Source organism: Tyto alba, unplaced genomic scaffold, assembly GCF_018691265.1.
Source record: "Tyto alba isolate M040663 unplaced genomic scaffold, T.alba_DEE_v4.0 Super-Scaffold_1, whole genome shotgun sequence".
Classification (NCBI taxonomy): Eukaryota; Metazoa; Chordata; class Aves; order Strigiformes; family Tytonidae; genus Tyto; species Tyto alba.
Genome location: NW_024881261.1, coordinates 15,911,959 through 15,980,226, shown reverse-complemented (window position 1 = coordinate 15,980,226; position 68,268 = coordinate 15,911,959). Strand labels below are relative to the sequence as shown.

The following is a 68,268-nucleotide window of genomic DNA, read 5'->3' as shown; positions in this document are numbered from 1 at the left end:
ATGATGCCAATGAGTCCAACGTGCCACCAAGCACAGAGAGCTTTTCTGTGTAAATCCCTGAAATATTTAGCAGAACTGACTCAAAAAATGCAGCTTGGGAGGAGTTAGGGCCTCAGCGTAGCCTGGAGGACTGGGGCCGTCATGGGGAGTGATGGGGATGATGGGCGCCGGTGTGGTCCCTGGGGAGACTCTGGCCTGGTCTTTGCCCCACACCCACCACCCAAGCTGCTGGTGAAGCTCGTGTCTGTCTGTCTGATCACCCATCTATGGGGTCTTTCTGCTCATCTCTGCTGTGAGACCGTGGGGGTGCTCCCATCCTTTCCTTTCATTGCAGGGGGGCTTTGGAGCTAAATGCTGGCCGGGGCATGTCCCAGTCCCCAGCCCGGTGCCCCCAGAGCCAGGCTGCTGCCCTGCCACCCTCTGCGTGCCGGCCGCTGGCAGGTCAGTGCTGTGGGACCAGTGCACAGCTCTGGGCTGGGTTCTTTCCCTGGTAGTGCCTTCCCGGGCAGGCAGATCACACCACATGCATTTTTTAACAAGACCCATCGGTTGGGAACGAGTCAAGCTGTCGCCGCAGGTTTGTGATCAAAGTCAGACATGCCCTGGCAGCCCAGGGGGAGGATGGCCCTGCATGCCACCCCTCTCCATCACACGGCTGATTTACAGGGTATTTTTATCCCAGCAGAGCTGGTTGGGGATCTGGCAGCATCACAGGCAGCAGGTGTGTCACCCCTGCATCCCTGGGGGTACCAGGATGGCCACTGCCCTCCTGCCTGGCATGGCACAGCCATTCCCGAACTGAGCATCTAAGGATGGGCGCAACCACAATTCAGAGCTGGTGCTGCCACTGGGCTTCATGCACAGCCCTACACCCCAAAATTGTACATTCTGCTGGGAGTCAGAGCGAGCTGGGTTTGCTGGCAGCCAGGGTGAGGTAGGAGAGGCTTTGGGCTTGTTCTGGGATGTGTTTTGGGCCAGGTTTGCAAAGGAGCAAGAGGAGATAAGGGATGCAGGGAGCTGTAGTAGATTCTGTCTGGGGAAGTACGTGGAACCAGCTGCCTGTGCCGCAGTGGGGTTGCCCCACAAGGCAATCTGGGCTACTGGCAGCTCTCCCTTGGCCTTCACAAGCTCGGCCTTTCATGGATACTCTCTGTGCATCTTGGCAAGGTATGAGCCCTGGGCTGTGCGGCCGAAGGCAGCGTGAGCTCATGGTTAGATCACACCACTCCAGGTGACCCGCCCCACTCTGAGCCTTTCTCCCACCTCCTTGCTCTGTTTGCCCCGTCCCCATTGCTTCCCTGGCCAGGGAGGCAGGCAGGGTGGGGTGGCAGGCCCCTGCAGCTTGGTTGTGGTGTGTTTCCCTCTGCAAGCAGAGCCCTCAGGCTGCACTTCTCAGTGACAGCACATCCCATGTCAGAGCTGCTGCAAATCCTGCCTGCTAATAGCTATGCAAATTACCTCATTAGCTGCCTTATTTATTTTCTCTGGCATCACGTTTTCAGCACCTCCCTGAGTCCTGGAGGCTGTGGGTCCCCAGGGCTGGGAGGAGGCAGGAGCAGCAGCCAGAGCCACACGCAGGGCTGTGTTGAGCCTTCCTCTGAGGATGGCAGCCCTGTTAGCTCCCGTGGATCCACTCGCCCCAACAGGATGTGTCTGGGACCAGGGACTCACATGGCTCCTGCAGTCCCTGCTGTTGGGATGTCCTCCTCCTCGTCCCTGGGTGTGCTCTGAGGTGAGTCTTGCTGATCCCTCCCTCCAGCTAGGAGCTGGCCCGTCCCCCGCAAGCAGCCGTGGGTCTGGCATTGCTGGGATGTGTGTGGCCTCCATCCCCCCAAAAAGGTGATTGCTGGATTTAGGTACAGAGAGAACAGAGTGTCTGCCCAGTCCCTGGGGACCTGAGTGGTGGCTGGAGGCTTGGCACAGGGCTGCAGGGTGCCCTGCATCCTTCCCACCCCGAGTTCCATTCCTCGTTAATGGAAATGTTCCTCCTTCCCACCCTGATCATTCTTCCTCCTTGAGGGAGAAGTTGGCAGATGCTGTCGAAGGGGTCTGCTCTCTGCCAACCCCAGGACGACTTTGGAGAGCCCCCACATGCCCTGGTCGGAGTGGTGCTGGGCAGGATCCCTGCTCTGGTCCTGTCCCTGGGGTGTGTGGCCTGACCTGAAGCACTCTGAAGCCTGAGCACCAGCCCAGCATGGTGCCCCTTGGGGATATCCGTGTCCCAGCGTGTCCCTGCCCGTGCTGGGCATGCATGCAAGCGTGTGTCTGTCTGCAAGGATGACTGTCTCCTGGTTGCATTTTCCAGGGGTGCTCACGTGCCCACAGCACCCGTGGCAGTGGTTCGGGCTTTGCACAGGCACCAGGGGACCCACATACAAGTGCCAGCCCTGAAGACCTTGATCCAGCCACCCCATGGGCTTGTCTGTGCCACGCTGAGCTGCCTGCAAGCATTGTGTCTGCTCCGCCCGTTCTGTTTATCTTTTATTTTTTCCCTTCTCTTTGTGGCTGTGCTAATGAATATGTAATGGCCAGGAACCAGCGTGAATTCCCCCAGCTGCTGCCTGTCCCCAGCGCTCCCAAGGCAGGTACCAGCCCAGATGTCGGTGGCTTAGGAAGGGTGTGTTTGCCAAGAAGCCACCTCAGAAGAGGACCTGGGCAGGGAAGGAAGCCATGGCTCTTGTGTGGGCAGCTGTGTCGTGTCCCCTTCCCTGGCAGTGCTGTCACTCTCCCTTCAGCTTGTAAGGGACTGCCAACGGATCGTGGTGGCTGCGTGTCCGTGCAGGGGTGGCCTTCACGGTTCCCGCGCATCCTTGCCCAGGTGTGCACGGCCTTGCCCAGGTGGGCACACTTGCCCGCGCACTCTGACATGACTGCACGTGTCCCCTCCTGTCCCTCGTGTGCCACCAGCCACCACAGCCGCCTGAATGAGCCATGTCCCCGGCTCACCTCCCCGTGGCCCTGCCGCCGCTGCTGTGCTGTACGGGGGCTCCGCTTAGCGTCAGGCAGCAGCAACGGCACCGTGGCACGGCGCAGGCTGTGGGGTCAGACTGTGGCACCACACAGGCCGTGACACCACAGAGGCATCACACGGGCTGTACTGGCTGTCCTGGACTCCCGTGCATCCAAACCGGAGGTGTCCCAACACAGCCCGCAGGCAGGCAGCGGGGACTGGGGGCAGGGAAATGCGGGACGATGCTGCTCTCCAATCTCCCTGAATTTCCCATTTATACCCTACAGCAGGGAGCTGGGCTGGTCCCCAGTGCAGGCTTGGCACTGGGAGGTGTGGGGCATCTGCTCCCCCTGCCAGATCCAGAGAATGTGGCGGGAGTAGAGCTGGAAACAGAGGCTGGAGCTGTGGTCTTCCTCATTCCCATTGCTGTGGCTCTAGCAATGCCATGTCCCCTTTTGGGGCCCAGCAGATGCTCTGGGGATGCAGGCTGGCTCAAAATATCCCTTTGGGAGATGACGCCCTTTGCCCTGAGAGTCACTGTGAGGACTGGGGTTCCCCTGGGGCTGGGGGACCACTGGCCTCCTTGGGGCGGGAGCAGGTTTGGGAGAACCACAGGCTGGATGGTGGGGTGGGAGGTTGGCAGGGTGCGCCTTGCAGTGGCACCCGCGGTGGCTGTGACCTAGGTGACATCTTCAGCAAGAAAGGCTGTGTAAGGGTGGGCTCAACAGCACTGCTTCGTGGCTTGCTTTTAATTTCTACTGGATCCCTGCTTGTTTTGCCAGGGAGGAGGTGGGTCGGTGACTGAGTGGCTTTGCTGCCCTTCTGCAAGGGCAAGACAGACGGTCCCTGGTGCCAGCCTGGGGACTGTGTGCTTGGAGGGAGCCCTGGGATGGCAGCAAGCCAGCTCACATCTCTGTGCGATGCACTGTCCTTGCAAAATACCCGCTGTGGGTTGCTGGGTGCAGGGTGCAGGGGGAGAGGACGGTCCCCTGGCTCAGCCCACGTGGTCCCCATGAGCTTCTGTCTTGGTGTCAGTGCACAAGGGCCTTTCTGGAGAGCCAAGGGCCAGCCCGGAGGGGTGATGCTCCTTTGGAAATCACTATCCGGTTCTGGACTGGTCGTAGCACCCAGGGGTGCTGGTGGGCAGCTAAGCCTGGAGGTGGAGTGGGTGACATTGGTGCTGGGCTTTTCTCTCCCGCCAGGTCCCTGCAGGCTGGTGTAGGGTCATCTACACATAAAAAAACCCATGAGCTCCCCTGTCCCACACGGCCATCACATCCAGGGTGCACAGGGTGTCACTTGCAGCTCCCACCTGCCCAGGATGTGCTGGGATGGAGCAGCTTTGCTGGCCAGGTGAGATCTGGCTCCCAAGGAACTGGATGGTGGTTTTGGGACCGATCTGCAAACTTTGTTTGCTGTCACGTCCTGTGGGCTCTGGCACCCTCCTGTGGCTGTTCTGCCACCTCTCCTGCATCCCACGGGCTTTTGGGCTGGGTTGTGCTGGCTGGTCCCCGTGGTGATGCTGTGGAGCTCTCTCTCTCGCCCAGCATGGGGGGAGCTCTGTATTTGGAATATTTGGCCTTGTATCACACAGCTCACTGAATCATTCCAAGAAACTGTCCCAGTGTGTTCGTGTTGTGGGTTTGAGCTGGGAGCAGGGCTCCTGGGTACTGTAGATAAGGACAAGGGTCCTAAACCCCTGACCTGTCCCCGGAAGGGAGGGCTTGGTTTGGAGGGGATGGCTCTTCTTTTGGGGAGAAGGGTGTGAGATTACCCCATACCAACCCCTGGGAGGGCTCCTGCCCCTTCTCTTGGGGCTGCTTGTTGAGGCATTGGTAGGGACTGGACAGTTTGACTGTTCTTGGCTGGATCGCACCTGCAGCCCCTTCCCCGTCCCTGAAGGAACAGAAACTATAATTTCCATCAGGTCCCTTTTTGTTTGCTTCCTCCCCCATTAATAAGAGATGAAGCTTATGAGATAATAGAGCCTGGATGGATGCAGAACTGAGAGATCCTGCTGGTGTGGGGTGTGGATGAGATGTGGAGAGGGAACCGCAGCTGGGAAAATAGGACCTGGGGAAGGATGTCATCTTGAATCTGCACAGAGCATCTCAGGCTGGCTTGGGGAGCAGGGAAATCCCACCACTGCCACGTGCCAGACTCTTCTGTCTCTGACATACTGTGCAAGCTAGCAACTTGCTGACAGGCTGAGCTTTGGAGCGAACAGCTCTCAGCTGGAGTGGTCTGAGAGTTTGACTCCTTTTCCTCCCATCTTGCACCGATCCTTGTCTCCTCCCCTGTGTGGAGCCAGTGGGAGCAGGACGCTCGCAGTGCCGGAGGGCTGATGCCCAGGGATGTAGGATGCTCGCTGTGCTGGAGGGATGACGATTGGGAATGCAGGATGCTGACAGTGCCTGAGGGCTTATGCCCAGGGATGCAGGATGTTTGTTGTGACGGAGAGCTGATGCTCAGGGATGACAGGATGCTCACAGTGCCTGAGGGTAGGATGCTTGGGGATGCAGGACGTTTGAAGTACTGGAGCGCTGTTGGCACAGGGATGCAGGACACTCGCAGCACTGGCTGGCCGGAGCAGATGATTGATGCTCAGGGATGCAGGATGCTCACAGCGCTTGAGAGTGGGAGTGGAGGGCTGATGCCCTAGGATGCAGGATGGTCTCAACGCTGGCTCCCATCCGGAAGGATCATCCTTCCTCTTGGAGAGAGGCGGCCCTGGGATACAGCAGTGCCTCATTGGTCAGCGGGACCTGTGGAGTCTGCGGGTTGCCATACCAACCCGCCTCTGGTTCCCGGCCAGCCAGGGCGTGAAGTGCCGGGTCGAGCTGGAGGCAAGGGGCGGACCAGGAGCCAGGGGCAACTCGGGACTCTGCCAGCCGGGGAGGCATCCATCTGCCTCTCTGGGAGAACTGGCTGGCACCGCTGGGCTCTCCGGCCCAGAGCATCCCCCTGCTGCTACTCCCCACCTCTCCCTGCAACTTCGCTGTACGGAGGGGACCAGCGGGCTGGCACAGCACAGGAGGGGCTCACCCAGGCACCCCGCTCCCTCTCCGAGCTTGTGGTCAGCTTTTGAAGCCCTGGGAGGGGCATTGCCGCTGACCCCCCCCCCGGGCCCCTCCGGATTGCAGCCAGCCTGCACAGGAGCATCCCAGCACAAAACTTCCCGGCTGGCTGCCTGCTGCCTGGGAGCGGGGCTTGGCGGCTGCCGTGCTGCCCCTGCCCTCCCCGCTGGGCTGGACCTGCTGCCGATGCCCACAGGCTCTCTCCAGGCAAGGAAGGCTCTGTCCTCCCCCGGGCATTGGCTGCTGCTCGGAGGAGCTGGGGGGCTGTTTGCTGGCTGGGAGGGGGTGCGACTGGGTCCCTCTCCAGCGCTGTGAGCTGGAGCCATGAGCCACTGCCAGCAGCGCTGCAAGAGGCAGCTGGGCCGGGTGATCCGCTTCTTCTACCAGTTTGTCACCGGGACCCTCTCCCAAGGTAGGTGCTGCTCTGCGTGGCGAGTAGGCTCTGTTCTGTGGCAGGGGGTCTCTGTCTGGTGGGCTCTGTGGGGTTATTTGGGGAGAGGGGGAATGCTGCTTAGGTGCTGAGTGGTGCTGAGTGATTCAGCCCCAGACAGAGGGGTTGTGCTGGGCTCCGTGTGGGACAAAGCTGAAGATGCTTATGGGAGGCAACGAGAGCCCCTGAAGGTCCCCTGTGGACTTGGGGTGATGGGGATGTTTTATTTGGGGAGGGGATTGGTGCAGAGCAGAGTGTGAAAAAACTGCTATGCAAATAAATCACAGCTGGTCCAACCCTTCCCTGCCGTATCAGGCATCCACCTTCTCCGGGGCCGGAGCTGCACCCTCCCTCCATCTGGCTGAAGAAGCCCTGGCTGTGCCCATGGGCTGGGGCAGGGACACACCCTGGTGCCTGCATCTACCCGTGCTTGTATCCTGGGATGCCGCCTGGTCCTGGGGACAGAGTTGTGTGTTGTGTGCTCCTGGTTCACTGTCACAGCTGTGGCGGGACCCGTGTCCCCCTGCCAGCCCTTGCACAGCCCAGCCAGCTGGCCAGGACCCCTTCTTCTGAGTGCAAGCCCATAGCTACCTCCTGACCCCCAATGGGCACATCTTGGGGAGGTCGTCATGTGCATGTGTGCACTGGGACCTTCGGTGTCCAGCTCCTACCCCCATCCCCTTGCCCCCATGCTGGGGCCAGGTTGTCCTCCCCATGGCCTGGCCCTGCTGGGGACCCCTGGGCTGCCCCACTGGGCCACAACATTGATGGGGAGGGACACGCTGTGCTGGGAGTGTTGGGAAGGCCTTGTTGGGCCAACGTGGCAGCGTCACGCCTTGGAGCGGGGCTGGGACTTGCACCGCCTTCGCCAGGACCCAGCCTGCCTGGAAAAACCCTCCCTCTTCAGCCAGGGGAGCCCCAGGGTCTCCCCAGCCTGTGCCCATCCCTGGGGCTAGGGGATGGTGGGGGCATCATGAGAATGCTCTTGGCTAAGCACTGGGGGCCGGGACATGGGAGCAGTATCCACCCTGTGAGCTGTGCCCAGCTGCTGTGCCACCTCCCTGCCCCAGGAAACCCTCCTCGCGGGCATTTCCCATCACTTCGCAGCCCCGTGGGCCCTTCAGGGCTCCAGGCCAACCTACAACGTGGCGATGGGGGAAGAGGTGCCAGGCTAAGCACGGGTCTGGCTGAGCAGCATGCCAGGCTCTGGAGGCTGGTGCCCGCAGGCAGCGCCGGGTCTGTCCCCGCTAGTTGGCTCCATCGGGCACCAGCCAACTAGCCCAGAGTGGCTAGGATGAGTCAGCTGAGTCCGTCCCCGGGTGCAAGGGGCAGAGCTGCATGTGACAGAGTGGAGCAGGAAGGGGACCTCGGGGCACTCCCATCCCCACCACTTGCAAGGATGTGCTGTAGCTCCTCATCCTGGTGTCCTGTGCTTTCCAGCTGGGGACTATGGGGCTGGCTCTGTAATGGGTGTCCCAGCGGGACTGGGTCTCTGGGCTGGCCATATGCAGTGCCGAGTGGCCCCACGGACTTGGCTCCATCCTGTCCCCACAGCCCTGCTGGGGTATGCAGGGTGGCCGTGCTGCATGGAGCTGGGATGGATGCGGAGAACAGGGCTGGCAGTGGGGCACTGGCTACCACCGCTCACTCTCTTTGTGTCCTTCCGAGCTGTGGGAGAAGCCATAGTGGGGTGAAACCCAGAGCCGGGCAGATCCGTGCCCCCTAAGGCTCAGAGCTTGGGGCTGGGAGTGGGATGCGGGGCTTGCAGAGCCTTCTCCCCTCTGCAGCACACCCTTCTCCCCAGTCGCTGCTCTGGTCCATGTGGCACATGGGTCACGCGGATGCTGTCCCCCCTCCAGCCTCTGTCCTCCCACAACAGCCCCTTTTGGCAGGCAACGAGTCCCTCTGCCCTCCCTGCCGAGGCAAAGGAGGTCCCACAGGGCTCACCACAGGGGTGCTTGGCCAGGTGGACCCCGGGGTGGGGTGCCCTCCTGGCTGGGTGCCCTGGGGAGCTAGCCAAGGACGGGTCGCCGAAGGGGGGAAAGAGAAATGACTCAATCAATTAACCAGATTAAAACTGTGACTTCACCTCCCCAAAATAGCATTTCGCCAATATTTTAATGTGCTTATTAATAATCTGCTCGCGCTCTGATTAGCAGCGAGGTAATAAGGGATCAGCTGTAACCTAAATTTAACTCTCCCTAATGGATGATGGCCCCGAGAACCAAAAAAAAAGAGAGGCTCCTATCCATCAGGCTGGCCCCCCCTGTGGGGTCAGCAGTGCCCAAGAGACCTGGGCAGCTGCTGCCCACCTGTGCCCAGGGACCATCACCTCTCCTGTGGTCCAGCTGGTCTCATGGTACATTTTGGGAGGGTAGAACCCTAGCACCCTGAAGCACCGGGCTAGGAGCACCCTAGGGACAGCCACAGCAGTGGCTCCCAAGCAGGGCAGAGCCTGGCCGTGGTCAAGGTGCGTGGTCCTCTCCCAAAGACACAGGTCCCTTGACAATGGGTGACTGCCCCACTGCTTCCCCATCTGCTCCTGTCCCACAGCAGGAGACAGTCCCCCGTGCCCAGCTGCTGGCCGTGCTGCCAGGATGGGGACAGGGACCAGACACTTGGCTACCCGACAGCTCTGGGTGTTGCCCTGTGCGTGCCCACGGCATGCTGTGCACACAGAATTGCTTTCCAGGCAAGGAACCCTGCTCCTGGGCACTTCTATTTATATGTGGTGGGTGGCTGGCGCATTGGTTAATTTTAACTGGGTGTCAGGGAGAGCCGGGGCGGGGGTGGCCGGGAGGGGGACGCTTCACATCTGCTATGATCACAGCCCAAAGTGGGATAGGTGGCGTGGACTCGATGACAGCTTGGGCTGCCCATCCTGGCACAGCTCTGCCTGGGGCAGTGTTACAGGGTCTGTGTGCCTCCCCAGCGCCAAGCTATGGGTGCGTGGCAGTGCCACTTTGCCGTCCTGTCCTGTGTCCCCTGTGGATGCTCAGAGTCTTGGAGGAGAGAGGAAGGAAGGCAGGGAAAGACCCAGCCACCTGGGTTCTGCGCACTGAGAGGCTCCTTGCCCCATGCCTGGGTGGCCACGTCCCCTGGCTGCAGCTGCAGAGGTGGGGATGGGACATCTTGTATGCAGGGAGGTGTCAGGGTGAAACACTTGGGTCCAGCATATTCCCCAGCCACGTGTCTCATGGGGTGGCCAGTGGGGCCAAGCACGGTCCGGGGACCAGAGGTGTCTCAGACATGGGTGCAGCTCATCCTGCAGGGTTTGGGGTCTGTGAGTGAGTGTGCCCAAACCCACAGTGGCACTACCCAAGTGTACCCAGCAGCGCAGCGCAGGAACCAGGCTGGTTGGCTCTGACTCCAACCTGAGAAAATCAGATGCTGATCCTGGGCATCCCTGGGGAGGTGCTGTGCTGGGGCACAGAGGACAAGATCACAGTGCCTCTCTGCCAGACCCAGCTCTCTGGGCTGCCAGGGCTGCAGAGACACCTTCCTTCAAGGCCCAGTGTCTGGAGCAAGGACGGGCACAGGCATCTCAGCGGAGATCCTGGTGTTTGCCAATCCTGGGCTGCAGCATCGTTCCCTGGGGAACCCATTTCCAGGACTCCCAGCTCCTCCTGCAGGGTGGCAGTGAGGAGCTGAGCCCTGAGAGTCCTGGGGTCATCAGTGAACTCAGAGCAGCCTTTGGGCTGCAGCAATGTCTTGCTGGCCATGTGGCACGGAGACCGCCACATGTGTAGTGAGACCCATCTGTTTTCTGCCCCCTGCTTCCTTCTCCTGGCTGATAGTGCCACTCTCCCCCCGGGCCGGGAGGGTTATTTTTAACTGTTTGCCATGTGCTGCCTGAGCACAATTAAGGTAATTGGTTTGGGAGCCTGGCTCTCACACAACGCTCCCAATTACCTGCCTGCTTGCCCGCGCAGCCCCCCGCCTCCCTGCCCGCGGTGGCCGGCTCCTCTGGCGGGGGGACTGCCGGGACGGGGCTGCCCCAGATAGCGCGGCGGGGCTGGGCGGGGGGCGCGAGCGGGCACAGGGGATGGAGCCATGGAGAGGACATCCCTGCACAACGACAGCCTGCTCTATGCCTCCCTGATTGCCATCCTCCTCCTCATCTCCTATTGGTTCACCACCCGCTGCTTCAAAATCATCAGCGGCATCGAAGGTACGGGGTTGGGGACGCGAGGGGATGGGGTGGCACTGGCCTGTCCTGTCCCCATCCACAGGACAGGCAGCGAGCCGAGCCGGGAGAGTGATTGGGGACCCCCCTCTCTGCCTCTTTGGGGCACCTTAATCTCCTCCTCGGTCACTTTATTTGTTCCTCCTGGCTCTGGTCCTGCTGCGCTGTGTGTGAGAGCAGCCGGTGGCAGCCCTGGCCGAGCTGCGGTGGTGCCCAGGGCTGCTCCGGGGGCATCCGGCACCGCCGTGCTGCCGGTGTCCAGGTACCGCTGCTCCTCCCTGCGAGATGGGGATGCAGACGGGCTCCCCAGTGCCTCCCACTCTGTGGGGCGGTGTCTGGTGCCAATGCTGGGGCCTCAACCTGCATTTTGGGGCTCTCGGTCCCTTTGGGTATGACCTACATCTTTGCTCCTCTGCTGGTGTGTTGAGGAGCTCTGGGATGTGGCGGGGGTCCCGGTTTCCCTGGCGAAGGGTCTCTCTAAGCCCTGCGGCAGTGGGATGTGTGTGTCCGGGACTTTGCAGGGTAAGACCCTGCCAAGGCAAGGAGCAGGGCAGAAGGGGTGGCACTGGTGCTGTGTGTCTGGGGACGTGCTGGGCTTCTCCTGCCTGGGGCATGCATTTCTCCATCCATCTGCGTGACCTCTCACTGCACAGCTCAGCCAGGGCCTCATGAGTCTTCCCAAGGCATGGCCAAATGCTGGCTGGCTGCAGGGGTGAGGAGCCCTTGGATGGGGAGCGAAGCTGTGTCTCACTTCTGTTAGGGTATGTACGCTTTGGATGGCCCTTTGAGTATCCCTTTCAGGCGGCTGCAGGTCTGGCTCCATGGGCAAATCCCCACGGGTGGTCCCACGTGTCTCCTCCATCCTCGGGGCATCTCCAGATGGAGGAGCACCCCTGGGAACCTGGGTGAGTCGAGGGGGTCATCTCCTAAAACACCCCCAGCCCATCTGGAGCTGCCCTCAGTGGGAGGGGATGTGCTCTGAGTGAGCAACCATGGTGAGTCTGGGGGTGCTGGGAGCTGGGACAGTGTTTGGCACTGGGACATGGGACTGGTGCCAGGTGCCTGTGCCGGTCCTGGTGGGATCCTGCGTCATGCCAGCAGCAAACAGCGGAGGGATTTTATTAACAGCCTCAGCGTGGAAACGAGTAATCCTGACATGGCGGCCGGCGTGTGATTTATTGCTGCTCAGCTGGGGAGGCCAGCTGGCACAGGACGGGCACGAGGGCAGGCGGGGAAGCTGTCGCTCCATGGCTGACCTGCCGCTGCGCCTGTCAGCCCAGCATCCCACGATGCCAGCAGAGACACACGAGGGCCCTATGACAGTCTGCTCGTGTGGGCTGAGCAGGTTTGCTTGGCAGAGGAGCTGCCCCAAACCCTCTTTGCTGGTATAAGTCTTGGCTCAGTCTGGAAGGGCTCCTCTACCTCTGTTTCTGGCCAAAATTAGGTTGCATAAATAGCCCCGTGGTGTGCAAGACAGGCATTGGGTCTGTGAGCAGCTGGAGGCTCAGTGAGAGGATGGTTTGCAACCGGGACTCAGCAAGAAAAATGGCTTTAAATATGCAGTTGGTGTCAGTGAGAAACTTCCTCTGCGAGTGCAACAGGCCTGCACTGCCCCGTCCCCGAAGGGACTGGCTGGAGGTGGGGGCAAAGCCAGAAGCCAGCTGGGTGAAATCCAGGCAGAGTGCCTGGAAACACCTCTTTCCAAGAAAAGGAAGTGTCAGGTCTGAAAACTTCCAGCCTGAAGGATGTTTCCCCAGGGAGGACTTTCATCTCTCTCCCCAAGCCGCCTCTGATGCATCTCTGGCATCTTTTGCTGGTGTCAGAGCCTTGGGAGCACGCTCCAGGCTGGCAGGAGACGCCAAGCCTGGTGGCACGGAGCCGCTAGATAGCCCAGCCGTGCCTGGGACTGAGCCACCGGGCCTCTCCGGCCCCTGCCAGGGGACAAACCTGCAGCCTCCTGGGCTGGGAATGGGGCCCTGGGGGGCAGTTCTGGGCCTGGGGGGGTTGGTGTTGGGTAGTCCTGCTGAAAGCTCTTGCCAGCATCAGCCAGCACCTCCCCTTCTACCCACAGGTGCTCCAGGATGACGTTTCTTCCCCTAGTGACACGTTTCCCTCTTGGCACAAAGTCAACAGGGAGGAAAAGGGGCTTTCTGCCCCATTTCCATCTGCAGGGCCCTTTGTGGGGGCAGGAAGACCCTAGAGCTGAGCAGGGGATCTGCCCCATAGCCTGGGCACGGGCACCCCACCTGTACCTGGGGCAGCTGGGGGGGACAAGGCAGGGTGGGGAGCAGCGGTGGCATGAGGGCAGCCCTGCTCCTTGCCTGCCACACCAGTGCTGGAGCTGGGACTGGTGTTGCTTCACACCCCATATGGGACTTGTCCACTCAGGGAATGGCAGTGCCAGTGGCATCCCCGAGGAAAGCTGTGTACCCCCAGGGGTGCTGAGCCCCGGTGATGGGACAGAGACCAGTGGGCACCTGGCTCCCCGGCGGTCCCCGTGGCCTGTGACTGAGCAGCCAGGGACGGGCTGGGATGTTGTTAAAAAAAAGCATAGGAGCTAAATATAGTCCCGTTGGCTGTGTGTGGATGTGTGCTTAAGGCACGCGGATGTCTGGGTTTGCCTTCTGCCTCCAGCTGCTGTGTGACCTTGGCCGGGGTCCCTTGGTCCTGCTGGGCCCCCAGCCCCTGTGTCCCCTCCTCTCCTGCCTGTTGCTGTGCTGCCTGTGGGTTTGGCAGCATCTCAGGAATCTTGCAACGCAAGCCCCCGCTCCCAGCCCATTCCCCCAGCCCTGCTCCCCCTCTCCCCTTAGCGCTCCCAGTGAGACGGCTGGACCCACCTGCCTGCCTGGAAATGGGGCAGCTGGACCTGTTGCCTCAGATCCTCCCCAGGAGAGGGTTGTGGGGACCCTGGGGTGCCCAGCCATGGTGGTGCCCATGAGGCAGGCACTCGTGTGGAGCACAGAGGACAAGTCTGAGTCATCCCTATCCTGGATGTTTAGCCAGTGCCCAGCGTCCTGTCCCTCCCCATGTCCCCCCCCTGGGAACCGAGTGCCTTTTAATATCTGTGGCCCGTTTCCTTAGCAACTGCATTAAGCAAATCGATGGAGGTGGTGTCATTGGAATGGGAGGGCATGCCTCCTTCCCCCCCTGGCCCCCCCATTCTCGCCACCCCCCCACGCCTCCCTCCACTTGGCCTCTCTCTGCTCTTACTCACAGGCACGGCCCTGCTCCGCCTGGGCTCTCGGCGGTGGCTCCTCAAGCCACCTGCCACAGCCCCACGCTGACCCCTTGCTCGCCCACGTCTGATGGCAGGCGCCCCTGAGTAGAGGGGTGACACCCAATCCCCCCCTCAGGGACAGAGGAGGGGGTCCCTGGGGATGCGTGGTCCGGCGGCCGCAGCGCTGGGGTGAGGGGGCTCCAGGACTGCGGTGGGGAGGGGGTAGAGGGGTGTGGGGCCATGAGACACCCCCACCATGAACCTGGAAGGCCTTGAGATGATCGCAGTGCTGGTGGTCTTGGTCCTCTTCGTCAAGGTGCTGGAGCAATTTGGCCTCTTCGAGCCCGTGTCCTTGGAAGGTAACGGGTGCGGGCGGTGCTGGCTCCTCTGGGGTCACAGAGGGCAGGCGGTGGGTGTCCAGAACTGCCCCCAAGGATGCTCTGAGGCTGCTGCATCCACAGGAGAGACCTGGGATATGGTGTCCTGCCTGCTCTGTGCAAGGTCCCAGTGGCTGGGGACATGGGGAGGGGACAGGGCTGGCAGGGTGTCTCCTGCATGGTGGTGACTTTGATGTGTGCTGGGGTGCTGTGGTCTGGGACTGTGTGTGAGCGTGCAAGTGGGCACCAGGGTGTTTTCCAGCACCTCTACAGGAGCAAGGTGTCCCCAGGGTCCGTGGTCACCTCGCTCGGAACATGAAGTGTCAGACTCAGCACCAGAGTACAGAGCAGCCAGGCCTGGGCAGGATGGGTACCTGCTATACCCCCTGCTCCTGACTCTCCCCAGGGACCCTATGGCCCTTGAGCGGGGTGGGGGGACGCAGGGGGTGCTGCCCGGCTGGGGATGACGGATGTGCAAGGTGCTGAGCGGTGTGCATGGAGCACGCTCAACGGAGCCCAGATCCGCTCGAGGGACTCTGTGCATGGTGAGAGGGAGGTCAGGACCGCTCAGCTGGGTGCTCCCTGGACTCCCAGGGGTGACGGTTGTGTGAATGGGCCCCCCCCAGCCCTGAGCAGCCCCTGCCTGTGCCTGCAAACATCTATCTGAAGGATGCTGCGGCCTGCCTGGTCCTGGGCACAGGGGCACGCACAGGGTGAGGAGGTGACGGGCAGTTTGCCTGGTGCATTGGTGCCCTGGGATGCTCCGCTTTGGTTCTGCAGCCCTGGCACTCACACAGGCTGGGTGCCGCGGCACATACCGGCTCCCCTCCATGCACAGTGCTGGGCAGCACCCCTGGGCTGGGCATGCCTGGGGTTGAAGAGGGAGGGGACAGATGGGGGGCTCTCTCCCTCTGGGCCTGTGAGCCTGCTTGCAGGGCAGGAAAGCTTTTGTTGCTACTTAACTACTTGCTCTGTCCTGTGCTCCAGTAGCAGCGCTCCTAGGTAGATCATGCCAGGAGGGAAACTGAGGCAGTGGCTGAGTTAACTCCCAGGCATCCTGTCTATGAGTCCTGGGGTGGGGAGCAGTCTGACTGTGCCCAGATTGGACCCCTTTTTCCAGTTCTGCTGGTGATTTGGGGGTGTGCCTCCCCCAGACCCTGCCTTTCCTGCCTCCCTGTGCTTTTGCTTCCCCATGGAGCTGCCCAAAGCTTCAGACCAAAGTTGGTGGCATCGACTGTGGCTGCTCTGCAGCACAGTGGCTTCCAGCCACAGTGGAGAGGGGAGGCAGAGACACCCCCAGCCCTGGCAGCAACCTTCCTGAGGGGCACAGCATGAGGCAGGGGCCACCTTTGGCCTGTGTGGCTGCTCCTTGCCTGAGCCCTGATCCTTTGTTCCCTGGGCACTCTTCTTGTCTCCCTGCAAGTGTCTTTTCTCTGGCCTGGGCCAGGGCAGGAGGTTGGAGATGGGATGTCCTGTGTCCAGCCTTGTCCCCATCAGCTAGCACCCTTCCAGAGGGGACTGGGATGGACAGTGGCATGCCTGTCTCCCATGAAATACAAACCTTGCTGCCAGTCCTCTCTTGTCCCCAGGAGGACACAGTGTCACTGTGGTGTAGGGAAGCACAGCCTGCCCTGTCGCCCTCCACTCACCCCCAGGTTGGGGAGCTGTGTGTCTCTCTGGTCTGACTGGAGATTCACCCCAGCTGTGGTGGTGGGAGTGGGATCCAGGTGCCCCTGATTGGCAGCAATTGCTCCCATCATCAAAAGGTGCCTGGAGGAGAGGGAAACCCATTGCTTGAGCAGTAGAAATTGTCTGGAGTTGAGCTGAGCCCTGGGCACTGTGCAAGGAGTCCTGTGGGTGAGTGGCTGTATGTTGGGATGAGGGTGAATTGCTGTTGTGTGGGTCACCCCCTTTGGCTCAGGAGGCAGCAGGTAGGAGGCTTTGCTCTCTGGGGAAGGTCCCAGGCAGTGTCTGGGGATGGAAAATGCTGAGTCCCCTCCGGGGGTTGTTTACCAGCCCTGCCTGGGCCGGCAGCGACAGCCCAGGGACCGCAAAGAGCCTGAAACCGTACACTAATGGCTCAGGTCTGCTAATGGACACGGGGCCCCGCCACCCGCTCCAGAGCCATCAATACTGCCTGCTGTGCTTCCCCTGCCTCAGCTGCTGCCCCCCTCCCTGTCCCCGCTGCCCCATCCCTGCCAGTCCCTTGCTGCAGCTGCCTCTCTGCCCAGGCTGTGCTGGTGGTGTCCCAGGGTTATGTTGTGCTGGGAGGTGTTGTGCTGGGCTGGGGATGGAGCCTGTCCAGAGGAGTCTGGAAAAATACCCCAGCCCTGGGGAAGGGCTTAGTGGGAGCGTCTTTCAGTGAGACCCCATCTGCCCCTGGGGGGACCATGGAGGGGAGGGGGTTGATGTCGGGGAGCTCTAGGCTTGGTGTCTTCCCAAAATCAGCTGGACAAGTCCCCAGGCAACACATTCTCTATTTTGGAGCTGGCCCTCCTCTGAGCAAGAGCTTGGACAGAAGCGCTAATTGTCTGCCCCCCCTTGCCCTGTCCCTGTGGCACTGTCTCCCCTTGGATGCCGGCACAACCTGAGCCGCTGTCTGGCAGCAGTGATGGAGCATCTCCCGTGGGTGTGCTGTGCTCCGGGAGCCATCAGCGCTGGAGCTGGCGTTGTTTACCAGCTGGTTAATCACTGACAAGCCATGTCACCCCACTGCTGCCCTGTGCCACCGTGACTGTCCCCAGCCCTGAACATCTCCCAGCAGAGCCACCCAAGCACTGCTGAGTCTGATGGGGGGGGCTGCTAGTCCCCTGCCAAGAACCTGCTTTGGTCAAGTGCTTGGGAGGGGGCAGGCGAAGAGAAATGCTATCGATTTTTGGCTCCTGAAGTGCAGCATCAATAATTCAGCACAGAGCAATCGGTCCTGGCTGGGAGGAGGGGTGGGTGGGAGGTAAAAGGCGAGAGAGCTGCCCACATAGCCCAGCCTCAGATGAATATTAGATGAAGCTGCAGATTGCTATCAGCAGGATAACTGGTGCCTGCCTGGCTCTGGCAGGGCTGTCCCTGCCTTGGCTGGATCAGGGTCTGTGTGTGGGGCAGGTGGGATCTGGGCTGTTTTGGAGAGCCCCCAACATGGGGTGCACTGGACCCTGCCTTCCCTGGGGGCCTGCTGCTGTTGCCCCGGAGCTGAGGATGCAGAGCGGGGGAAAGCAGGGGCTGGGGATGGTGTCAAACCTCTCCAGAGTCTAAGGAGAAATGGGAGGGAGCAGCAGCCTGCCACAGACACCCCAAAGGATGCCAAGCAGGAGGGTGGTGGCAGTGAGCAGCATGGTCACCTCCTGGTGCCTGGCTTGGGGCGAGGGTCCCTCCAGAGAGGGGAGAAAATGAGCATCCCTGCAGCGCTGGTGAGAGCGAAGCCCTGTGCCAAGCCCTGCTTTCCTCCTGCTTTCCAGGAACCCCTTTGGCAGGAGCATGACATCTTGGCTGCAGGAGGGACCAGCCCTTCAGGGCGCAGTGCCAGGGGTCCCCTGGCTCAGGGCACCATCCAGCCTGGCAGGTTTGACAGACCTGAGAGGTCAAGGCAAGCTGGCTGAGGGTAGGGTAGATCTCGGAGCACTGAGATCCAGTCTGGGAGAGCTGTGTGCCCTCCAGGTTGAAGTCTGGGATTCCCTGGGCTGGGGTGCACTAGAGATTTCCCCACACACAGTGGGTTAAACCCTTGCCTTTCCTTTTCCAAGGGCTGGTAGGTTTTTCAGATGGCTGTAGGACTGGGCAGGGTGTGATGGCTGAATCAGAAGATTGCTGCTTGCTCATGGTGAGGGCTTGCAAAACAGGAGGGGAAGGGTCAGAGGTATATCACAGCCATGGCTAGGCTCTGAGTTTGGATCCTGGCATAGCCTTATACTCTGCATCCTGCCAGCACTGGGGTCTTGGAGAAGAAGGCCTCCTGGGGACCCTACACTCCCTTTCGCGAAGTATTTTCCACATGCTTTGCACCCAGGGACATCAGCCCTGGTCATCGCTGTGGGGTCAGGATGGGCTGTGCTGTCTCACTTTGCCCAGAGAGGGTGGAGCTGGGGGAGAAGGGGACTTGGCCCTGTGTCCCCGTGGCTGGGGCCAGGGCAGGGCAGCTCCCCCACCACTGAGCTCCCCAAGGAGCGCGGTGCCTGCAGCACCCACCCTGCCGACTCTGCCACTGCGTGGTGTCACGTCCCGCTCAGCCCAGCCAGACATAATTAGCTTGTTGAATCTTTTTTCCCTCTGGCCTTGCGTTAATCACTCTTCACATTGCTTCCGTCCCAACTCCCTCTGGCCTGGCTTGCTCCTTCTCTTGCTGATGTGCCTGGAGAGGGGAGCAAGGGGACCCACTCTGCTGAATCCTGCCCCTGAGGTGGGCTCTGAGACAGTGGACGGAGGGGCAGGGAGATCGCTCAGCCACAGAGAGGTGAGAAAATCGCAGGCTGGCTGGAGAAAAAGCAATAAAGCTAGAGAGTAAGGGAGCCTGTTGGGACAGCACTGCTTTGCAGCCCTGCTCCACTGGTGGAGGGTGAGACCTCGGATCCCAGTGGAAGAGGCTGGCTTGGAGCCGGCCTGGGGCTCTCTAGCACAGGGTTGCGTTGGGCTGCAGAGTGCTGTGAGAGCTCAGCAGGGTCTCCTTCACCTCTCCCCTGCAAGGAACAGATTAGACCCCAGGACTGGGCACAGGTGGGAGTAGAGGTGCCCTGGCCGGGGCCCTGTGGGCTTGTGGTCCCTGGAGTGGAGACAGCAGGAGGTCCCACATGCTGTCTGTGCTTGGCTGCAGGATCCCCTCCCAGGGACGCAGGGAAATGCCTGCCCTGGGGCTTGCTGTGTTGCTGGAGCACTGGGTGGCCAGATCAGAAACAGCTTTTAGACGAGAGGTGTGTGGAAAACCAACTGGAAGAGACTTTCTAATAACCACTGCTGCCTGGATGGGGTCTCTACCCTGCTGCCCACAAAGCAGGGCTTTGGGTGGTCTGCAGGGAGCCCCCACCCAGGCTGGCCAACCCTCCTGCTGCCCTCCCTCCAGGCAGAACCTGGGAGTGGAGTGGGGCACGTTTCCTTCCAGCAGCAAGTGTGGTGGTACCCAGGGCTGGCAGCCCCCAGCTGCGGCTCCTCCACATGCCACAGATCATACATGTGGCTGTGACCGACTTGCTGGTGAGGGGAGGTGCAGATGTTCCCCCAGGAGGTGAAGAGGGAGAAGGTGAAGGTGGGTGGCAGGTGTCCGTGGAGGTGATCAGTGGACAAGGCTGAGCTGCTTGTGCTGTGCCATGGGGGCACTGCTGGGGGACAGGTTTGGTAGTTTGGGATGGGACAGAGGGACTGTCCCGGGCAGGGCTGTTCCCTGGGCTTTGTGGCAGCGGTGTCCCAGAGGACAGTGAGCGATGAGCTTGAGGATCCCTGTGCACAGCTCTGCTCTGGGGTCAGTGCCACCTTGTGCTGCTGTTGGGGTGGGAGTTGGGGGCAGCCAAGCCTCCCCCACGCACCCCTTGTTGCTAGTTCTGCACCCCTCCACGGCTTCCAGTGCTGTGGGGTGCCCATGCCAGGCTGTGTAGGTGCAGGGGTGCCCTGGGGTGAGAGCTGACCCCTAAGTCCCTTGGGCATATGCATGGGCTCTCCCCTCCCCTGCAGCCTGGGTGCCCCGAGGGACCCCAGAGGGTGCCGGGGCGGGAAGAGGGAGGGCCAAGGCAGGTCTCTCCTCCCCTGCCCTTCCCTCTCCTCCCTTGCTGGGTCTTGCTGCCAGACCAGCTGCCTGCTGGGGCTGCACGTCTGGGGGATGTCGGTTGCTGCGGCGCCCTGGGACCCGCAGGGGCTGCAAACGGTGGGCATCATCCTGCTGCTCTGCTCCAGCCTCAAGCTACTTCATGCGCTGGGCATCATCGACCTGACCAGGGGAGGTGGGACGGGGACAGGGATGGGGATGGGGTTGCAATGGGATGGGGATGTTGTGGTGGAGGTGCTCTTCACCTCCTGTCCCAGGGGCTACAGGGTGCTTGGGGGAGGTTTGGAAGGATTAGTGTGTTTTGGGGCATTTGGTGTGTGTGTGTTGGGGGGGGGGGGGTATTAGGGTGTGGGTGGGTGTATGTAGCTGGGAAAGTGAGGATGTCTGGGGGTGTTTGGGAGTGTTGAGGTGTTGGGGGGGGGGTAATGGGGTGCATGGGTATCGGGGATGTTGGAGTGGGAATATCTGAGGACATTGTGATGTGGGGTGTTGTGGTGCAGGATGCTAGAAAGATAGGGTTTTGGGAGCATTAGGGTGGGGGATACCCAGGTCTGGAGGCATTGGGGAGCAGTGTTGTGTGAGGTACTAGGACTGTCTGGGGCGTTAGAGCCTGGGGGCATTGGGATGTAGGAGGCTGGGCTTTGCCAGATGATGGGGAAAAGGGCTGCAGGTGACTGGGACTGGGGGCAAGGAGCAATGGATGTGGTGTACAGCACTATTCAGGGGAAAGCTTTCCCCACTGCCACAGGAATTGGCAGCTATGGGGAGGAGCGTGGCTAAAAGAGGCTGGAGCCCCTGGCCCCTTTGCCCTCCCTGTGGGGCTGTGCCAGGGTCGAGGAAGTAAGTGGCTGCTCTGAGTGCTGAGCTCCCTGGATTGGCAGGTGGGTGCTGAGCACAGGGCTGGATGTGGCCAGACAAGAGGACCCAAAACATGTCAGAGTGAGGGATGCAGGACCTGTTGGTTGTGTCTGGTGAGGGTGGGAGTGCAGAGAGCTGCACAGTGCTGCTGTCTCGTCTCCTTTGGCTGCCTTCCTCGGATGTGCCATGGACAGTCCCAGCTCAGACAAGGGCTGCCAACAGACTTGGCCTGGGTGCGATTTGTTTGCCTTCATCCCCTCTGCCTCCTGGCTGGCACTGAGGATGCTGTGAGTTGAAGGGGTTGCAGATCGCATCCCGTTGGGGCAGCCTGATCTCAGGATGGGAGCTGTGATGAGAAGATATGCAGATAGAAGTGATCAGAGGAGCAACTAGTGGCTGAGCAGAGGGAGGGGAGAAGGGTGATGTGCCCAGGAGGTGCTTTCAACCCCCTTGTGATGGAGAATGACCCTGAGCTGCCTGGGGTCTGGCTGAGGTGTGTCCAGGCTTCATCCCTGTTCCTTACTGGGGAGGTATGGTTGGCATCCAGGTAATGAGTATGCAGGGCACCAGCTCTCTTATGGGACATGCTGCCTGCCCCCAAGAGGAGCTGCTGCTCTGTTGGGGCATTTTTTGGGTAGCTCCTCTGGCATGTTGGGTGCACTGGTTCCTGCTGCCAGAAGTGTCCCTTCCATGGAGGTGGTGATGGGGACAGGGCAGGATGTGTCCCTCCTCATAGGTTTTGTGGCAGGGAGATGGACATGGCCATCGCCATCCCAGTCCTGCAGCCTTATCTGTTCTATTTGAGGAGCCCCTGAGCTCCTCTGTCCTTTGGCACCTGTATCCTGGCTCATTCCGTGCTTTCAATATTATGTTTGTGGTGTGGCTGGAGAAATTATTATTCTGCCGACACCTCCTTTGGGCAGAGCCAGGCTGTCTGGGAGCACTGTCACAGGCTGGGAATAGGAACAGGCGCAGCACTGCTGTGAGCCCTGCTCTGCCCTGTGGCCCCTTCTGGCCCACGGTCCCATCTCCCTGCAGGTCCTGCTTGGCACGAGGGTCATGCAGCCACTCTCCCCTCTCTAACACATGGGAAGATCCTGGCCCTGAGTCTCTGCTGTCCCATGAACTGCAGGTCTCACTCAGCAGCTTTGCTGCTTCCAGCTCCTTCAGCCCTGTTGGCTCTGGGTGCCTGGGCTGAGGCTGCCCTTGTCCCACCCCCAGGACAGGGACTCTTCATCTGTCCCCCTCCCCGGGAGATGCCAGCTCTGATTTCATTCCCCTAATGGATGACCGTCTGGCCCCAGCAGCTGCTGCAGGAACCTTGGCCTTGGTTACAGTCGGCTCTGTCACCGCTGACTGATGAGGGTCATTTGCAGAGCTGCTGCTGTCGGGACCCATCCTGACCACCCTCCTCCCCGGGGTGGCTGGGGGAGCTCACTGTCTATTCCTGCTGCTGGCCTTCATTGTAGACCCTGGAGAGCTGTTGTCCCCCTGACTGGGAGGCCGCACTGCCTGAGGCTGGGAGCTGGGGGCGGGGGTGAGCAGAGCCTGGGGCTGGTGGACCCTGCTCGGAGCTGAGCCCTGCACAGGGATTACTGCAAGCCACAGGTTGTAGGGGCAGCTGGGCTCAGCATCGCTGCCTGGAGGAGCCCAGAGCCATGGCCTGGCAGGGGGGATCTTGGGGACATGCCCTGGTCCTGCCTTGTCCCTTGTTCTGGCTCATCTCCCTACCCTGGCTGGGGTTTGCCATCCTGCTTCCCAGCCAGGCTATCTGAAAAGGCAAAGGGTCCTCTCGCCCAGCTGCCTTCTGCCACCCCATCCCTGCTCCTAGGGCAGGGTGCTGGGGCACTTCACCCCTGGGGTACCAGCTCCTCCTGACCTGATATTGCCCCACAAGGCCAAGCCAGGGCTGTGGGAGCTGCATGACCCACCCCGTGGCTGCTGGTACTCTGCTCCCATCCTGGAGTGGTGCCCTGCCTGGGTGCAGAGCTGGGGACACTGTGGGGGGTCTTGCTGCCGTTGGATGCACATCTTCCACCCATTGTGGTGAAGCGCTTATTGATGGTTACTGAGAGTGAGGGGGGAGTTTTGGCACTGCTTGTTGGTTTGTTATCGTAGGGTCTCTTCCAGCAGGAGGGTGCTGTGGAAGGGGTGGGTTGGTCTCCCCAGCCAGCTGTCACTGGGAGGGTGTTGGTGGCTGTGGCTCTGTGGGGAAGGCAGGGACATGGTTATGCATTGGGCTGAACCCAGGTCTTGCTTTCTCTCTGGGGAGACCATGGAGCAACCCCAGCCCAGTCTTGGGTCCTCCCTGGGAAAGGGGGTGTCAGCCCAGAAACATGCAACCCCTTGACATAGCAGCACTGGCTGGATCCAGCCCCCAAGGACACATCAGCTGCTGGTGGCTTGGTACAAAGTGGTCCATGGCTGTGCCAGTGACAGTCACTGCTGGGGTCAGGGATTCACCCACCGTGGGCCCCTTCAGAGCCAGTGTCCAGCAACCTCCAGAATTAATTCCAACAGTGTGTGGAGGTGGGGATGGGAAATCCCTTCCCCTTCTGGTGCCTCTCAAGGATGGAGGCTGTTTGTGTGTGTGTGTGTGTTTTGAAGTCACTGGGCTGTGGAGTGATACATGGGAAGCAACAAGACACTTAACCCGGCAGACCTCCTGCTGCCGAAAAAACACTGCCAGCCATTTCTGTTGGCTTGTTTTGTGCCAGCCAGTTGATGGCTCTTTCAGGGAGGTGGAGGGCAGAGTGACATCTGGAAAAGGAGCTGTCGCTGGCAGGGACAGGCTTTTGTGCTGCAGATGTGGCAGCACGTGGCTGGGTTCTGCTCCCGATCTTTGGGCAGAGCTGTTTCCCAGCAAGGCGGAGCACAGGGAGCCCCCAGACTTGCTCATGGTTTGGGTGCTGGGGACAGAAAAGGGACGGTGCATCCTCCCCAGCAGAGCCTTTGGCTGCATCAAAGCCAGGACAGCAAAACCCCAGCCCTGGTCACCCCTCTTCTGTTGTTAAGCTGCATGTGCTGAACATGCTCCCTCCCCTGCCCTGGGGCCCCTGGAATCGGGTCCTCTTTGGTTTCCTCCTTAAGAAAACGCCTGTGTTCTTTATTTTTTTTTTTTTCTTTTTCCTTCTTTATAACAAACTAAAGTGTAACTTGCACCCGACCTGACCTACTGCACGTGCCTATACCTGCTGCCCTTGTGAGTCCAACCACAGTTTACTCTCTGTTGCATCTCTCTTGCTGTGTGGTTTCCCTCCCACCCTGCTCCCTCCCCTGGTCCATCACCCTGGTGTTGGGTGTTGCTCTGCCCACCCTGTCCCTTCCCTCGGTTGAAGGGGCTGTTCCCACAGCTTAGCTCTGCTGGAGGGACGTGGCCCCAGAGCATCCTTGGAAGGCTGAAAGGTGCAATTTCCCTTTCTCTCTGCAAATTAAAGCCCTGGCAAAGTAGCTGGGCCAAAATCATGTTTTATGCACAACTGATGCCCCTTTCTAGGAAGGAAGAAGCCTCTTTCCTCACCTGCCTGAAAACCCTAGAGCAAACAGAAACCAGGATATGCTGTCCTGCCAGCACCAAGATCCTGGCCCTCACCCTTGCCCCTCACCCTGTGACAAATGCTAGGGGGTGCATTCATGCATCCCTACATCTTTGCAAGTCACTGGCACCCTGCTGTAGATGCCACTTCCCTGGGGACAAATCTGCCCTCTTTGAGTGGCTTTGTGTGATGTTCTGCTGGGACAATGACCTCCTGGAGCTGTTCTCCATTGCTCCAGAGTGATGAAGCTGCATGCCCCAGTCTGCTGCCTTGACATGAGCTCAAAAAAAAAAAAAAGTCCTGCCCGTGGGCACTCAGGGACCAACCTGCCTATCAGGGGCTGCTGGATGCAGACCCACATTTCTATCCTGGAGCTGGTTACCATTTCCCCAGTACCTGGGGCTCAGCTCAGCCCCACAAGGCTGAGAAAACTGCTGAAGAAGCGCATCTGCTACCGCCCTAGAGAAACAACCCCAAAACCATGGCTCGGGACGTGTAGGCATTGTGACCTGCTGCTTGCAGATGTCCAGAGCACTTGGAGCAAATGTTGTGTCCGCGGAGCCCCAAAGGGACTTTGCACCTTTCGTCCCATTGGTGCACCGTGCTGCTGTCTGCCTCCCTTTGGGGGCTGGAGCCCAGCACAGCCTTCATCCCCTCCTCTTCTTCCCCTCCCCACCTGCGGTGTTAGTCCTGTGCTGAGTTTGCTGGCTTGAGGCACTTCAGGGCCCTGCGGGAAGGGAGGGAGCAGGTCTGTGGCCATGGGGCAGCGCCAGCTGGGAGAGATGGGGCTGATCAAAGCTATTGAGGTCTGGATGGGGGAATGGGGGTGGTGGGGTGGGGGTGGTGGGTCTGTACAGTGGGGGGACCTGCTGTTAATGCAGGGCCACTTGGAAGCAATGGCCACGGGCCAGGCTAATGTCGAGATCCCCTTACCCTCCCTGGTTGAGGCAAAGCCTTGAGCCCCATTCCCCTTCTGGCTGTCTCAAAGTAGGTCCCCAGTCTCGGATCCCAGCGCCACACTGGGGCGGGGGTGCATGCTGCAGTCAGGGCTTCATGGCTGGGTCTGGTGCATGTTTTGTGTTCAGCCGTCGGCTGTCAGCAGGATCAAACCCAGCCCTGAGCTCTGGGGAGGCTGCAACACCCCGGTTTGGCCACAGGCTGTTTCTTGGGCTCCATCCTGCCCTCTCCTTGCACAGCCCCGCAGGGAGGGGAGGGTCACCAGGGAGTATGTATTTGGCCTTGAGGCTAAAGGGCAGAGTGCAGCCCTGCCATCTCCTGGCTCTCTGGGCTGCTGGGTGTACCCCCGGCATGCTCCGATGGGAGGGTGTAGAGGTGCTGGGTAGCCCAGCAGGGTTGCCCCTTTGCCATCCCCATCCTTCCCAAGGAGGAAACTCCAGTGCTGGGTTTGTCTTGGGATGAAGTCGAAAGGCCAAGCAGAGCCTGGGCTGGGCTTTGCCTTCCTGCTCCTCTGACCTCGCGCTGCATGTGCTGCCTCCAGCCCCGCTTGCCCCGTGCCGGGTGCCCAACGGTGCTGCCCACCGGGTCCGGGGGCTGCTGCTCTGTTAACTCTTCTTCTGCTTGGTGACTCCTTCTTTCTTCCAGGCAACCCGCCGGGCCAAACTAAAAAAGCACTGAAGCAGCGATTCCTCAAACTGCTGCCCTGCTGCCGGCCCAAATCCATCCCCTCGCTCAGCGAAAGCAAGTGCTTCTTCTTGCCTTTGTGTGTGTGTGTCCCCGGCGGTGCTGCTGCCTGCCCTCTGCCCTGGCCCTGCCCGCGGGAAGGGGATGCCTGCCTGGGTGTGGGGCTGTCAGGATCAGTCCTGCCCTGGAGGGGTCCAACCTGATGGGCTCTGCTCCCACCTCACCTGCTTCCAGGCTGATTTTCCCCCTCTCCAGCTCCCCGGAGCAGCTCCCATAGGATGCACAGCAGTGAGACCCGCTTTGGAGCTGGCTCAGTGCAGCAGGACCCTTCCAGCGCTGGTTTAAGGTCTGGGGGGGTTGTTGGTCAAAGCTCAGTGTCAGTTTGGAGATGGAGGTGTGATGGGGGTGTGTGAAAGGGACTGCAAAGGGAGTGAGCACAGAGCTTCCCAGAGCCCACTGCCCCCCCTGCACTGGGTGTGCTCAGCCTTTTGGTGAGTCCAAGCCCCTGGATGGGGTCTGCCCCTGCCCCGTGGTGTGAGCTGATCCCCCCTGGGAGAAAAGGTGAGTATGGAGGGGCAGGGGCTGATCTGCCCCACGGAGGGTTGCAGTAGGGTCTGAGGGTGTGGACTGCTGCGGGCAAGGGTTGTGCAGCTTGCCAGATGATGAGGAGAAACCATTGATGAAGCGGGGAGCACAGTGGGCAGGATGGAGTTCAGACAAGGCCAGGGGGGCATCTGGGGCTGGGGGTTCTGGGGAGCAGCTATCCTGCCAGATACAAGCCCCGGTGCAGCACAGACCTGCGGAACATCCAGGGTCTCAGCTCCACAGGGCAGATGCCTGTGGTGGTGGTGGGGGAGACAGTCAGGCAGGGGTGGTCTCAGCACTGGGGGAGTTTCACACCTCCTTTCTGCCCAGGACGGGTGGTACTGGAGGCAGTGTCTGACACTGGTCTGCCCCCAGGGTGTCTCTGAGTGTCCCTTGCTGGCATAGACACAACTCCGGCTGAGCAGAGCACCCCCAAAATGTGTCACCCTGGGCAGGTGTGAGAGGACAGAGTGTGCTGTGCAAGGTGCCTCTCCTGCCCCCTGGCACAGCAGGGCAGGGCAGGACAGTGCTGGCCTCAGCCACCCTCTCTTCCCCTGGGTTCCTTGCAGACAGCGTTGAGGATGAGTTTGAGCTCTCCACCGTCTGCCACCGCCCCGAGGGGCTGGAGCAGCTCCAGGAGCAGACCAAGTTCACCCGCAAAGAGCTGCAGGTTCTGTACCGAGGCTTCAAGAACGTGAGTACCCCTTGACCAGCTCTGCTAGTCCCCCCTCTGCTTCCATGTCCACCTCACAGGGTGCTCTGCACCCAGCAGTGCCCGGACTTTGAAAAGGCTTTTGGGACCTTGGCGTTGAAGTTTATATCAGGCTTCAGCCTGATCCCACCTCCAGGGGGCTCAGTGGGGAGGCCTGATCCTGTGCTCTATCTCTTGGGTCCAGAGAGCCCCCTCCCCGGGTGCCTGGGATGCAGAGACCCTCCAGTGAGGGGTGCAGCCCACAAAATCAAGGAGATGCACCAAGCAGCCTTACCAGCTGCCCCACCAGGCAGCACAGGGCCGAGGGGCGAGGCAAGGGTGCCCCAGGAATTTAGGGGGGTGCTCAACCCCTCTCTGCAATGTGGAGGTGACCGAGGCTTGCCCTGGCAGGAGTGCCCGAGCGGCATTGTCAATGAAGAAAACTTCAAGCAGATCTACTCACAGTTCTTCCCACAGGGAGGTGAGTGCCCATCCCCATGCCCTGCATGGGTGCCTCTGTGGGGCGGGGGGGGGGTGGGGTGGTGTCACACAGCACCCCCTCACACTGTGCGCCTCCCCCCAGACTCCAGCACGTATGCCACCTTCCTCTTCAATGCCTTTGACACCGACCACGATGGCTCCGTCAGCTTTGAGGTGAGCTGTGGCTGAGGAGGGGATGGCCCTTCAGGTACTGCACGTTGGGCTAAGCAGCATTGCTGTTGCAAATGGATGGAGAGCTTCACAGGGGCTGGTGGAGTTTATTAAATTCCAAGAAGAAATGGAAAAACAGTGAAAAGCAACAAAAAAGTGGGCTTTTTGTATTTTCTGGCTAGTGTCTTGTAGGTACCCAGACTGGCAAGCGCAGTCACGGCATAGTCCTGATGCATGTTGTCCTCTTGGGTGCTGCGATCCAAGGGACTAGGGTGGGATATATCTGGGGACAATCAATCCGTTTTCCTCAGGCTCTTTTTGATACTCAACATCTCCCTTGGCAGCCCAGCCCCAGGGCACATCTGCTTTGGGGCTGAGTTCCCCCTCTGTGGGAGGGACAAGCAGGGCTGTGCCCTTTGTCCGTGAGACCCTTTGTGGCTGTAACTCCCATCCACCTGCCTTTTCCGTCCTTGCAGGACTTTGTGTCTGGGCTGTCCATCATCCTGCGGGGCACCATTGATGATCGCCTGAACTGGGCCTTCAACCTCTACGACCTGAACAAAGATGGCTGCATCACCAAAGAGGTGGGATGGAGGGGACCAGGCTGGTCCCTGGGGCCAGCACAGGTCTGCACCCAGCAGGGATGAGGGCAGGACTTGGGGTTGTTGGCTGAGATCTGGAGGAGAGCTGGGGGGTTTCAACATTTACTGAGCTCAGCTTGGCAAACAGGTTCCTCCTGGTCCCCTCGCACTGTCGTGTCTCTGGGGTGGAGGGTGGATGAAAGGTGTGTTGCTTTGGGGCTCTGTCAGACATGCAGGCACACACAGAGCCCCACACTGCATGGAGCCAGCAAGAACACACCTCAGCACACCACAAGTCATTCGGGAACATCATGAAAAGGGTGTGAGTTGGGGACCAGGCAGAGCCCTCTGTTGACCATGCAACCCTGCTCCCCTTCCCTCCAGGAAATGCTGGACATCATGAAGTCCATCTACGACATGATGGGCAAATACACCTACCCAGCCATGCGGGAGGAAGCACCCCGGGAGCACGTGGAGAACTTTTTCCAGGTGAGCAGAGCATGTCCTGGGGATGCAGAGCTCCAGTACAGAGACAGTGACTGCCCAAAACCTGGCACAGGGCAGGAGAAAACACCCCACACTGGGGATGAAGCAGGGCTGTGCTGGAGCCAGGGAGAGAAAAGGCCATCCTGGTCCTGCCAGGTTCTTGAGGGTGGCTGGGGCAGGGTTGTGCTGTGTCCAGCCCCTGTGGGACCTGGGCAGGGGGTGCTGGGCTCTCCCTGGGGCTGGGGCTGTCCCTGCCATGTCCCCTGTGCTGTGCTTGTCTGCAGAAAATGGACCGAAACAAGGATGGTGTGGTGACAATAGAGGAGTTCCTGGAGTCCTGCCAGAAGGTAAAGCCACCAGCAGCTCTGCTGCAGGGCTGGACCATTTCCCTATGACCCCTGTCCCCCCATTGCCCTCCTGGCAGAGAAGGGGTGAAGACAGAGCTCCCAGGGGCAAGTCTGGGGCTCTGCTTTGGGAATTGTATCCATGCCAGCATCTCTGTGTAGATGAGGAGAGCCATGCATCCCAGTAGGGCTTGGAAACTGCCTGTAATCCCACAGGCTTTTGTCCCATGGGGCAGAGCTGCCATGAGGGTAAAGCCAGGTTTGGGGGGAGCTGACCAGATTGCTGTTCTGTGACCAGCCCACACACTTCCCACCTCCTCCCTGCAGGACGAGAACATCATGCGGTCCATGCAGCTCTTCGACAATGTGATTTAACTCCCGGACCTGCCTCCAGCCGAGCTCACTTGCCACCAGGCCCAGAACCTGCTTCTCTTGACTCTTCCTCTGAGCCTCCCCTCTGCCAGCTGCACAGACACCCCCATGGGAAGGGGCATCCCTTCCCAGAGACGTGGTTGGCACCGGGATCTTCCCTTCCCCCTAGGCTGGCTCTGCTCTCTTGGGGGATCTCAAGCAGGTGCTCCCAGACCTGAGAGCATGGGCACAGCTGCCAGGGGGAGAGCATTTTGCCTGGATGGACCTCCCTGCCCCTGTTCCTGGCGGGGAATCCGCAGCCTTGGGCTGCGACAGAGGTTTCCCCTGTGCGCAGCACCCTGTGCAGCCATGGCTCTCCCACCCCTGACCCGCCCCAGCCCCAGGAGCCCCCAGCACCGGCTCCAGCTCAAACCCTCCAGCGACGCTGTCTAGAAACCAATAAAGTCTTGCAACGGGCGCCAGTACCTCGGCTTCCTCCCCTGCCCCGGCCATGCCCTGCTGCGGAGAACATGTCCAGCATGTCAGCCGTGAGTTGCCGGCCACCCTCCTTGCCTAGCCCCTGGGCTGGTGGGTGGGCAGAGGGGCCGTGCCTGGAGAAGGCAGCTGCGCGGGCACTGGGGGTTCATTGCTGCATGAGCTGTGGGGAGCAGCCCCTGATCCCAGGGGGCCTGGTTAGACTTAGGCTCATCCTGATGTGGGGAGAGAGGAGACTAAAGGGACCCTGAGGTGCCTTCTTGTGGCACTGGTCCCCCAGGATGGAGGATGCTGGGCTGGGAGAGCTGCAACCTCAGCTTCTGTCCCTCGAGTCCCTGGAACACCGGGGTCCTCAGGGTCCCACTTTGAGGTTCCAACGGAGAGACACCCTTCCCACCCCTCCCTGAGGACACGGCAGCCAGGTTATGGAGACACGTGGAGGAAGGAGGTGTGCTGGGCTCTGGTGGTTGCCTGGGACCTTGGGCCTCACAGCCATGGTCTTGGCATCATTTGCTGCTGACTTTTCCCTGCTTCCATGCCCTGGCCTGTCCCAGCCCACCTGCTGCCCCTGCAGTGGGGCACAGAGGTGTCCCCCAACGCGTAGCCCTGTGCCGGGGGCATGGCTGAGATGGCAGCTACTCGAGGAGAAAGTCAAGGCTGGCCAGGAGTCATTGCTGTGCTGTTGGTGGGCTGGAGGGTCACCTTGGGGCAGGGCAGGTTCAGCCCCTTCTGGCACAGCCGTGTGAGAGCTTGCCTGGGGACCTTGGGGATGGAGCCAGCACCTTGGGGCTCCCCAATGTCTTTGTCGCCACCAGCTCCTCAGAGCTGGGTGTGTGCAGGCAGGCCTGTCCTGCCCACGTACCCCTCTGAGTCGTAGCTGGGACAGTGATGCCCATGGGCTAATGACCCCATGCCAACCCCAAAATCCCCTCTGTGCAATCCCCCAGGCATTGGGAATGTACCCAGCCCCGGCAGCCTCTGGCTCTGTTGCTCCAGCCTCCGCATCCTTAGCAGCCAAGGGTGATTGGGGCTGGCATGAGCTGCGGTGCCAGGGTTCAGCGGGGATGGGGTGAGCAAGGCCAGTACTGGTGCTGGGCCAGGCCCCAGACCCAGGCTGAGTCCCTGGTGTTGGAGCCGTGAGAAACCCCCCTGAGGGCCCTGAGCCAAAGCTACAGGGCTGCTCCCCAGTGGGACCGTCCCTGGCCCAGCCCTTGCAGACATAATGTGTTTTTTAGGTTCATTCAACACATTGTTCATCTCACATTCCTGTTCCTGGGTTTGCTGTGGGGCTGAGCTCCCACTTGCAGTTTCCCAAGGGTGGGAGGGCAGGTATCCTGACCCACACCCCTCCTGTCTCCTTCTCCCTGTCCTCCCTCCTCCCAGGCTCTCTGGGGTACCCACCGTCCCCCGCCACATGGAGCAGATGCTGCCTCCTTCCTCACGCTGCAGGTCACATGGTGTGACCCCCTTGCCCCGGGGCATGGTGACCCACAACCTGCTTGGCATCTCCAGTCTGTATATTTTGTATTCTAAAATAATATGGGTTAAAAAAAAAAAAACAAAAAAAAAAAAAAAAAACAACAAACAACCAAACCAATAAAATCTAACCACAATCGCTATGCACATCACCGTTATGTCTTTGTATCTGTCAGTTGTTGGGGAGGGGAGGGGTAGGAGAAATAGGGGCTGAGGGTCTCTGCAGAGGGTTGGCAGCCTTTTTGGGGTGCTGCAGCTGCGGGGTGCTCTGCAGGGATGCTCTGGGAGGTTGCATGGAGGACAGGGTGCGTGCAGAGCTGGTCAGGGTCCCAAAGAGCCTGGCCATGCCATCAGTGGCCCCATAAATAGAGTCTTTCCCCTGCTAAGAGGCTGTAGGCATGAGGTTCACAGGGTCTTACATCAAGTGTATCAGGACTCAGCAGTGGGGCTGTCAGGTGTGTTTTCAGCTTGTCATGAGATGCTGTTGAGTGAACCCAAGTTTGGAACCAAGGGGCCCTTGTTAGGATGTGTCATTTAAGGCTGACCTAACAGGAAGATGGTCAGCTTCCACCCTGAAGAGGTAACTATGGGCTGGAAAGGGGTTTTTCTTAGGGACATGAACTGATGGGCGATCACTGGTCCTTGGAAATGTGCAGCCTTGAGAACTAGTAAAAATGGCTTGAAGCAAAATAAAGAAGAAAAAATAAGCACATAAGTAAGAAACCAGCAGGATAATGGACCTGAGGTGGGACAGTGACACCCTCCAGCATTATGCAGTTTGTGGTCCAGGAACTGAAAGCTCAATGCGAATAGCAGCCTGAAGACCCAAACATCTTTAAAAGGATGGGCTCTGGCTACAGGGAGAATTACCATTGTGGGACTGGGAAAGCTGCGAGTCTGTTCTTTCCAAAGTCTTTGACTTCCCAGGGACCTTTTTGACCTGCTGGCCATCACCCAGGTCCATGTACAGCAGTATGAATGGGCCTGAGTGCATTTTCCCTTCTAACCTGCTCTTCCCAATATATCCTATCTCCTGTGAGCTCTGCTTGGCTGGTTGCTATTTTAGATGATGCAGCCATGGTCTTGACGTACCCTCCCGTGACACAAGAATGCTGTGAGCTGCTGACAAGATCCCTTGAGTCCCTCTCCCCAAGGCAAAGGGCAGGAAAGGGACTGGGGTGACAAGAGGAAAAAAGGTGCTGTGGGGCTCACTCAGCCTTCAAATGCTGCCATAGCCTTTTCACACTAAATGGGAATAGGTTTGTGCAGGGATGGTTGCTGGTAGCTATGGGGCAGGGCGGGCAGTTGGTCCTTTGGGAGCCACAAGATAACCAGCTTAGCTTCCCCGGGGTGGTAGGGGGGTGGGGGGGGGGGGTGGGGGGGCAGGCCCTCAGGGAAGGGGCCGAGGGCAGGGAGGACTGGCTCAGTCCCTCCAGGTGTGTCATCAGCTTGTTATGAGAAGTTGCTGTGAGGCAGCGCTTGGGACCAGGTGCCCTTCGTTAGGATGTGGCATTTAAGGGTGGGTAACAGCAAAGTTGTTGGGTCTATGCTGAGAACGGAGCCAAGAGCTGGTGGGTCCTTGAAAGAGGGTAGCCTTACGTTGTTTCAAGCCATCTTTTTCTCTGATTTCAGAGGAAAAAAGAATAGCAGTTATGTGGGAAAACAGCCGAGCAACTGGATGATGCAGCCTGGGGCAGTGATTCACTCCCACATCCTGAATACTGTATAGAAGCACAAATATCTTGTAAAAGGAAGAGATCCCAACACTGGGGGAACGGTTAGTCCGTGATTATTTCAGCACGATCAAAGCTGTGAGCATGATGCCTGCTTCAGGGTCCCTTCTGACCTAGCAGCCAGCTGCCCAGCTCTGTATATGGTACTATGAGAGTACTCTGTGTTTTCCACCCAAATTCTGTGCATTTCTCCTCTCTAACCCTTCTGTAAAGCCTTGTTGCATATTAATACCCTTTAGTTAGTTACTATTTTGAGTAGCAGTACAATTGCTATTTTTGTTCTTTGAAAGCTTTAGACTGGAGGCGATGGTAACTAGAGAAGCTCCTTGGCTAGGGTCTTTGCTTCATCTTCCTGAGTACAGGTATAGATGGAGCCAGAAACACAGCTGTATTGGGTTTCTCATTGTGCCAAAATATCATCAGTGGAAATAAGCTCAAAGAGCAAGAAACAGACTTCAAAAATGCAAGGGAAGGGTTTGGGGAAAGCCGGGTGTGCTGCCTAGAGGTGAACAGTGTCCAAATCAGCAGGGCATGTTTTTAATCAGTTCTCATTCGTTTTGTTCAGTCTTGGCTGAAATGTGATGTGGTTGCTGTGATGTCTGCAGGTTTTCTCCAACCCTTCCTCACCAGCTGTGGTTTCCAGCAGCTTTTTGCTCAGTGGTTTCTTGTTGGCTGGTACCTGCTGTGGCCTCCCCAAAGCTGGGTGGGTTGGATCACCTCACTGGCCTCTCTGTATAGCCTCATGGGTTCTTCTCACCCCTGGGGTCTCTGACTCATGCTCGGGGGCCTGTTGCTCCCTGCCCAACACGGCCCCACATGGTTGGAGCTTCTCCCTGGAGTGATGTTATCTGACCTCAGGCTCTTTCCCCGATTTAGTGAGATGATCTCATCTTCACAGTCCATTCTTCCGCATCCCCATAGCCTCTTCCAGAAATGGAAACATCTGCAAGCATAACATCAGCCGGGCTGTTCTAGGAGAGATGGAGCGGCTGTAGGGGCTTACGCCGCCTGAGGCTGGGAAGCGGCGATTAGGTCTCCCATCCGCGCCGCAGACCCTAGCAGACCTTGCTTAGCTTCCGGAGCCCCGCCGGAGCCGCAAGAAGTAGGTCACGGCTCAAGGGACACTCCCCCCCGCCCCAACTCCGCAGCGGTCCTGCGCAAGCGCACTCGCTCTTCCTCCCGCGCGCGCCATCCCCTGAGGCGCATGCGCAGTGCCGAAGTAAACACAAATTGCCCACCCTCCCCCCCTTCCGGCGCCTCTTCCCTACACAGAGACCAAGGCGCATGCGCACCCGCCTTCCCGCGCCTGCGTGCTGCCCTACTTGCCACCTCCCTCCCCCTCCGGCGCCCGCCGCGCATGCGCTGCGGGCAGGCGCTCGCTCTCTGCGCAGGCGCCCTGGGCAGCCGCGGTCTCGCCGCTCCCCCCCGCCGGGCTCCCGAGCAGGCGCAGTGCGCGGCCTTCCGCGTTCCGCGCATGCGCAGCGGGCGCCCTCCCTCTCCCCCCCCCCCCCCCCCAGCTCCCTGAGGTAACTCCCGCTCCTTAGCCCGTTGTTCCCGCTCCGGCGGCGCGGTCCCGGTAGCGCGGCGGAAGGGGGCTGTTAAGCCGCGGCAGCCCGCCTTCTTCCTCCTCGGCTTCCCGCGGCCGTCTCTCCGCGCGTTCCCAGAGCGGGGCGGCTGCGGGCAGAGCGGTGCGGACCGGTTGGGGCCGGTTCCCCGCGCAGGCGCAGGGCCCCGTAAACAGGAAGCGGCGGCGGCCCGGAGCGGCGGAGACAAAGGGATTGCGGAGAGGGGGAAGGAGAGACTCGGGTTGGCTCGGCTCGGCCCGGCCCAGCGAGCAGGGGTCCTGGCGGCGGGCGGCAGGATGGTGCAGAAGGAGGGGCAGGCGGCGCTGGAGGAGCCCCAAGGCAGCCCCAACCCGGCTGGAGTGCCCGGCGCTCCCTTAGAGCCGCCGGGCGCCGCCGCGGGGCCGGTCCCGGGAGGTGAGGAGACCGACACCGAGACGGAGACCGCGCTGGGTTCCCGCCGCTTCCTCTGCGGCGTCGTCGAAGGTAAGAGCTCTCGGAGGGGGTGTCCGATATCCCTAGGAGAGGCGGGGCACGGAGGGACGGGTCGGTGTTCCGCGGAGGCGGTGAGCACGACGGTATCCCTGGGAGACTGTTTTTTTGGGGTTGTGGTTTTTTTTTTTTTTTTTTGGCGGGGGGGGGGGGGGGAAAGTGAGTGTCGGTATCCGCGGGAGACCGGGGCGGGGGGGACCGGTCCCAGCTGGCGCCGCTGCTCTCCGTCTCCTCCCGCGGCTCGTTGCCCGGAGGAGCCCCCTCTGCGGGGGGAGCTGCGCGGTTCTTGGCCGGAGCTCCCTCCGCTGGAGAGGGCTGGGGCGCGGGGAGGAGCCGCGGCGCCCGGGCGGGGCTGCTGCCCCTGGGGCCTGTGCTGGAAGCTGTTCGCGAGTGCCTTTCGATGGCAGCTGCTCCGCGGGGCGAGGGCAGACCTGGCACTCCCGGCGGGCCCGTGATTCCTAATGGAGGCTGAGGCAGTGCTGGGGCTCGCTTGTAGTACGCGTCTAAAGGGGGGAGGTAGGAGAGAGATAGGGGAGCTACTGTGTGATTATCCCAGCTGTACATGCTCTTCCTGTGTGCCAGAGGCTGGGATTCAGTTTCCTGGGTAGGGAATAGGTGATTCCATAGACATCTGTTCTGGAATTAATATTAAACGCTCCGTGTTTTCTGAAGTGTTGTAGCATCGATTTAATTGCTCTGTAGAATGGTCCTCTTCTGTCTTTTGTCATAGTTGCAGCATTAAAAAGTTTAAATTGTTGAAGAAGCTGCAAAATAAAGGGACTCTCTACATTTCTTAGTAACTACAGAATTTATCCGTGTTTTTGACAGGTCAGAGGGTTGAAAACCAGCAAGAAAAATGGTTTATTCCCAACATAATGGTTGTTTTGGAATTGTTTGAAATTCCTGTGGACTGCTGTTATTCCTGTAACTATAACGAATCTGCAGTAGGAGAACAAAATTATTAACAGATGGAATGGAGAGGGAAGCAGGCAGTTTATCAAAGTCAGTATCTGCCTTGCTTGCAGAATGCCTTTTGTTCATATCTTAAAAGAACATTTGGCTTCTGCTGATGTCACTGAAGTGCACTAGACCCATTAAATACCTTTATTTTTTTGCCCTTACTAGGGCTTACATACAGTCAGCATGGAGAGACATGTCTTTACTTTGTTAGTAGGCTTAATTCTGTGAAGATAGTTGCCAAATTGGAGGCTTTGGAGACAGATAATAGTGAACAGAAATACAGATTGTAACTGCATGCCTTCTCATGTTCCTGCCAATATACCTTGACTATTGATCACCTGTTCATCCACTGTGTAATCAATTTTCTTAGTTACATTGTTGATTGCCTCTGTATATATTTTGATGCAGGTGTTCTTGACTGTATTGTGTGTGAAACAAAGCAAGAAAATGGCCTCTGCCCAATGAGGCAGTCTAACACTAGTTAGGAGTTACCAGTCTAACATTAATGTGTGTAAAGGAAAAAAAGGAACAGGGGAGTATTTAAAAAACAAACAAACAAACAAAAACAAACAAACAAACAAACAAAAAAAAAACCAAAACAACAAACCAAACAAAAAAAACCAACAACAGAAAAACAAAATGTTGTGGTGAATGAGATAAATGGGAATGGGTGAAAACATCTGTCTCTTTAGTGACTCAAGAGAATTATCAGGGTAAGAGAAAAACAGGGGTTAACTTCAGAAGTGTAGATAAATACTTAAACATAGTGCAGTGGTTAACACAGACTAGAGGTATGGTGAGATTAAAGCAGTGAGAGGGAGAGTTTGAATCTTCTGTAGAAAAGTGGAGGCGGGAATTGGCCAAATACTGGGTGTGCACTCTAAGAATGTGAAGATCTTATGACAGATATCAAATTCACTGTTTTGGGGAGTAATAAGATCTAAGAGAGTAGTGGATGCAAAGCTTTGGTGCTCTTGCCTCCAGGATATCCCAGCTTTTAGTGATGGAGAGCATGGTAACTGGGATGAGGTATTTGTCATGATCTGTTGACTCTGTATTAACCTGACACACAGTCTTGAGGGAGTAATACAAAACTGGGTTGATTTTTAGTTAGACTGAAAGATCTAACAACTGTCATCATCTGGTGAGACTAGTAATCTAAGCAATGTGGTGACAGATGGAAAACTATCGCTTTGGATTAGCATGTTGTCTTCAGTTGTATTTAACTGCTCTTTGTTATCTGATTTTCATGTGTTTTTTTTAATAGTAGGCCCCTGCTCTGCTTTAGGCTAGTAGGTCTGAAACAGTAGTATCATAGGTAAAGCACAAGTGTTCTGAACATGTTATGAGACGTGGATGGTATTCATGAGGTATCACAGTAATTAATTCCTTTTGTGGGTGGTTGAGCCTCTTTGGGGCAGCATCAGTCAGAATTAAGTGATGCTAGTGAAAATGAGAAATTTGTTCTATGTGAAATAAACTGGGAGGTTTTCATACCTTCTAACTGCTCTCATTCCTCTGTTTAACTGTCCTCAATTTGTCATTTAGCAGTTTGTGAGGAGTAGTAGTTTCTCAGCTTTGCCGCTTCGTGGTGCCAGTTAGTCTGAGATGACTCTTTGAAAGACTAATTCTTAAAACTTCAGCCTGCCTTAAGCTGCTTAAAAGAGCATTGTTCACATAACAGGTAACTGAAGTACTTGTTAATATATGGAAAATGCTTGAGTTGCATCAGGTTTTAGTTTTGAAAGGTCATAAGAGAGTGGTTTTGACCTCCATCAGACCAGATATTTACAGATTTGCAATGGTGAGTATATGTGGAAATGAAGATATTGTCTACCTTTTGAAACTGGTGTTCTGTGGGCACTTGTGAGCTTTGTGTATTAGGAGCATCATTCATCATTGAGTGGCCATGCTGTTTGAAAATCAGAGCTTAATAAATTTCAGTGTTATTTTAGTCTCTGGTCTTTACACAGACTGCCAAGCTGAAGCTTTGTTTTGAAGTGCCCACTTGTGGTTGAACTGTTTGCACATAGGTCTAAGTGAATTTACTTCACTAAGAGTGCATTGAGAGTGCTTTTTAAAGTATTATGTTTCTAGAATGGAAGGATTAGATTTAAAACCAGAAGCCATTACAATTTCCATGGAATTCCATTACTTTCAATATACACTATTCTAAAACCACTTGTGTAGATGCTTTTATATGATTATTCAAAGGCATAATCTTAGATTGTGAAGATGTGAAAATTGTAAAGTAAAATATCAACTTGCAAGTTAATTTTGACAAGGAGCCTATTAAAATGAATAAAAGCAGCATTTTGTTGACTAACGCATTTTTTTAATTATACATCATCTACCTCGGTATATGTTTATATACACTGTGTGTGTGTTTTATCTATACCACTGGTTAAGCATTTTTGAGCAGATAAATATTGTCTAGTGTCTTCAGTGTTCAAATTACAATCAAACCTATTTTGTAGATGTATAGAGTGATAGTTTAATTAGGTTATGACTGTTCAGTCTGTTCTTATAATAATGCTGACTTGACTTGTCAAGGGCATATGCTCAGGAATACAGTTTGGATTCTGAAAATTAATTGCTTCAGTAGCCAGAATTATAAGACCTTAGATCATAAGAAATGAAATAAATTATAATTGCATTTTAAATTTAGATCACCTTAGATTACACTTTCCTAATGCTGTCTAACTAGACTTTTTTTTCCTTTTTTGCTCTGGGAAGCTTTTGATGAATGTAGCAGAAGAGGAAGAAAATGGTGGGTTACAATATAAAGTTTCATGGAGCAGACATAATCTAACTGGATAATTTTAATCTTGTTTCCCGTAGGATTTTATGGAAGACCTTGGGTTATGGAGCAGAGGAAAGAACTTTTTAGAAGGCAAGTCATGCTTTCTCTTACTGCAGCACATTCCATCGCAATATAATCATAATCTCCCACTTAAGCCTGGAAAGAATTATTGTTCTAACCTAGAGCAACTTTTTGCCTAGTATCTATATTCTTGGAGACTCATATTCATCTTTCCATCTTGCCTAAACCAAATTTGTCCATTATCAGTTGTGCATAGTTATTGTGACTTAATAGTATAACACAATGTTCAATGAAAGAGAAAACAAGTTAGATCAAGTAAAACGCAGGCTATTCTCCCGATGAAGGCTTTTTTCCTATGTTTATAGACTTCAGAAGTGGGGTCTAAATACATACCTGTATGCTCCAAAGGATGACTACAAGCACAGGATGTTCTGGCGAGAAATGTACTCTGTGGAGGAAGCGGGTAATTGCCTTTATTTCTCCTCTGTGTTTTCTATAAATAGACTTTTGAATGAATTGGTCATTGCTACATATGCTTGTGTGCGTTTAATCACAGTAGACATTTCCAAAGGTGAGTGAAGAACTGTTCTTAATACCCTGCAGATGTATTTAGTGGAGCTTTGGTTTTACTTCTTTTAACTCTAACTCTGCAGATGATTTCTAAAACTGCTTTTAAGGCTTTCTTTTACAAGATTTACTTTTTTTTCCAGGGCAAGGTTGCTCAGAATTATTCCTCTGGCTTGAACATCTGGGCCATATTTGGAAGTAGCAATTATTTACTTCAGAAAAGAAAAAAGATTGATGAGCAAATAGCATGCCCTTTTATGTGATTCTTTAAGTGCTTGTATCACTGAAGAGAGTATGGGTTAGAAAAGCAGCTCCTGACTATTTAGTCAGAACATAAAAGACCTCTTCAGACTGGTGTGGGGCTTCTTATCCACTTCTAGCATTTATGGGATCTACAGTGTTTTATTAGCCTGTGGGGATTATCATTTTCCTTGGGTGAGGGGAAAAACTATATTTGCTAGAAATTAAATAATCCTTCTTGGAGGCCACTTTGAATCACTGCAGAAATATGATCTAAAGGATACTGCAAGCTAATTGCCAATAACAACAAAGATTTTTAAATATTCTAAAAATAATTATCTTTATTCATTGTATGGAAGATTAAATATCAGGTTTGTTTCTTAAAGCAACTACTTCTGCACAGTGATGTTAAAAAGCCCTTTTTCCTGTGCCCCAAGCCTCAGTCACATGAATAGTATATGAATCAGTGCCATGCAAGGTGATATTACTACACTGAATTGTCTCTTACTAAATGTGACAAAAGTAGAAACAGTGAGTAATAATTGTAGAACTGTTGATGTGCAATCTGTAAAAACAGACTATATTCACATTCTCCTCACAAAATTGAGATAAAGAGAACTTTTTAAATCTTTAAAAAATCTTAACATTAAAAATAACAGAAGGACAGATGTTATATTCCTTTTTGCACAATTTCTAAGAACTCTCACAAATAATTTGGTGCTTTCTTTGCTCTGTGAGTTTTAGGAAATTCCAGCAAATTATTATTGGTTTTTTTTATCATGATAGAAGAGGCATCTGCGTTTTACAATTTACTTATTGAGATACTTATTTTTTAAAAAATTGTTGAATCTTTCTCCAATATTTGAATTTGATTTCCAGAGCAGCTAATGACTCTAATATCAGCTGCACGAGAACATGAAATAGAGTTCATCTATGCAGTCTCGCCTGGACTTGATATCACTTTCTCCAATCCTAAAGAGGTATCCACATTGAAACGCAAGCTGGACCAGGTAAGTGTGACACAAACATTTACATCTTCTTTGCTCTCTATACTGACCCCTCTCCTTTATCCAAAAGCTATCATAGAGTTGGATTTTTTCCAGCTGTCTGTCCAGTGAGATCAGCTTTGGATTGTTAAAACTGAAACAGATTGTGGGTCTTTAGAGGTCTAATCTTTGAGATAAGCAGAGCAGTGGGTCAGAGACACTCATTGTGAGTAGATGCCAAAGTCTGTCATGCCGCCCTTGCCTTCTCTTCCCCACTCCTGTAGTTTTGCCTTTAAGATAGATTGGTTTTTAAAATTCTATGGTTTTATTTTCAAAAATAAAAAATAAAATTTTTAAAAATTAAACCTTCTTTTGCTCTTGTCTGTATTAGGTTTCCCAGTTTGGCTGCAGATCTTTTGCACTGCTCTTTGATGATATCGATCACAACATGTGTGCAGCAGACAAAGAAGTTTTCAGTTCCTTTGCTCATGCTCAAGTCTCGATCACAAATGAAATTTATCAATATTTAGGAGAACCAGACACATTCCTTTTCTGTCCTACAGGTAAAATGAGATGAATCATTTAGTTCAGCCTGAAAGGAAAGGGGTCTGTTACCTTGCTGGTTTAAAAGTTAATCACTACTTTAAGGAGTATTTTGAGGTTGTTTGAAGAAATTGACTTCTGAAGAAAGGCTCAAGTAATTCAAATACATGGAGAGGTTTTGCTAAATCTAAACATCTCTGAAAGGCTTAATGCCAAGCAAAGAAGGGAGCCTGATAGAATGGTTCATGAAAACTTGAACTGAAAATTAGGGTCTATCTGACTTTTATCAAAATCTTTTTGCTTCTTGATCTGGCTAGCTGTTAATTTCTTTTATTTTTCTTAAAGTAGAGGTACAGCACAGTCTGTGCTCGCTTCTGTCACTGGTACCTGTTTTTAATAAGATTATTGACTTTTACTAGTCATTGAATTGCTTCATTTATTTATTAAAAAATAAGATGACTTGCATTTGAGTCCAATCATTGCTTTTTTAAAATTGTTAACTTCCTCTAATACCTGTAAGAATATTGTAAGGGAAAGAGAATCACTATGTTTAGTGGTGTGGATTGTTCATAGAAAATTCAATTCAGCAGTGTTGTTATCATTGTTAATATGTTTATCCCCTTATACTGTAGTAGTTTGGTTCTGTTGCAAACCTCCTCTTAGAGAGACATATGTTCTGGTGTTAATATCTTTAGGTATTTACACATCATAATCAGTCTTAGGGTTTCTAGTTCTCTTGCATATTGTGTGCTGTAACTTGCCCTTCTGTTTATGGACTTGACTAGTTTTCTTCCTAATTTTGACATTTGAGCAATTGTAAATAAATTCTCTAACTTTTCTTTCTGATCTTTATGCTGAGTATCATTCATAATGTCCTTTTTATTTTATACTTCAGACTTTAATCAAGAAGATTAGTTTCACAGATGATTTTTTTCTCAAATAGTAGTATTCTCTCAATGTGTTCATGGAACAGGTGGCTATGCTGTCACACGTGTGCATCCTTCTAACAGTGACATTCTCTTTTCCTGTGCAGAGTACTGTGGAACTTTCTGTTATCCAAATGTTGCCCAGTCACCATATTTACGGACTGTAGGAGAAAAGCTGCTCCCTGGCATTGAGGTGTTATGGACAGGTAAAAATTGTTTGGTTGTTTTTGTTTATTTGGTGGTTTTGTGGTTTTGTTTGTTTGTTTGTTTGGGGTTTTTTGTTTTTGTTTAATTTGCTGTCGGTGTTTAAAAATTATTTCTCCCAGGTATTTGGTAAAATAAACTGTCCAACATCTTGGGGGTTGAATCTTCAAGTGTATGCAAAAGCCTCTGATTATCCTCTTTCCCTCTTAGGTCCAAAAGTTGTATCCAAAGACATTCCAGTAGAGTCCATCGAAGAAGTTTCTAAGATCATCAGGAGAGCACCAGTTATCTGGGATAACATTCATGCTAATGATTATGATCAAAAGAGGCTTTTTCTTGGGCCTTACAAAGGTCGGTCAACTGAGCTCATCCCTCGACTAAAGGGAGTTCTGACCAATCCAAATTGTGAATTTGAAGCCAATTATGTTGCTATTCACACGCTTGCGACCTGGTACAAGTCTAACATGAATGGAGTGAGAAAAGACGTGGTGATGAGTAAGTATGTGTAACTGTTTGCCGGGATCTATGCTTAACCATACAAGTCATATTGATTTTTCTTTTATGATGATTCTCGCCTTTCCTCATGAACTTTTTTCTTTTTAAGATCACCTGGCATTTTCTATCCCATAAGTAAATGTCAGTTGCTCGAAAGATAATGAGCATCTGGATTGTTTTATTGACTTCCTAGGAAGTATCAGTAGTACATGGTATCAGAGAATTTCTTAGTCTTGAGAAGTATCTGTGGTTGTATAAAAAACACTCTCAGCAAGCAATTTTAGTGCTCGGATTTGATTTCATTGGAATAGAAGCAGTTCAGATCAAAAGAAAAACTGAATGTCTAGTTTCTGCATACTGTTTCTGTGTTGACGTTGATGGTTACCATAGTTTCCCATTTTGTCTAATTAGGATGTAATGCTTTGTCCCTCTTTGAGAAGTAAGGCTGTTATAGAGTTCTTGAATGCCTTATCTAACTTGACTTTTTTTTTTCCTTATTTTAAATGAAACTTGCATGATGACTTTTTAAAACTTGTCTCTCTAGCTGATACTGAAGACAGTACAGTTTCTATCCAGATTAAATTGGAAAATGAAGGGAGTGATGAAGATATTGAAACGGATGTTCTCTATAGTCCACAAATGGCCCTGAAGTTGGCCTTAACGGAATGGTTGCAGGAATTTGGGGTACCTCAGCAATACAGCAGTGAGTCCAATTTGGTATCGTTCTGGGGTTGGTAGAAAAATGAGGTTAAATGTTCAGTATTAGCATTTAGATTAAAATTATTTTACAGGTACTGGCAATTTGTATACTTCTCAGTTGGAAGTATTTTCTGCCTTACTAATAGGGGAAACCTTAAGAAAGAAAGAAAAATGTTTGACATTGTGCAGCATGCCGGTAGTGCCCTGACTGAGCAGCAGAAGCAACCCTGATTTATGAACCTTTGTGATTTCTGATACAAGACAGGAAAGAGCCTGAATCTTGCTAGTCCCAGTTGTTACTAGACTTCCATGGGACCTGAGAGAATAGCAAGAATAGTCTTTTTTTGAAGTGGGTGTTAAATACTTGTAAACATTAGTTCTGGCCCAGAAGAGTCCATTTTCTTCCAGTTGTTTTAAGCTGGCTTTATTTTTCTGAGTTTGTCTGAAGAAACCAGCTGGGTTCCTTCCATTGTTGTACACTTTTCTTGTAGCAATGAGAGTTTGGGATCTGAGGTAAACTCTGGGTTGGTTGGTTTTTTTTGTTTGTTTGTTTTTTCAAATGTGTGTTTGAGGTGGTCAGAGTGCCCTGCTCTGATAACTGGTGGTGGAATGGAAGAACCTCTTTTCCTCCCAACTCTACTCTGATGCAGTTATCCTTTTGAAGTGCTGTAGGGTTTTGCATCTTTCTAAAACTCAACTGCAGCAAAAACATTGGGTGAGGAGTAGTAATTAAGGCATCATCTTCCTCCATTTTCATTGAGTAGTTTAGGTTGGAAGGGACCTTGAGATGTCCTAGTCTAACCACCTTGCTCAAGCAGGGTGAGTTAGAGCAGGTTGCCTAAGACCATGTTCACTCAGATTTTGAATGTCTCCATTTTCTCTATGTTAAAGACATTTTTGCAATTGAAAGATTTAAACATCAGTCCTTTTATTTTGAAGTGTGCTCTATATCTCAATACAACTTTAACAAGTCAGTTGATGCAGAGGAAGAAAAGTTAACTCTTGAGAACTTTTTATTCTGATGGCATAGTCAGAAATGCTGCTGGCAGCACATAATTAACTATTTTTCCTAACGCTTTTCCCATCCTATCTTTGCTTACCAGTTATGTGGCGAGGAAACTTGCAAAAAGCAGAGTCAGTAGTTACGAGTTACAATGACAGAAGTGAACAGGCAAAGTATCAAAAGGAAGCTGCACTGATCGTATGTCATGGCAGCAGAAGCATTTATGATGTGCAGAAGTTGTTGATTTGAATGTTGGTTGGCAGATACTGAAAACTCTAAACTTGTTTCTTCTTATTCTCAGGTAGGCAAGTGGCCCACAGTGGTGCTAAAACTACTGTAGGGGATGTAGGGCCTCTGGTGGCACCATCCTCTTTAAGTGCAGCAACTGTGGTTACCACAGTTTACCAAGAACCCATCATGAGTCAGGGGACAGCGCTGAGCAGTGAGTCACCAGCCTTGGTAAAGGAGGAAGAGAAGAAACAGTCTGATGAGGAACCAATGGACATGGTGGTGGAAAAACAAGATGACTCAGACAAGAATGCTAATCAGATACTGACAGATATTGCTGAAGCCAAGATGGCAGAGGAGTTGAAGCCAATGGATACCGATAAGGAGAGCATTGCTGAATCAAAGTCCCCAGAGATGTCTATGCAGGAAGACTCTGGTAGTGATATTGCCCCTATGCAGACTGATGAGCAAATTAACAAAGAACAGTTTGTGCCCGGGCCAAATGAAAAGCCTCTCTACACAGTAGAACCAGTGACTTTAGAGGACTTGCAGCTTCTTGCTGACTTGTTTTACCTTCCTTATGAACATGGGCCCAAAGGTGCACAGATGCTGAGAGAATTCCAGTGGCTCAGAGCAAATAGCAGTGTTGTCAGTGTTAATTGCAAAGGAAAGGATGCTGAAAAAGTGAGTGTGAATCTTGTTTCTCTCCTTTTAAATCAAAATCCTGATCAATGTTATCTGTTGTCTGTAATAGAGGCGGGTGTTCGAATTCCTAGGACCTGGAGGGTAGTGTATAACTAACCACAGGTCACAGGAGTTTTAATTCCTCCAGGGAAGTCTATTGTTTTAAGCCCTGTAGTGCTGTTTAGCTATGAAGTCAGTCTGGTGTCGGCATTTGACCAGTGATCCCTGTACGGCCTTGCTTCTAACAGCCATAGAGAACATCTGTGATTCATGTGTGGTGTGGTAGTCCATGCTGCTAAAATAAAGTAATGAATTATATAGCCTTCCTCCATATTCAGAGTACCTCTTCCCCACTAGAAGCCTGCGTTTGATCACGTGGATCTTTTGCCTCTGTTCATAGATAGAAGAGTGGCGTAACCGAGCAGCCAAGTTTGAAGAGATGTGCAGCTTGGTGATGGGGATGTTCACTCGCCTCTCCAATTGTGCCAACAGGACAATCCTTTATGACATGTACTCCTACGTCTGGGATATCAAGAGTATTATGTCAATGGTGAAATCTTTTGTGCAGTGGTTAGGTAGGTGCATTGGGAGCCATTATAATCCCAGATAGTGTATTTTTTCTTTTGTTTTTAATTAGCCCACGGGGAAAACAAAGTAGTAGGCAAATGTGGTTTTTTGGACATGGGTCTTGCTTGACCCTGTTTTAGGGGTTTTCTTGTCTTGCTATTTGAAACCATGATTGCTGTGAATTTGCTTTGGTATTATAAGTGAAGTCTGCAGGATGCTTAAGATTGGAGACCTTGATTTTCTTCTTGGGCTAATGAAACTTGAATCTCATCTGACACGTAAGTGTTGACTTTAACTTACTCTTGACTGAATGCACACTGGACTATGCCATGTAACTCCTCAGATACCCTGGGGTACGATTGGAAATGACACTACGAAATGTGACCACATCAGCCATCTGCTGCTTGCTCTGTCTTGATAACATTATTGCTGTCTTCAACAGAACAATTGCAGAAGCGACCTTTCAATGGGCCTGGCCAAGAGGAAGCCGATCCTCCCAGCCCTGTGCGCATGCGAGCTTTAGCATAAGGCTATTCTGGTGCAAATAATTTCCTTTAAACACTTTCCAAATTGCTGATTTTTTTTTTGTTGTTGTTGCTGTTAATTTTATTTTTTTGGTAATGGGCGGAAATTGTGAAGCTCTCTAGACAGATTTAGTCTGAGACTTAAACTGATCTTGAAATAGTTTGGTTTTGTTTTTTGTTTTTTTTTTTTTTTTTTTTTTCCTTTAATGTGTGGCATTTTGGTTTCTACTTTTTTTTTTTTTTTTTTTTTTTTTCCTCCCTGAAAGATTTTTGGGGGATCCTAAGTTGGCAGATAGCACCAGCATGGCCTGGGTAATTCGAGTGACCTCATTTCACTTTCAGGTTTCAATCCAACTGTAAGGAATATGCTGTGGACTTGCTTGACATACACAGCAGGCAGCAAAGCTGATGGTCTCACGTCACGCTTTTTGTAGCTGTCACAAACCTCACAGTGGTTAACCATTACACAACCTTGGTCTAGTCCTGGTGTTTGGATTGCCTTTAAATGATACTCATGAAGCACTGTCAGGTTTAAGCAGGGAAAGAGAAGACCTGTTAAGTCATCAAATCAGTCCATGCTCAACAACTTCCTGTGTTTTGTGCTTATTAAATATCTGATCCCTATAGGTATGGTTGATATAGAAAAAAAGCTTCTAAGACTGCCTTCTGCAAAGTACAGAGGGAAAAACTCTGCACCACTGTAGTATGTTCACATCTCTGCCTAATGCTATTTAAAAGCTTTAGTTTGTGAATTTTTAAGACCACTGTAACACAACTCCCCCAGCTTTACTATTGCTGTATGTTGACCTTTAGCTACCAAGAATGCTCTCTTTTTGATAACTTAATCTGTTTAAAACTCCAGGCCAAAGCTCTATAAAGAGAACAGTGAATCTTGTAACCTCTAAAGATTGAGGGCCCAGTTTAAGACTGCGTTTCAGAATTATCAGATTACCTACTGATTTTAGCTGAAATTGTCTTCAGTTTTCAATGTCCCTATAAAGTTGGGTTCCAGTCTTCAAATGCATCAAATGCTTGGAATAGTTCACATTAGTAGCCAACTTTGTAAATACTAGCTCTGTTAAGCTTTGGCACTGTTCTATTCCAGTACTCAAACTGGCATTAGATAGTTGAAAAATAAGAATTTTTGGTATCTGCAGTTTAATACTCTTATAGTAACAGTACCTCTGTGAGAGGGGATGTTTTTGTCTTCGGCTTGCATTTTATCACTAGTGTAAATACATATAAAGCAAAGGTCTTTGATAAAATACATAATGTAAGTACTTTACAAATCCAAACAAATTAGCGTTCACAACGGTGTGCTCAATGGTCCACTGAATGTTCACTTTCTTCACCTCTCCTTCCAAGTCCAGCTAGCATTCAGTCCCTTAAATTAGTGTGGCTGTACAGTACTATGGATTACTAATGACTTCTATTGTCTTCTTCCCCATTGTGTACAGATGGGAGAATCCTCAGCACAAGTTTCTACTGCTATTGGATGGACAGCGCCAGATGTTCACAGCGCGTCGTCATTAATTTATTAAAATGGAAAGGTTTTGTCTGTGAGGCAGCTCAGATAGATTAGAAGTGCAATAGGCATGAGCTGAAGTCACATTTGCGCAGCGACTAAGGCATTAACTATGTTTTTCATTTATACAGCTCTTCATTCACGCAGCTCTTTACTGTAATAATTGGAAGTGCTAGTTAAGTTGTAGTCTCAAAGGACAGACAAATACTGTCTTCCAAGTTACTGACTAAATCTCCTTGTGACGGGTATCTTTGTATGTAAGAATTTTAAAACATGGGAGTAAACCAAATTCAAATTCTGATGCTTGGATTGCTTCTGAAATTTACCATACTTTAGGGTAGTTTGAATTTAACATATATTCTTAAACTCTCATAAATGTCAAACTTGGCACACTTTGGGACTCTCTGACTAGCACAACATACTTGTCTGTACTGATCTGAGACTGTTACTTGAACAGGAGGTAGATTGCTGTCCACAAAAGGAAAAGAGTATTTGCGCTGCTCATCTTGTCAGAAAACGAGGCGGGTAATTGAAATCTCCAGTCCAGATACCCCTTTTTTTTTTTTTTTTTTTTTTTTTTTTTTTTTTCTCCCTTTTCTTCTCCAGAGTTGTCATTTATGTTAGTTGGTGAAGGCTGTGGTGCCTTGCTGGCAGAACAGTATTAAAAGTCAAACAGCTAATGGTAGTTTTCTAAAGCAAGCGTAAACTAAAGCTGAGCGCTTCAGTGGGCCTGCTACGCTTGAGGAGGAAAAAGATCAAGATGCTAGAAAGCAAAGCTGGTGTTATCTGTGGCCAACAGGGTGTACTAGATAAATTGTGAGTTAATTCCAGTTAACACTACTTAGCTTTTTAATGTGCCAGCAGCATTGTGAAGGTATGGCCTAGATTATGTAAATCTGTGTAGTCTCTTGCAAGAATACTGTTTTGTGTAACTGTCCTGGCTGCCTGAACTGTTCCAAACTGTTTGCATATATTGCCAGTCCTGGTTTTCTGACAAGATTAGAAACAATCATTACTAAAATGTGACTTCAGAGAGGTCCATTTTTTTTCAAGGGGCTGTGATAATGGCATTTGTTTGGTCTAAAATTTAAGATAATACCTATTGAGCCACGTAGCTTCCAAGAAGTCATCTTTTCATAGACGAAATTGATGTTTCTTCCACAAATATATAAAAAAATAAAATGTCCTGGAAGCTTACATAATTGTGCATGGCACCATTCTTGTGCCTTCTGGTCTGGTATTGAGGTGTGTTGGCTGTATCACCTCACCTGCTTTTAGACTAGTCTGTTTCAGGTAATCAAAAATTTGGAATACCGCATTTAGTGCGCGAGCACAAGATCTTTATAAATCATACATTATTACAGCCTCCCCCCAAGCCCTGGATTCTAGCTCAGTTAGAGAGCTTTTTCCACAAGTGTGTGTTAGCTTTTTGGACATGTTAGACACCCAGGAAATCCCCCTTCTCGTAACATTCTCCGCTTGGATCTGATCTCAACAGGGTGTCGTAGTCAATCTTCAGCACAGTTCTTAAGTGGAGACCAAGAACCCTGGGCCTTTAGAGGTGGTCTAGCAGGAGAGTTCCAGGTATCAATATGACTTCACAACTGAATGACATTTTCTTTGTTTTATGAGAAACCTTTTGTTGCACATCAGAGGTCTGGAAGGATTGGTCTGCCGAAGGCTTTCTGGTCCAAAGCCCATTAGCCTTACAGCTTGGTTTAAAATAATTTTCCTCCCCTTTCTACAGTAATTTCTCAAGGAGATGCTGCCTGTCCCACGCGCATGCGAAGCGCAGCGGCTTTAGTTGTACATTTCACATTGTTTCTTTGCAGGTCGCACAGCATTTTTATCTGCGCCCGCAATTGCACAATGCGCGCATGCTTGTCTGCCGATGGGAATTCCATGAGCAAAAGAGATAGCCGTCCAAATTTTCGTTCCTCTCTAAATAAAGCTGTAATGCGCTTTGTTGCATATATTTCAATTGGCAAATATTCTTAAATCACTGTTTATACCATGTTCAGATTTGTTCATGGATTTTTCAGGCGCTATACTTTTCCCCCCTCACAGGTGCTCTGCGCGCAGCAAATTGAATCAGCGCATTGCTTTTGGGATAAAGCGTCTCCTCTGGCCAGTTAACCCTCTTCAGACCAAACCTTTCCTCCTGACATTCTGTGTTCTTATACAGAGACAGTGTAGATATGATTGATAAAACGTATTTTAGAGCAGATAAGGTTAACAGACTCTTAATGTGCTGTTTCAATTGCATATTTTAAAACACCAATTGGATATTTTCTATTCAAATAAGGTCTTTGCATTTGTAAAGCATACCAACCCCACCTTCTTCTGGGGTGCCTGCAAGTAGCAAATGTTAATTTGGGAGTCTGCAGTGCACGCCCAAGCATGATGGGTTTTGTTGTTCATACAGTCATATTGAGTATTTTGTTTTCACAGCGTTTGCTGCCTATTGATGGGGCAAATGACCTCTTTTTTCAACCGCCTCCATTAACACCCACGTCCAAAGTATACACCATACGACCCTACTTTCCTAAAGATGAGGTAACTGCTTTTGATACTTATCCATGTTGTTAGTAATATGTTTACTTTTGTGGCAACACTGGTTACTTCCGAGTCCCTTCATCCCCTAAAGAAACAGATGTCCCAGTATCTTGCACAAGGCACAAATGCATCTCACAGGAAAACTGAGGTTAAGTGACTTGCCTGTGGTTCAGCAATGTGCTGTGCAATAGTACCAGTATACCCGCATCTTAATTCCCAGTCTTCTACCAAACCACCTTTTTAAGTCTTGAGTGCCTTCCCTGTTTCTGAAAGGCAAGTTAAAATTGTTTGCTGCTGGAAGAGGAATATTTGCAGTGAGAACACATGCAGTGGCTTAACCTTAGGGGAGTGCGTATACTTGTTCACTCAGTAATTATTGGGGTAACTGCAGGTATTTTGAGAGCTATATGGGCAGAATGTTGATATTGTGTCTCAAAATGTAGTTATAAAATGTGATGATACTTCAGCCATTCTTACTGGTTTAATTACAGTTGTAAACATTTCGGTCTGGTTTTAAAGGGATTGTTGTCAAATTTGTTTTGGAGTGTTTGATACTTGCAACAAGGAATTTCATATTAATCATTATCAATTAGATGGTTGTTCCTCCCCCCTTCCTTTTTTTTTTTTTTTTTTTTTTAACACTCTGTGGATGCAGTTTAAACACTGTAAGGACTTAAGGACTGAACTTTGCATTTGTCTCCTCGTTGAGATGTAACATGTTTCCTTTGAAGCATAAGTATTTATGTTGAGTTTGCAGCAGCTCAAGTTAATCCTGACTTTGAAGCCAGCCAGACAGGGCAGGTCCTTTACCTCCTAATTTTAGGCTCTGTCCTGTGCTGTTCTCAGGGGTAGTAAAGCAGCCTTTTCCATACTGCAGTGCAGCACTGTACCTAAGCTGGTTTGTTCCTTTGTCGGCAATGGAATTGATATTTCTAAGATGCCTAAATGATTGATGATGCAGCTAAACATGCAGTCATAAAGACTATTTCTGCTGAGGAGGAGTTCCCTTTTTATGAAGGGAGTCTGGAAACACGTCAAATGCAAAACTGTTTAGTTGAAAAGTGTAAAGTTTCTTATCTAAAGTGTGACTGATAAAAGTTTAGTCTTTAAAGAGATTCAGCTGAAAGCCTTTTAACCGGCAGAAAGTCAGGCTGTGTCCGTCCTTCACAGTGGTTAAATTGTTGCACTTGAGCATTGGAAGTTTTGAAAAGGGATTTTGTAGCAAGGGTGTTGATATTCACTGAGTGTTTGGTAAGTAACTCTGGGATTAATCTTGTGCTGTTACAACATACAAAGAGGTTAACCCTCCAGCTTTTCCTTCCCAGCTGTCGAATCGGCAACTTTGAGTTACTTTGCTGGGGGGTGATACATTGTTTCTCATAGATGGTTACTCTTGTTCTCTGTAACTTAAGTGCATGTCAGTACTAGTTTACAGTGGAGCTGTTTATGAAATCTCAGCAACTTTGTTTCAGGCTTTTGAATGCAACTAACTTGAAATCATCTCTTCCCTCCTCTTAGGCATCTGTGTATAAGATCTGCAGAGAGATGTATGCCGATGGAGCTGATCAACCTTTCCATAGTTTACCGGATTTAATTGGAGACAAGTATGTATGAGGAATGAATGACCTAGAGATGGTTCGGAAGAATGAAGTCCCGATACTGTATTTAATTTGCATTTTTAAGTGTGTGTGTGTGAAGAATACAAAGAGCATTTGGGCCTTAGGAAATTGGGGGTTTGGTTTCTTAAAGATACCATTGACAGTTATGTCTCAGTTTATGCTCTGGTCACCTGTTGTGAGCTGTTGTTAACTGAAACCTCTGTATTAGGAAACCCGTGCATCATAGTATCATTATTTCAGATTTTGTGAAAGTATATCATGTGAGTGTTCACAGATGGTAGTTACCCTCTAGTATTTTTTTATCAACCTAATGTAGTTCTTCAGGTAATAGAAATCTTTTTGAGGACCAATCTCCCAGCTAACTGCCTTGAGTTTTTTCTGAAATACCTGTGCCAACTTTTAAAAAGAATAAGCAATGACAAGTGAGATGAAGGTTTTTTTTTTAAAAAAAAAAAAAAGACATTAGATCTGAGCTGTAAAATGAGCTTCTTTGAGTATTGTTTCTACTTCTCAAGTGTTTAATTTAGATAGAACTTCGTAAAGAGGCTGCTCTGTGAGCGATAGGAAGGCAGTTAAGAAAGAGTGTGTAAGTGGTATCAAAAAACACCAAAAAGAGAAGACAGAAGAACTAGGAGGTAATGGCAGCAGAGAAACTGAGGGCAGAAGGTGAAGTAAGTTTGTGTCTCTAGTGAGTCAGAACAACAATGTGTATAAAATTAAATTCTGGGATCCTGAGGTGCAGATGTTGCTCATAGCAGAGTTTTGACAGCTGATCAGTCTGTTAATGCTTTGTAGGAACTAAATCCGTGACTGGAGGACTCTGTCACTTCTTTCGATGACCCTAGAGTCTCTTCCAGAATACCTGAAGAGCATACTTGTTCAAACTGACCTTCTTTTGACTGAATTTGGACATTTCTTTCTGCAGGTTAGTAGGAGGTCTACTCACCCTCAGCCTGGATTACTGCTTCGTCTTAGAAGATGAGGATGGCATATGTGGCTATGCTTTGGGAACGGTTGATGTGACTCCTTTCATTAAAAAATGCAAAATGTCTTGGATCCCTTTCATGCAAGAAAAATATACTAAACCAAATAGTGACAAGGAGCTGTCTGAGGCAGAGGTTGGTATAGCCCATGAGATCAGAAGTGCATGCTGAACTCTCTTTCCAAAGCAGGTGTTTGTTTTTCTTTTGCATTTTGAGCTTCCATGTGATTCAGTTTTTGTGCCTTTCTGAATTTTTTTATGAGCACAGGATCTGACATCTTAAAAGGTGATGGTAAAATTATTCATTGCCAGTCAGATACAGCTGTGTATTGCAATACACCCACGAGGTGTACTTTAGTAGTAATCAATGCAGTAAATGTAAGCCATCTTAATCTAGAGAAAAATATATTTTGAGAATAAAGGATTGCTTCTGCTCTTTTCCCCTGCAAAAGTAGAAATCAGCTTCCCCATGCTGCAGGTAAGGCTAACCTCTGATAGTCACATCAGTTTAAGTATGGAAAACAGAACACTTGGTTTTGATGTTAAAGTCTGAGCTATTTGCGGAGTGTGACAGCTGTAAATGGTACAAAACAATATCTCACCTTTAGCAAGTGCTAAAAATCGGTATCTTGAATTGCTTTTGGAAGAAATTAGGAAAACAGTGTCACTGACTGTCAGAGAGTGAAAAGTTCTAGCTGGTGCACTCTTGTCAAGGAAAGAAAAGCATTTAATACAAAGAGGTGCTGATCCACACTTGCAGGTGTGGACAAAGCTGTAGCAAAGGCCTGCCCAGAAGCACCACTTCGCAGCCTTTTCCCTTCCTTCTCAAAAGGGAAAGAATACTTTCCAGAAAGTATTCTCCAGCAAGTTGTCTGAATACAAAGGCTGGTGTCAGACTGGTGGGCCTCCTGAGGGAATCCCTGGCTGGTTAGGGCAGGGCAAAAAAAATAAAACTAAAACCCACCAGCCTTGCAGCAAATATCAGTGCTCTGGGGCAGGTGTGATCAGAAGGTACTTTGATAGCTCCGCTACTACTTTTGAAGTGGAGCTAATTCTGCAGTTTGTAGGTTCTGTGACTTGATTCTTCTACAGTGCTGTGCTTTCAACTGTATATATAAATCCAGATTTTGAAGCAAAGCTCATATGTATAAAGATACCAGATACTAAACACAGCAAAGCTGTAGTGGGTACAGTAAAGGAAAAGAGACTTTGATTTCCAGAAGTTTAAAGCCAAACTTCAGAGAGAAAGCAGGAGGTATTTTGTGCGGATAAACTAGCTTTTCCGTTGAGATGTTTAAGAAGACTTCTTTGCTGTTGTTACATTACCCCAAGATTTCTGCTGCTGGTACAGTATCTTGGGGAAAAAGACTATATCTTTTCTCAAGACTGTGAGTTTGCGGGATGTTCCTTGGAGTACAGAGGAGCTTGTGGTACTTTTCTATTGAGACAGATGCTGTGGGGTTTTATCCATTTAGCCTTTTGACATTATAAAGGAATGTAGAGAATGTTTGATAGTTGCTTAGAAGCCATTGTCACTGAATATCAGGTAGGAAAAGTTTGGGTTTTTTTCTCAGAATAAGATTGATTTGGTTTCCTTTACAGACTTTTTACCTCTTGATAACCTCAGTCTCCAATTTGAAAACATCCCTTTCTATACTTCAAATTGTTGACTCCTAATACAGTTTAGTTGTTCTCTAGTTTACTTAAATACATCTTGAGCCGCAAACTTCATGGGATAAATAAAATCTTTTGTTTCACAAAAGAAAAATCCAGTCCTCTGACTATTGTGTCATACTGTTGTGAGCCTGTCTTGCAGTTTGTCTAGATTCCTGGCAGGAAAGTTTACCTGGTATCTGCTTTTCCCGAGACTAGTGATTATTGATCACAACAGATGAATGCATCCTGCCTCTAACTGCTCCTTAGCCCCACCAGTACCCTACTCCTTGATAACCTGCTTTACCACTTGTAGTGCTTCTGTGGTTGGAAGAAACAGGTATTACCTTTGCTTTGGTACTTGAAACCAGCATAGCCAGCTTTGAATACGTTCTGTGGGATTGTGCCTGTTACAGCTGTGATAAAGAAAAGTCCAGAAGAACAGGCATGGTTCTGAACCTGAAGTAGCTCAACAAAGTTGAAGTAGTAACTTTGAACCAAGACTCTCCCTGCAAGAGTTTGGGAGATGGCAGTTTATAGATTTGAGGGGATAGCATTTAAACTTGACTTGAAAATAAATAAATAAAGCGGGGATTGTTAATGCTATGTGTCCGTGTGCAATGAAGTCCTAGTCTGGGTTGTTATGACAATGGCTTTCAGCTATACAGAAACTTAAGTTAGGTGGCTTGTTTACTTGAGCCAGTGTTCCTAAAAGTTTTAAAATTCAGTAACCAACAGAGGGAATAGCTTGACTATATTTCAGATTTGCCTTTGTCTACTTCTGTGTTACCTCATTTAATTGTTCCATTTCCATCGGTTGCATGAAGTTAACATCTGATGTCATATTCCCAAAGACCTTCCTGGGTGATTGCAATGGTATTTAGTGATCAAGAGCATCCTTTAGTCATCAACAAGACTTACTTCAAGCTAGAGATAAATTTGCCTTTGTTGGGGCAAGTAGTCTGAGATAATTGTGTGGACATTAGAGATGTTTCCAGGCTGCTGTGAACCACAGAATACATGTGCTGTGTGTGCACAGACTGTTGGTTATGGTTTGGCTTATGGGTGTTCTCACTTGAAGTGTGGGTCACTGACAAGCAGTGCAAAGGGTCTTGCATTCCTCCTTTGGTGGTCTGAGAAGCTTATCTAGCCTGCCTTTTTATCCAGAGTACAGAGAGCAACTCAGCAGGTAAGGAACAAAGTGACCAGCAGAGGTGTAGTTGAAAAGCATGCTGATTTGGAGGTACACTCCATGAGCAAAGCAGCTTCCCTTAATAAACGTGAATGAAAAGCTGGATAATGATTAAGTGTCTGCTTCCCATGTTCTTTTCAGAAAATAATGCTAAGCTTCCATGAAGAGCAAGAAGTATTGCCAGAATCATTCCTTGCCAACTTCCCATCATTGATAAAGATTGATATCCACAAAAAAGTGACAGATCCAAGCGTGGCCAAAAGTATGATGGCCTGCCTGCTCTCTTCTCTAAAGGCTAATGGTAAGCTTCTTGCACTCAAAATTCCTTATTCCCTAATTATGTGTTGGTTCCAGGGTGCAATGCAAACTTGAGATAATTATATTAACAAACTGTATTTGCATGTCAGCCTGAGATACTCAATTCCTACCATAGCTGGCACTGTAGATTTAGGTAAATAATTAAAAAAGCTTTCAGATAGCTAACTTCTGCTGCTGTCTTCTCTAAAATGTCACTTTAGCCATTATCTTGCAAATTAGAAAATAGGAAGAACTGAGGGAGCAATTTGGCGATAAAAGCACATGTTTTTACATCTTGAACAATGCACAAATGTTTATTTCCCCTGCTGGCATTGGTAATGATGCTTTTTCTTATGTGTGGCAGTGTGCACTGATGGGTAATTGCCAAAACCTTCAATATGGGGAAGTACTTGGCTGTCTGCCGTACTGCGCACCTGAGAGTCACAGTTCCTTTGCATGATTTGGTGCCCTCTTCTAGTCCTATTTTCTGAGCCAATGTCAGAGTTTCAGGATGCTTTCATGTGAAATAAAAGGTGTGCACAGGGTTTGTTCAGACCAACAAGATGTCAGCAATGTGCAGTCCCTTTAAGGGATGGTCAGCTGTGCTGCCATAAATCTGGTCTTTTTTGGGCACTATACTCGGAAGTGGATCACTGGGTTTAAATGTTAAAATGGGTGGGAACTCTAGTAATATTTGCTGTCTGTGCTTTTTACAGTAACTCTTCTCTTAGAGCGTTTTGTTTCTTTCTTCTTCAGGCTCCCGTGGGGCTTTTTGTGAAGTGAGACCAGATGATAAAAGAATCCTGGAATTCTACAGCAAGCTGGGTTGTTTTGAAATTGCTAAAATGGAAGGATTTCCAAAGGATGTTGTTATCCTTGGAAGAAGCCTGTGAAGTGCTTGACAGTGAACTGTTCCAGTACTGTAGTCCCTTAACAGCTGGGCAGGTAGTGGTGGGGATCTTCATATGGTCTAGCTGCACAAAGCCAGCAATAAGCCAGCTTGGTAGAAGGGGCTATGTGAAAATCACCCATCACGCATTCAGACTAATTTGTTGGAAGAGGATAATGCTGCTGAAAACACTGTTTTAACAAAGAGAAACCTTGTCCTCTCCTGGTCCTGTGTGAAGTGCCAAGGAATCTTGCATGGGCTATAGCTTCTTGGAGGAATCCCTCTCAATTGGTGCTGCGGTTAACAACAGTTCTCTGCATTCACATGTCAACAGAAAAGTGGTCTCTGTCAGAAGTATCTATAAAAATACAGGGTTTTTCTCTGTCTTAGAGCAGGATGTGCAACTGGAAGTTGCATGAGTGGGAGGGATTGCTTGTGTCAATCAGCAAATTTAAAGATAAGTAGCTACAGTTCTATTTTTGACTATCTTTATGCTTGTTGATAAAGCAATGACCCGTTGTCACTTCTAATGACCATTGGTTCAAGCTTTGTGCTTTGTTAGGGACAAATGTGCAGTGGTCTGTGGCAGAAGTCACTTAATGACAAACTTGTAAATTTTAGTGTATATAAACCTAGCCGTATGCTGACTAACTTTTTGTTTACCAGTTTTTGTAACTTTTTCTTTTGAAAAGTGAAATGGTATAGGTCCAAGATGGCACTTTTGAATAATCTAAAACCACAATGGAGAATGAACCTGTCCTCAGCACTGACTTTTCTTACTGTGCCTCATATCCAGGGCTAGAAACTGTCCATCTTGGGTAAGGGGAGCAGATCTCAAATGATCCTTCAGGCGGCAGTTTGTCACTGCTTGAGGTGGTCATCATTCTCCTGGGACTGAAACAGCAATTCACAGGGTGATCTGCTGAACCCATTAATTTCGGTAACATTCTCATGGGGTTGTGGATGAAAGACGGTGAGAGGGAGAGAGCTGGCCCCACAGCTGGGATTTGTCCTTGGAACAGTCATCATGTTTCAAAGCCTGTTCATACTAGTTTGATTAAATCAGGGTCTTCAAGTCCTGCACATTTGTATCAAATAACTTTTCTATAAGAAATGCCACAATAAGCACATTTTTACACATTATTTAAATGGTTACTTACTTTTAAATGTTCCAAGAGTTTAATGTTTTTACCCAGGACTGACATGTGTGGCTATGGGATGGAATCAGTGTGCTATGGGATCTGGTAGTGAGATCATTTATGAAATTGGTATTTCACAGAAGTCCCAGTGTCCCACATACATAATTGGCCAGTGGTATACACCTTGCAGTAGTACCTTGCTTCTTTCACTTGCTGCCATCAGCTGTCTTTTATCTTATTTTTTTATTTTCCTGGGTTTTTTTCAGTGGTGTGCAAAGAAATTTCAGTTCCTTTTACAAGCCTCCAGCTGCATAGAAGTTAGGCAACCTATAATGAATGGCATTGACTGCAGTAATGTTGTCTGCAGCCTGTAAGGAGATGCTGTGTTTGGCCTGGAATGGTCACATGCAGGATGTTTGTTCTTTTTTTCCTTTGCAGAATGTGAACAATTTTTTAATACGGTAGCGAAGTATTTAAGTTGAAACAAGTTCATTTCATTTTTTAGAAAGAGGTACGGGGTTGTGCTATGGGGTTTCATGTAAGTCAGAGCTGAATGCCACTAGTTTTTATACAGCTTTGAGTGCATGTTGAGTAGCTGATACCTTGATTTATCAGGTGGGAGAGTTTTGTTTCTTCATGGATACCAGAGTCAGCTTACTTTATCTGGATGCATAACATTGCAGCATAGGATGCTTGTGGCCTTATTTCTTGACTTTCAAGGAGTTGCCACATTTTCTCTTCCTATGACTTTGTTATTATTATAGAAGTTAATTGTATAAGCCTATGGAATGTCAGGCCAATACCATCATTCTAGGATTGTAAAGTGATATGTTGACATATCTTTCATGGTTATGAATTTTCATTAAGGTTGGAATGCCACTTTCATTAATCTGTTTTTAGATCAACAGTATCTGTAGCAGAAAAAAGCAACCTGTAAAATTGTATTTGAAGACCATGCGAGAAATAGAATAAAAATTGAGAAGTGAATGTAAATAAGAAATTTGTGTTTTGTGTGTGAGGTTCTAGAGCTGGAAGTGTTCACCGGTGTATGTTACATCATGCTGTATGTGTTGGATGCCCTCTGGATCAGCTGGTAGAGAAACTTGTCTCTGGTTTTGGTGGTGGCAGTGTGTTGTATGGCAGATGCTTTTCTGTGCTGATGCTTTTTAGAGACACATATTCAGTGAGCCTTCAGAAGTACTCACCCCAAAGATTTTTGGGGTGGCAGTGACCTTTCTTGTTGCTACTCCTATGATTAGCACCAGTTGAACTTTAGCCATTTTGTAAAAGCCAGTTCTTTCAAAGGTGGTCTCCAGTGTCTGGCAAAGCCAGGGTGAGCTGTGTTGCAGCAGTGCTCATTTGCCCTTTGTAATTTTTTTTTTTTCCTTCTCCTTGCTGACTGCTGGGTTTAGAGGTTGCTGAAACCCAGAGAGCCTGCCAGCAGAAACAAGATGAAAGATGAAGTAACCTGAGGGATGTCACACACTGTGTAAGGGGCAAATGCAGCTCCACAGTCCTGCCTTAGTTGTACGTCCACAAAATCTGGCTTCCAAAGCTAAATGACTGAGCTAGCCAAGGCAAGTAACTTCCTGCTCAGAATGACAGCCAAGCAAAAGGGGATGGGGCGGGGGTATGAAAAGCAGCTTTTTCCTAAGGTCAGTTCACAAGAGTTCATCTGCCTGCTGTGGAAGTGCACTGGTTATGCAGTGCAAAAAGTATATATTGTAGTGAATGTGGTAACATGCAAACTAAGCAGGGAAATTGGTTAAAAACTTTTCTCCTAACCCAGGTAACATGTGCTCTGTTAAAATGATAGGTTTTCCTTACAAAATCAGAATGCTTTGCACGTAGTAATCTTGGTTTTCTTGAAGCCCCTTTCACGAAGTTACCGCAGAAGTGACACTGACGTGCCGATGTCAAACACGTCTCAGCCTGGGAGGCAGGTTTGGACTCTGATGTTGCGCCAGGAACTTTTCCTTTAAGGGAGTGGGAAGCAGAGATGGGCTCTTGCCTCTGTCCCTCCAGGGCGGTGGCTGCAGACGGGTCAGCCGGGAAGGCACTGCTGCCAGCCAGATGGCTGCGGAGAGCAGCTACTGCAGAAGCAAACACGTGCGCTTGTATAACCACCATGGCTGAGTGAGCGCTTGCCTTTTTCTGGGGCCAGGTTCAGCTTTTCAAACCTCTTCAGTCGTGTTTGTCTTGAACCGACTCCAGCTGGAGCTGAGCAAAGGGTCAGCTGGCGGAGGTCTCCTCGGCGGTGGGAGCAGAGCCAGCTCCTGACGGGGAACGCGGTGTGAGCTCAGCGTTAGCGGGGCTTGCTTTAATTCAGCTGCTCTCCCCCTCCACTCCTGCAGCAGGACCAGGCTGTTTCCCTCTCAGCTTTGAAAGGCCAGCCTGGCCCTCTGCTCCCTGCGATAGGTTGTGAAGCGGGGATCTTGCCTTCTGTGCTCAGAGGCTCCTGCACCGCAGTCCCCAGTGTCAGATCACGCTGCACTCGCCCACGCTTAAAGGGATAGAGGTGAGAAAGTCCCTCCTGTTGTGCCAGTGCCTTGCTCCCTGTTACCCTCCTACCCCTCTGATACCCAGCTTTATGCCCTCAGCCTTCTGGCTCTGGTGCCCTGGAGCCTGGATGGCGCTCGGGAGAAGGGTGATGGATGGTCAACTGACAGTCAGGGCCGTATTTCCAGTGTGGCGTCTCCACAGCTGGCGCTGGGGTCAGTAAATGCTTTGTCCTGCTGAACTGGTTTTGGCTGAAGGCCGAGGGTGGGCAGGAGACCCCCCAGTTAAAGGGAGCAGGTGGTGTCTTTCATCTCTTGGGTGGCTTTTGGGCTGTTCACCATCCACACCCTGTAAGATCCTCTCCCCTTCCACTGTTCCCCCTCCTGCCTACCCCCCAGAAAAATCTGACAGAAGAGGCCAGTTACCAGGAAAAGCCATTAGGATCCCGCTGGGGTAATAAACCTCCCCCGTTTTACTGCAAGGAAATAAAATACTGTAAAGACGGCGTTTCCCCAGGTCCTCCTCCACCCCACGCCGCCCCTAGGGCGGGTGAGCCTTTCCAGAAAAGATCCCTCCGACCTTCTTGATGCCAGTGGGGGTTCCCCCCCCCCCCGCAGGATGCGAGACGATGCTGCAAGGGCCCGTTGGTTGGGTCACCTCCCGGCGGGGGCGGGCCCGGGGCGGGGCGGCCCGGCCCGGTCCCGCCCGGTCCCGCCCGGTCCCGCTGACAGCGCCCCGCTCCCGCCTCATGGAGCCGCGCGGGCACGGCTGCCCTGGCAGCGTCCTCTTCGGTGAGCGGCACCCGGGGGGGGGCGGCAAGGGGAGTGGGGGGCACGGGGAGGGGGCAGGGGGAAGAAAATACACGTGGAGGGGGTAATAAATGGGGGGCGGAAGAGACACGGCGTGGGTAATGTGGAGGTAGGGGAGGGAGAGACACGTGGGGGCAAAAAATGAGGAAGAGAGAGAGTTTGGGGGATAAGGGGGACGGGGGGGAGGCAGGAAAGACACGTGGGTGAGGAATAGACCGGGGGGGGGTTGGGGAGCAGAGGGACGCGTGGGTCTGTAGGAACACGTGGAGGGCGTTACTGAGGCCTAGGGGGTACTAGACGTGCGGGGGGGGGGGGGGAGGGACTGGGCAGAGACACATGTGTGTGTGTCTGGGGCGTGGGGTGACTGCGACCAGCGAGGCCCTGGAGTTTGGGGAGCGGGAGCCGGGGCAGGAGGACACGCGTGTGGCCGGGCTTGGGAGGGAGTGGGGGCGTCCTGGGGAGGTTTAGGGGGAGCTGCGTGGGGTCTTGGGGGTGCAGGGGACGGGAAGAGACTGGGAGCAATGGGGGGGGGGGGGCGGCGGCGGCGGCAGCCCCCGGCTCTCGCCGGCCTCTCCCGCTTCTCCGCTCGATCCCCCGCGCTTCCACGTCAGCGTGTCGTGGGCGCCCTTCGCGGGGCGGCAGCGCCGTGTCCCTCCTCTCGGGGAGGGGTTTCGGCTGGGGCTGTTAAACCCCGCAACACGTGGCCCTGCGCTTCTCCTAAACGTGTGTGGGAGCAGGCGCGGACACACGTGTCCCGGGCTGCTCCCGGCCCAGCGCGGCTCCACGCAGGCTTCTGCGGGGAAGTGGAGCAGCCGCCGCCGCTCCCCCCGCCCGGCCTTTTCGTGCACCTGGATTTCGGTCCTTGCCCTGGTGGGCTGAACGCCCAAGCACGGTTAGAAAGGGGTCCTGCCGCGGGCTGTGCTTGCTGAGGCTAATTCCTCTCCCTCCGTTGCATGTGCAGGGCTCGGCTCTGTGTTTTTTCTATCTGCTTCACATTGGTGAATCATCCTGCAACAAGCCAGCACACCCAGGGCTCTCTGCCTTTTCTTCCTTCCCATGGTCAGCTGAATCCTGATCCTAAGAGCTGAGGGCATAATTTTGTACCTCCCTTGGTTTTTTTTATCTGTTTGGAGAAGTACGTAATAAGATCTGTCTCAAGACTTGTCTTGAGGGACTCCAGCTCCCTGAAGCCTGGCGCAGCGTCCTCCCTTCACTTTGTGCCTCATCACTCAGGTCTCGCGCTCCGTGTCTGTGCCCCACTCTCACCAGCGCAAACATTTCACTGATGCTGGCGAGAGCAGAGCCACCTTTCTGTCTGCCGCCTCTCCTGTTGACCACAGCCGTGTGCCTTGGCTGTGCTCCTCTCTGGAGGGGATGAGCCTTGCCCTGCCTGTGCTCGGGGGCCGTGGGTGCCCCGGGGCACTGCTTCGCAGCAGCCCAGTTTGGGGACACCAGGTTTTGCCCCTGTATGGTGCTGACCCAGGTCTATACTCCAGGACGATATCCTGGAGCCCAGGGTGCCCTGGCCTGAGGCTGCTCCTGAGCATGAGAAAATAAAGTGTTTTAGGGATGCCGTGCTGGGGGCCATCCTGGGAACCCTTCTCCCGTGGTGCCTGGGGCTGCATAATGCCTGCTGCAGCTTTTCTGTTCTCCTCTTTCCAGGCTGTGAGCTGACTGCCAGCACCAAATCCTACACATTTCAGGTGGATGAGGGAGATGACTCTGACCACATTTTGGCCCTGTCTGTGGTAAGGGAAATGAGAACTAACTGTGTGTGTCCTCTCCCATAGTGGCCCACAGCCTCACCCCCCCCTACCCAGGCTCTTCTCCCTTCCCTGGCCAGGCTGGGCCAGGGGAACCCTTGGCTGAGGTCTGAGTACTGGCAGCTCTCGGGGCAGGACATGAGGCTGTCACGTTTACCCATTGTATGGAGGTGCTTGAGCAAAGCCAGTGGTGGCAAGAGGCTGCTCAGCAGAGGAATTCTCTAAGCATGGTATGAAGGAAAGTATTTTTTCCTTGTATTTGACCTTGCTGGAGCCTCCCACTAGAACATGCCCTCCTCACCAGCTGGGTCTCTTGGCTTGTTGCTCTCCAAGTCCAGCTAGATGCAGGGCTTCATTCCTGGTTCTCCCAGGGGGTCACTTTCTGTCCTGGGAGCACAGGACCTGCCAGCACAGATCAGATCAGCAGAAAATGCAGCCCAGGTGCCATCTCTTGAGACGGTTGCAGGAACAGCTGTCCCAGCTGGGAAAGACACACAGCTCCTCTGCAGGCACTAAGGGGACAGCGGGGTCTCCCTGTTTTGTGGAGCAGCATCCTCCCACCTTGCATGGCAGCTGGGCTGGTAGCATTGTTGTGAGTCACTTGTCCCATGGAGAGCCCTGGCTCTCTCTGCTGTGTCCCCTGGGAGAGCTCACGACCTCTGTTCCCACGCAGGTCTGCCTCACAGATGGTGCCAAGGACGAGTGCAACGTGGTAGAGGTTGTTGGGAGAAACCATGAGAACCAAGAGATTGCTGTGCCTGTGGCGAATCTGAAGTTGTCATGCCAGCCCTTGGTAAGGAGTTGTTTTGAAGACTCGGGTGGGGGTGGCTGCAGGGAACTAGCCATATCTGGATCTTTGTGAACCTTTCTCCTAGGATCCCGACCATGAGCTGGTCTGCAGCTCACAGGGAAATGCCCTGGGTAGCCTTGGCCTTGCTGCAGGTGCCCCCAAAAGGACATGTTTAACAGGGCCGGGTGCCATGCCAGGGACTGCAGGACATTCTACTTTTTGCCTCTGCCCCTAACTCGGCCTCCACCTCTGTCTCGTTGCAGCTGAGTCTGGACAACTTCAAGCTACAGCCTCCAGTGACTTTCCGCCTGGCAGCGGGCTCTGGCCCAGTACACCTTGCTGGCTGGCACCAGATTGGTAAAGACTTGTGTGTGGGAAAAGGCTTGGGAGGAGCAAGGGGTATGGAGGGGCTCCCTCCAGCAGAAAAGCTGGCCGGGGAGCCCCTGGGAAAGGCTCTTGGTGCTGCCCAGCACGTGTGCTCAGTGCCTCCTTTGTGCTGGTTCCCCAGGGGCCGTCTCCATGCAGGGATTCCTTCCCTGCCATAAAGCCACGCATGGGAAAAGGGGTCTGGATGACCCACACTGTCCCCTTTTCCCATGGCTGGCTGTCACCATACCCCTCTGAGATCTCCCTCCGGCTGGCATACAGCTTATTGCCAACAAGCTGCTGCTAAAACTGCTCCAGTGCTCCTTGGGCTGCTCTGCTCTTGGAGTGTCTTGGGGGCCAGTTGTATTTGCAAAGACATACGTTAGTGAGTAACAGAGTTATTTGTGTGTCCCAGTGCACAGGGAAGATGCTTCCTTTGAGGAGGATGATGACTTGTCTGAGGAGGAGGAGAAGCAGCAGCTTCCTCCTATCATGCCAGCCAAGAAGTAGAGGAGGAAGCAGTAACTTATCTTCAGGCAAGGTGAGGGACCAGGCAGCCTTGGAGGAAGGGTCCAAGTAGCTGTGACGCTGGTGTGGCAAGCGTGGGTGGGAGGTGTTCTGCAGGAGGCTGCTGGTCTCAGTCTGGTTCTTCCTCCAGGTACTCATTGGGACTTCTTTCCCTGGATGACTTTTACCTCGGACACCTCTTGCCAGGACCTCAACGTTTGCTACTTTGTTTTTTTGTTTGTTTAGGTTTTTGGTTTTTTTTTTTTGTAACTTTTTTGGGGAGCAGAGGCTGCTCCCAGCACTGGGGTGTCTTCTTTCCCACAGCCCTGGGAGGTTGATCCCAAAACTGAATGGATGCTGCTGGTATATCCCCCCTCCTCCATCCCTGTGCTGGGAGTTGGGGATGGAGGAGGTGATTCTCGTCCTGTGCCTTTATGCTGTCCTGGACCTTTGCTCAGTGCACCCCCTCTCCCTGCCTCTGAAATACCCTGTCTTGGCCACTTCCCCAGCAGATGGAAGTAAAGTCAGCAGTGGAACAGGCAGTTTTACTGATTCTAGTGTGTTTTCTTTTCTTTACTCACAATTTGGTGGGTTTTATGCACTTGGAATTGTGAAACTGGGGCCCAGGCTGTGTCCTCGACTGCAGATATGGTAGGGTGGGAGCTCACGGCTTATCTGTGATTTGAGGAAGATTCTGGGTCAATCTGTTTTGTAAAGAATAGTTTTTGCACTCTGAATAAAGGTCTTTTGGGCATCAGGTCTGGAGGGCAGTTGCTGCTGGCTGGCAGGTTCGTCTCGTGTGCACTTCTGTGGGAGATGCTCCTTCATGTCCAGTCCCTGACACTTGCTTCCCTTGGTGATGCTGCAGAGCTCCTGGAAAGGACCTGGGAGCTCCTCTCCCTTGTGGACTCTGCATACTTGTGCCCCTTAAGGCAGCTCAGCACTGCATCCAGGTTACCACGTGAAGGGGCAGAGTTGCAGGCAGCTCTATGGGGCAGGGAACCCCCCCCGGTTTGGGCCACACTGGCCCTGGCGCTGGGTGCTGTCACAGCAAGCAAGGTCCTGGCTTGTGTTTTGTTCTCAGCCCAATACCATGCTATGGAGGGGTGAAATGCCAATGCCTGCAGGGTCTGAGACAGGTTTGATCTCTGACCTTTGCTGGGGAATTGTGTCCCCACTGTGCCTGGGTACCTGGGGAGGGTTTGATCCTTTCTGCCCTTCAGTCAGTGACACTTCTTGCCCCTGAGGGCTGGTCCTGTCCTTAAATGTTTTTCTGGTGGTTTCCCTGCATCCAATCTTGCATACCCAGCCCATGGGTCAGTGCCTGTACAAGTCCTCCTTGTTTGTGACATTGGCTGTTGTCCCTGAGAAGCACCATGTACTGTTCTGCTCCGCTCACCCTGTTGGTGCCCTGGGACAGTGAGTTTCTCGATTGCATGGCCCCCGCTAGGAAATCCTCCAGGCCGGATCCTCAGCTCAGGCTCCGACCTAGGTCGTTAGCGGGGCTGTTCCTCTCCTGTGAGGCCTGTGCAGCTCCTCTCCACCTCCCCACTGTTTCCTTCTTGGCCCCAAACAGCTCTTGACCGGCACGGGGAGGTTTTGATGCCCCTTGCAGCAAAAGGGAAAGGACTTGGCATCCCAACCCCATAGCATGGGACGGTGCCTGCCGGGGAGGCACCAGCGGACAGAGGAGAGGCGGCCTGGGGGGAGACGAACCCCCTTGGCTGGTGCATGGCACCCCGCAGCAGCACGGGGTGCGGGGGGGGTGTGCCGGGGGGGCTGGGAGAGGCGGCGGGGAGGTCCCGGTACCTGCCGGTGTGGCGGGAGGCGGCGGGTCCCGGCGCGGGGACCACTAGGTGGCAGGCGGGGAGCGCGGGGGGAGCGGGGGGAGCGGGCGCGGTCCCCCCCCTCCCGGCCTCGCTCCCCCCCCCTACCCCCCCCCGCTCCCCCTGCCCAGCCTGCTTGGCTCTGAACCTGCAGGGAGAGCCCGCGCCCCCGGGGGAGCATCGTTCCTCCTGCCATCCCGGAGCAGTAGGGTGCTGGGGGCTGGCGGTCTGCGCCCACGCCCACGCGCACTGGGAGATGGCCTCACCAGATCTCATTGCCCTGGGGCAATCGGGCAGCCTTGCCGAGGGAAGAGGGGTGGGAGCATCCTCCCCGAGGGCTGGATGTGCGTTTGAGAGGTGCTGGTGCGGCACAGCACGGCGGTGCCTTGTTCTGATGGTGCGGGAGGGGAGCTCCGGGCGGTGAAAGGAACTGGGGCTGCGCGGGTGCCAGGATGGTGCCCAGCCCCCTGCAAGGGCCGGCACACACAGGACCTCGCAGGTCTCCCTGGCTGTGTGCGCGCAGAAGAGGTCGGGGCTAATTTATCTGCTGGGCCTCAGTCCTGGTTGCTCTCCACAGAGGAGCTGTTTGGCTCGGGGGAGATAAGAGCCAGTAGATGATTTTTAACAGGGTGCTCCTGGAAAGGGTGGGCTGGGGGAGGTGTCTGGCTCAGAGCCCGGTGGAGGGTGATGAGGAGAGGGAGTGGGCACAGCTCGGCCCTGGCAGGGTGGTACAGCTGCTTCACATGGCGTGGGAGAGGCAATGCTGGCTGATGAGAAGGAGCATTTTGCCTCTTAAAAGGTAGGAGGGGTACTAGTTTCCTTAGGGCTGTCTAGGTAGCTGGGACAAGGGGCTGTGGCAGGAGGGACAGTCCTATCAGGGGGAAAAGGTGGCACCATGGGGGACATGGTGCTGGTGGCAGGAGGCTTGAGGAGACCAAGCTTGC

General features: G+C 52.5%; 3 protein-coding genes across 18 annotated transcripts in view; all 3 read left to right on the top strand.

Moving 5' to 3' along the window:
• KCNIP2 (potassium voltage-gated channel interacting protein 2) overlaps positions 1-30,182 on the top strand; it is a 45,015-nt gene extending 14,833 nt beyond the window's left edge. For 2 of the 16 annotated variants that reach the window (XM_032994201.2, XM_032994208.2), the window contains exons 2-8: positions 25,977-26,072; positions 27,170-27,294; positions 27,703-27,945; positions 28,419-28,526; positions 28,908-29,012; positions 29,294-29,356; positions 29,681-30,182. In XM_032994201.2, coding sequence (XP_032850092.2) covers positions 25,977-26,072; positions 27,170-27,294; positions 27,703-27,945; positions 28,419-28,526; positions 28,908-29,012; positions 29,294-29,356; positions 29,681-29,728 — 788 coding nt within the window. In that variant the 3' untranslated portion in view covers positions 29,729-30,182. Of the gene's footprint in view, positions 1-5,735; positions 6,440-9,949; positions 10,629-14,114; positions 14,220-14,251; positions 20,156-25,976; positions 26,073-26,092; positions 26,577-27,169; positions 27,295-27,702; positions 27,946-28,418; positions 28,527-28,907; positions 29,013-29,293; positions 29,357-29,680 lie in introns of those variants that run through there. The other 14 variants (XM_032994241.2, XM_032994259.2, XM_032994225.2 and 11 more) reach the window with 13 other exon arrangements.
• A 4,721-nt stretch (positions 30,183-34,903) lies between these two features.
• OGA (O-GlcNAcase) lies at positions 34,904-59,757 on the top strand. The gene is made up of 16 exons (XM_042786349.1): positions 34,904-35,456; positions 39,264-39,315; positions 39,612-39,709; positions 40,933-41,063; positions 41,431-41,602; positions 42,616-42,714; positions 42,923-43,207; positions 43,752-43,910; positions 45,211-45,821; positions 46,222-46,396; positions 49,936-50,021; positions 50,889-50,993; positions 52,512-52,597; positions 53,538-53,730; positions 56,581-56,740; positions 57,493-59,757. The coding sequence occupies exons 1-16, from the start codon at positions 35,270-35,272 to the stop codon at positions 57,627-57,629; spliced, it is 2,736 nt and encodes a 911-aa protein (XP_042642283.1). The 5' UTR covers positions 34,904-35,269; the 3' UTR covers positions 57,630-59,757.
• Positions 59,758-61,972: 2,215 nt separating this feature from the next.
• On the top strand, positions 61,973-66,255 carry NPM3 (nucleophosmin/nucleoplasmin 3). The gene is made up of 6 exons (XM_042788363.1): positions 61,973-62,054; positions 63,735-63,820; positions 64,509-64,628; positions 64,889-64,982; positions 65,407-65,532; positions 65,650-66,255. Exons 1-5 carry the CDS (start codon positions 62,012-62,014, stop codon positions 65,499-65,501), a joined length of 438 nt encoding a protein of 145 aa, XP_042644297.1. The 5' UTR covers positions 61,973-62,011; the 3' UTR covers positions 65,502-65,532; positions 65,650-66,255.
• The last annotated feature ends 2,013 nt before the right edge of the window (positions 66,256-68,268 follow it).

Coding starts and splice junctions, on each gene's coding strand:
- OGA (XM_042786349.1), top strand. CDS start 35,270: ATGGTGCAGAAGGAGGGGCAGGCGGCGCTGGAGGAGCCCCAAGGCAGC. Junction 42,715..42,922: donor CATTGAGGTGTTATGGACAG/GTAAAAATTGTT, acceptor TTTCCCTCTTAG/GTCCAAAAGTTGTATCCAAA. Junction 46,397..49,935: donor ATCTTTTGTGCAGTGGTTAG/GTAGGTGCATTG, acceptor TGATCTCAACAG/GGTGTCGTAGTCAATCTTCA.
- NPM3 (XM_042788363.1), top strand. CDS start 62,012: ATGGAGCCGCGCGGGCACGGCTGCCCTGGCAGCGTCCTCTTCG. Junction 63,821..64,508: donor ACATTTTGGCCCTGTCTGTG/GTAAGGGAAATG, acceptor GTTCCCACGCAG/GTCTGCCTCACAGATGGTGC. Junction 64,629..64,888: donor AGTTGTCATGCCAGCCCTTG/GTAAGGAGTTGT, acceptor GTCTCGTTGCAG/CTGAGTCTGGACAACTTCAA.